This window comes from Galleria mellonella, unplaced genomic scaffold (genome assembly GCF_026898425.1).
Source record: "Galleria mellonella isolate WM207_F2 unplaced genomic scaffold, CSIRO_AGI_GalMel_v1 utg93, whole genome shotgun sequence".
NCBI lineage: Eukaryota > Metazoa > Arthropoda > Insecta > Lepidoptera > Pyralidae > Galleria > Galleria mellonella.
In genome coordinates, this window is record NW_026442176.1 from 1954096 (window position 1) to 2015345 (window position 61250).

Genomic DNA, 61250 nt, shown 5'->3' on the forward strand with positions numbered 1-61250 from the left:
TATCCAACTATTGCCATCTATACCTGCTCGTTAGATCTACCTGGATGTTTATTCATTGTAACGTTATGTTGCTATACTTTAAGCAACAGGTTATGCTTATAAGCAGTAATTGTAACACACGTGACAATTTTTTGTATTTTAACTACAGAAACAAAATTTACAAGTCAAAAAATCATTAATTAGTTAATGTTAATAACGCAAATGAATAAATTTCTAAAACAACTTATAAATAACTTAAAAGTCTTGAATAGTATCGAGTTGTTAAATTGGCGATAGATGGCAGTACAGGACTTGATAAAGCAGATTAAGGCTTTGACGCAAAATAATAATCGTACGGATTTTTAAATTCATTTTGTAAGAGATGGTAGATTTACTGTATGAATACATAGTTTGTTGACTGTATATTGAATACTATTTAAATAATAAATAAATGTAATGTCAACGTAACATTTCCAGGTGAGTATAAAACATGGCGGCGTACGCGATCGGTAAAGCGGTCGCGCCGGTCCGGTGCTCCGACGGGCGACACGCAAGCGCTCCGACTCAGGTAGGTTAAGATTCACGGTCCACCGCACTTGCTGCTTCTATGCGCAGTCGACGCGGCCCTCCCGTACACCATACTAAACGCGACCGACGAAATGTACGAGCTTCTGTTATCGGTGGATTAGTGAGGTGATCATATAGTGAATTGTTCTATGTGTCTGTGCTTGTGATATGATTAGGAGTACCAGCTACTAACCGAGCCACCGTCCGCAGCGGATCTTAACGGTAAATTTCGTCAAACATGACACTATGACCTACCCGTGTTTACCGCCTGGTCAGGTGATTTAAATCATCATCAATTATCTAACGGTTTCTTTAGGGTTAATTCAGTCGAGAGTTAGTCGTACACGCAGCATCGTTCCACATTCGATAATGACAATACGATATTTTTCTTCCACGTAGCCTCTTGCGGTGTTTACCCGTAAATTATGACACCCATAAGTATCCAATGCGTCCGTGTGCACCATGTCAGGCACTCGTTAAACAGCATCTCGCATGGTTTTCTTAAGAAAGTCGTATTAGTTTTGTTGAGTCGAGTTAACTAAAATTTTATGGATTTAGGCGTCAGATTTTACCGTTGCAGAAGAAAGTTAGAGATCGCAAATATGTAGGTTCTTTACATTCTAAATCGGTTTGTATCGTCTAAGAATCTTATTGGATTTTAATTGATTGTTTTGTAGGAAGTATTTAAAGATTACTAATAAATTTTAACGTAATGGCCGTTTAAATGGATTCCTACCTGCATATAGGAAAATATATACTTGAGTATTTGTGTTTAGTTAATAAAGTTTATTGTAAACTTATAATTAATTGATTGTCAGCTGTTAAAATCTGAGTAGATATACCTATTTATGTGGTTTTCTCTGTCATCGGTTCATTAAACATTCTCTTGAGAGAAACAATAGCATCTTGTTCCCATAGAAAGTTGTAAACAACAATTGTCCCCACGACGTTGCTAATTGCTTGTTTTAACCTTGGAAACAGGAATGTTGATTTTAAAATTCACGTAAACCTAATCGATTGACTTGGAAGTACTTATATTGGTCATGTTTACAGAGTGGTTTCATTGTTACAGTTTTATCCGCACAACAGTTAATCTTATTGCAACTGACATGTATATATTTGATTGAACTTAAAGCATGGTATTTTGAAACTATAAATAAATAATTGGTACAATACAATCATATTATAAAATACTAAATAACAATTACATCAATGATCTTAGTGATCAAATAAGATTTTTTTTATGTTATACAATAGGATTCATCTGTGCTGATTTACAATGATTTAAGATATTGTTCCATACAAAATTAAAATTGCTTCAGTTTTAAAAAAATATGGAAGTGTTAGTCTCATAACGAAACTGTATTGTGGATATATAGGTATGTCACGTATATACAAGGTGAATCTGAAAATATTCTGTTGGTCCACAGATCCTTTTGGAAATTATACTCACACAATTTTTTGTAATAACTCTTTTTCTACATTCAATAAAAACGTTGAAACTGCTTTTTAGCAATCCGGCTACCAAGCGTGGCAACTATTGGTATGAGAAGACCTATGTTCGGCAGTGGACAGTTAATGGGTAATATGATGATAGTGGTGATGTAGTAGATGTCAAAATACGATTCGTCTCAAGTTAATCGTATTTTGTTTTATGTTAAGTTCTATATTATTTAAAAAACTTATGTTCATTCTTAACAATGTAAAGTCAAGAGTTATAGAAATTAGTGTTCGTGCATGAAACATGACGAGTTATGGAAGTTAAATGAAGGAGCTTGTTGGTTTAGTATCTATATCTTTATATTTATTTTTCTGTACAACTTAGAATGGCAAACAAGCTGAAACACCATGGACATAACAGAGTATTCTATGTCGCCCATAATACTCTTCACATTTCTAAGGACATTATTAATTTAATGATCAATGCTTATTACCGGTTATGTGATCCTTATTAATATTATAAATGTGATGGTGAGTTTATTTGTTTGTTACTCTTGGCGCCCTAACTCGTCGCTATTAAATTTGATAGGTATATAGGTACTACTATACGGAATGAAAAAACATAGAGGCTACTTTTATCCCGATCAGTGATCATACCCCGACCACGCGGGTAAACGTTAGTGAATAATATTTGCCAAATATAAATTTTGGTTTAAACCGATAAGAAATGACACGAAAGGAATTAAAATTGCAAATTACAGATGTATGACAAGATGTAGTTTTAAAATATAAATCACAGTTGTGTTTTATTGCTTGTTTTGACATGTCAGGCTAATGTAGAATGGAAAGTAAACTGACAACCTTTTAGACTTAAACAAATTATAATGTATAATTGTAAACGAAAATTTAAATATTTATACTATTATATATATATTTATGTAATATTCTAATATATATATCATCATTTCAGCCATCATCCGTCCACTTCTGGAACATAAGCCTCCCCCATAGATTCCCATAAAGAACGGTCCTGAGCCACCTGCATCAACATTATTTACATTATTATATATTACTTGTTATATTCATTCATTTCAACCGTTAACTGTCCACTGCTGAATATATCAGGGGGCCTCCTCCATAAGGGGAGATTTGTCTTTAGTTGCCATGGCAGGCGGGTTGTCAACCATTATGTGTTATAATATAATTAGAATCGTCGGTACAGTAATAATTTTGTCACCAGAACTGTTAAATATAAATATAATTTTACAAATATAACGCATTATAATTTTTTATTATATTTTTTATAATTAAGTGAAGTAATCTTTTGAATTATCACGTTTTCGTAAAATTAGTCTTGGGTGCAAAATGTTGTTCTTTTACAATAAGTCACAAAAAATTTGTAAATTGCTTTTTACATGTTATTTTACAAATTACATGCATATAGCGAGTTCAGAGTACAAATATGTAGAACAGTGTAATTAATAATGATAATTTATAAGAAAACGAGAATTACAAAAAGAAATCCAGTCGTAAAAATGTCGAATAGACCAGTCTCTGCAACCTACAAGCATCCGTTATATGTAATCTACGGATTAATAAAAAATCTACGTCTTTTGATAAGTCTAAAAATATCAATATAAGAAAGTCCATGGCCGTTCATTCAAAATGTATACGGTTTGACGTCAATACAGCATTTTATAATAGTACACACAAAGTGTATGTATGTCTATATAAAAGACTTCAACGACCGATAATGGGGATATGGAGGGATATATGTTAATGAAAAGCGTGGGTAATATGGATACCGATCCGATATCCATATTTTGGGTTCCTCTGGAAATTTTTTTTTCCAACACAGGCGGCAAACGAGCTTGCGGCTCACCATCAGGTGGTGACTACCACCGCCCATGAACACCCACAACACCAACGGCATTGCAGGTGTGCTACCGGCCTTTTAAAAAGGAATATACTCTTTTCTTGAAGGTTATGTGAGAAGTGAAAAAGGTCACCACACATTTTGGTATCGGCCATATCGGTCGTATATCTGTTTTCGAATATGTTAAAAATCTGATATTATTTATCCGATATTATTTTTTGGATAACAACAGACTTATAATTTATTCTTTATTGGACCAGAATATAGATATTGTAACTAAAATATTTAGATATTTGGATATTATTAATGGCATTAGTTTAGCCCGATGTGTGTTCGTTATTCATTTGTTTATATTTTACTGAACTAGGTGTTATTTTGCGAAAGTCCAAATCACTGGTTACTTGAATAGATTTATTATAATTCCGCTACCATTAGTATGTGTGTGACTGCCAACATTCGAAGATCGAATGATTAACAATAGGCTCCGAGCAGCGATCTAATAATTTGCCTGAAGACGCCTCGTTTAACGGTGAAATACGTATCGCGAAACGTGCATGAACAAAATAACAGTCGGAGATTGAAAGCTAATATGGAAGGTTATGGAATTTCTGATAGTAATAGTTATGATCAAACTTCGAGTGTTGGCAGTCGCACACATACTAATGGTAGTGGAATTAAACAAAATAATTTTAATCAAATGACCATTATTTTGTTTTTCTAGATAAAATCATAGCAGGATGTTGATTGACCACAACGTTTTATTATTTAATATCCGACAAATGTTTTGATTGGATAGATGGTGACTCAATGTAGTTATTATATAATATATAGGCATACTAACTAGTTATACTAATAATTTTTAAGCGGTTCCAAAATGAGGTTCTCATTTAATATCTTCACTAAATATTAAACAGATTTTGATAGATATTTTTTACATACAATATAATTCATGATTTCTAAGTGTATGTATATCGACTATATGTAGAACCCATAAAACTATCTAATTACTTATAGATTCTTGTGCTATGAATATAATATTTTACAATTTTAATGTATTAATAGAAAGTGTTTTTAAAACCGAGTTCTTTTAGAGAGAAACGTGCAAACATATGTTTGAGGGGGGGAGGGGTTGTTAGCAATGGGGTCAAATTGAGTCAGTACTAGCAATATATCCTTTTAGATCGACCTCCAGGTGGTTCCCCTGAAAATCGTCATGATTATTTCTAGTGGATCTCGTCACGATGGGCTAACTGACCTGCCTTTTCATCCTCATCTGTCATCCCTCACTGGTGCCTCGCCAGCGTATCCCGATAGCGCAGGCGGGGTTACTATTCTATTATGTCTATATTCCTCGCAAAATGGTATTTATTACATTGCATTACATTTATCGGGTCTTCGAACACTCTAGGTTAGGTGGGGGCCTCGGGGCAAACACATTTGCCCTATCTTCAACTCCGGAGGCGATTACACTTGAGTCTCTAGATCAAAGCCTCATCAGCAGTGGTGTGGCGCGGTCTGCTTGTTCCATAATGGGGTGTGAGTTCGTGAAACCCCCCTTTCTTCTCTTTATTAAGTATTTAGTTAAGTTAGTTTTATATATATATATATATATATATATATATATATATATCTTTATATATATATATATATACAAAGATATATATATATATATATATCTTTTAAGTAAATAACTATTATTTGGGCTGCCATAAAGGGAAATATATATTCAGCAGTGACCAATTAACGGTTGATATGGAATGGTTTGGTATTTGGGCAGCAAAATGAAAATAAACTACTGTATAAATATCGACTGATATATTATTTAACCGACTTCGAAAGTACTCACTAGGTGTCACCACATCCTTCCTATATTACTCGAATAATATAATTGATTTATTTTCGATCTCGAAAGAAATATTCCGACATAGTAATAATTTTATTTTTTTTATGCTAATATCATACCACGTGCAGGCAAACGCAGCGTATGATGACTTCCTACTAGATGGAGCGACGACTTCAAATGGCCGCTCCTTATGACAGTTTATAGGGCAAGCCTCTATTAAGCAATGTACAAATGACGGTTGATATGTTAATGATGATGATAATGCTACCAATAATTATGTATCATTCCATTATGTATACCTTAGTCTTGATTTATAAATAACAAAAAATGTCATAAGACAGATGATTTATACGACTAATCATTGTGCCGTATTTCTTTTATAATAAAGCTTATACTTTCAGTATATATCTATCTAGATAATATATACTCAAAGCCTGCATTTAACTTTTACTCGAAACTTGTTACAATCCACCTGCCTTTATTAAAAAGTCATTTCGTTCCCTCTTGTTCTTTTTAAGACGCCGGCTACAGAGCGATAAATATAAGATATTAAAATAGAATATCGTATATATTATATAGTATCACAGACACCAATGAAAATAATGAAAACATATGTAGAATCATGTAGAAATTAAGAATACAGGTCTTCGTGTATAATGTAAATGTATTTATAAAAAAAAAAAATAAGTTTTAAGAGAAATTATGAGATTTTAAAAAACGATTTGGAAGCAAATTGAGAGATTTGAAAAAATGATAATTTATAAGGACAACGGGAATGAATGATATTATTAGAAATTATTTTCATTTGTTATATTCTAAATTACACCAACAAGCATTTGAAACGCCTAGCGTGCAGTTGAATTTGAATTAACCGTTATATATTCGAACTTGCAGACCGCACACCTGTATAATGTTTGCTTGCGACTATGTGGAATGTCGACATTGAGATACTTGTATCATACTGAAAATGAGTCAGCAGCGTCCCTCTTCAAACATTACCAAACCTATCTGCGGTTGCTAGCCCGCCTGTCAAGCCTCGCAAATACTGGCAAAACCCCTATAATTGGGGAGGCCTGTATCCAGCAATGGCCAATATATATATATATATATATATATTAGGTTTCTAGTTTGATACAATTCCCTTTTTTTATACCACTGAGGTAGCAAACAAGCATACGGCACATCTGATGGTAAGTGGTTACCGTAGCCTATGAACACCTGCAATACCAGAGGTATTACAATTCCCTTGTGGTTTGCTACAATTAACTTGTACATAAACAAAACAAGAAAATTTGCGCAATAATCGCATATGTAAAGTTGTTATTACGCAGGTGATATGGTATAAAAATTATTTTTATAACACTATAGATAATCTGTGTAATTGAAGTTAAAAATCACCTTGATGAAAATAAAATTTTTATACGTACAATTAAAGAGTAATCAATTGCTAATTTTAAAATATAAGCAAGTTTATTATTTTCAACTGATGAAATCAGTTGAAAAGGTTTTCAATTCTCAGTTAGATTTTTCATATTACCTCAAATCTTCGTAATTTATACGTTATTATAGAAAAAAATATTTTTTATCTGAAAGGATATACTTACAGATTTATCCCAAATAAATTAAAAAAAAATCCGATAATACTTTAGTTTTTATATCTAAATAATCGGTTTTATTACAAGTGAAGTAAGTTTTTTTTGTAAGACACAATCTTTAATTATTGTATTTATGTCTAAATATAACCATAGATAAAGATTCATTGTAACAATACTTTGTCTATTAATTATTTATAAAAAACCTGAATTTTTTAAATATTTATCACTTATCGCAAAAAATAACAACTTTATCTACAATAATCACAATGGATTAAAAATTGAAAAAACCTTTACGACTTTACATGAACTTCCTCACCAACCGACTACTTTTTAGTTAAAAGTTATGATGTTGTCGATAACATTCGAATAGAATATATGCCGTTGGCTACGGAACTCTACAAAAACCCATCATTATACGTAGCAACAGCGTTTAAATTCCATAGTAACAATTTGTCTGCTATTTACCTGTAATCACACAGTCAAATGTATGAGAAGCGTTGAAAATTGTAACAGTTTTTGTTAGTTTTATAATAGCTTGCACGCTACGACTTTCACTGGAAGAGGGTCGCACTAACACGCGACGTGAGCCATCATACGAGATGTGACCTTTTTAATTAATCAATTAACGTGCATAAAGTTACCTATATAAAATATCTTATCTTTTATTCGTGTATTGGGTCAGAGAAGCTATTACACGTCGACTCATTGGGATTTTTTGCGCTTCCCCCTGCCTTATACTATAACTTTATAGATCCCACAGATATTGCAAAGGTAATACACTTCTGCAATATCTTTTAATATTGGTTTAAGATATCTATAGTCTCTTGGCTCTGGATAATCCGTTCCCAGTTGACTCATACGCATACATGCCAAGGGATCACAGTAGCACATCAGATATTATATGGATTCCGATTCCTGGCTGTACAATTTGCACAGTGTGTCCGAAGAGAGACCCATCTCGTATAGTACATGCCTTACTGGCATATATCCAGTTAAGGCGCTTATTATGAGTCTTGCCTTATGCCTATCACTATTGTATTCCTGGCTGTACAATTTGCACAGTGTGTCTGAAGAGAGACCCATCTCGCTTACTATGATGAGTTTATATCATATCTCAGCCTTGTCGTTTAAGAACTTTTCTTTTCGTTTTTCCATTCCTTCTGTCGTTTTTATAATCTATATACTAACATACAAATTAAATTCATAGTTCTTCTTTAGAAGCCAGAAAACTGTACTAGTTTTATAGGAAATCGATAATATTTAATATTGTTTTTTATGTTGTATATATATATATATATACAACATATTAGTTGTATATATATACATACATAATATTAGTTGAGATGTATAGGAACAGTCAAGAGCAATATGTATCATATTTTTTTACATAATAAGCACAATATGATGCTTCGAACCGGAAATATAAATGATATATTACTTGCTATTGTATTGTAGAACTTGAAGAGTACGCTATAACTTGTAACCTATTTATGATTAAAAAAGAGTCATAAATTCATCAAAAATAATAGTTAATAGTTTACGCAATGAACTTCCGTTTTCAACAAGGCGAGAAGTATGTCCACAGTTTAAAAGTGTTATGTCCATATAGTTACAATATTTATCATAGATTTGTTGCGAACATTAAACTTTTTACCCTTACCCTTAAAGTAGCAGATACCTACACTTCAAATAAAGAGAGGTGATAAGTGAACACTCAAACAGGTCCTTGTGTACATAAACCCAACATCGCAACATCGCTGTTGACTTAAATAATCATCACATATCTTGTGTAAATACAGTCAGGCTTTGCGCGCTGTGAAATGTGCTTATGTACAATACAATGACAGAGTTGCTACATTTCAGTGAACGTGAATAATTGAAATTTTAAAAACATTTAGTGTTTTAATAAAATTAATCCAAGTGAAGACCTTAGGCTCGCCTCCTGCTTTGTTGGATTCTAATATGGAATGTCACAAGTCTTGGTATGACAATTGCTAAAATTTTCCTTTGCCTCACCTTTACTATTAAGAATTAGAATTCTTAAAATATAAAAATTATACGTCACAAAATTTATACAAAAAAAACATTTAAATTTCGAAAAGTTCTAATTGTTAAAATAGTACTTAATTGTTCAATTTCGCCAGTATTCCTGTATTACGGACAATATTGTTAAATACGAGTATTTATGTATTGTTTTCGTAAACAGCTATTATCTGAGAGCAAATCACTTGGAACTTTGGTACCGTACACGTTTGCGTTAACGGAAAGCAATGTACGTTTTGAATAATAATGACTATATTTAACAAATTAAACTCATCAGTTGGATTTTCACATGTATCTTGTCATTTTATTTAAATTGAAATATTTTTTACACGTCCCCTAGGGTTCTGCTATAGAAGCAAAAAAACAGTGTTCCTTTAAATATACCCTTTTAGCGAGTAAATAGGAGCAATCGTGCATTATAATATATTTTTTTCAATTAGGTATAGTAGTATTCGTTTGTGAACTGTTCGTATAGCGTAGTGGAGGCCCCAAACGAATGTAAATATTTTTTAATATGTATGTACGTACTCGTATGTAATATGTAGGTCAAACGAAATAAACGAGGCAGCATATGACGCTTGTTTCACATATAAAATACTTTCCTCGAACACAAACGCTGTCTTATCTTCATATGCGGGTCTACGCTGTGTAAAAAATCATGTATACTTACCTGCCATGATTTGATAAAGAGATGATGTGACTTGGCCCAGTTTTGAGAATTTCAATCTAAATATGTCACAGTATTATCCAGTCAACATACAATTGGAAATAACGACCTTGGTTAGTGATTTACTATTGTCATTTAAGTACTCATGTTTGAGGGCACTGTTATATTGGCAATGTAACAACAAATCTCTAAAATTAAAATTTGATATTGCAGCGAAATCTTTATTCAAAAGACCAACATGTACTGAATTTATAACATATTTAAGTGAAAATTATTATAATAAAATTATAATTTAAAAGGTCCCGGCATAGGATAGGTCACTCCTTCCTTTCCCATGGGTGTTATAAGAGACGTATAACGGAATTCGTGGTCGAGGATGGGCAGCAGCGTTCTTCTTAAAACATCTCCAAAAGCCTAACTGCGGTTGCTAACTCGCCTGCCAAGCATGGCAAAATCTCCAAAAAAGGAGCCCTATATTTAACAGTAGAAAGTTAACGGCTGATTAGATGATGATGAATTAAAAATTTAATTTATGATGGTTTATAAAACAGTAATTTTGTGGAACTATCAAATTAAAGTAATTGGTTAAGAGATGGGTTTACAGAAACGGAGCCTCAGAATCGAATCCATTATTGTTAAATCAATATACGAGTACAATTAGAAATAATGAGTAGTTAGCGGTTAACATTCTATCTCAGGTTTAGAAGCAAAAGATATATATACACACACACAATATATATATATATATATATATATATATATATATATATATATATATATATATATATATATATATATATATATATATATATATATATATATATATATATATATATATTGTGTGTGTGTATATATATATCCACTAGACAATTTTGGAATCTGCGGGAAATTTTATTAAATTCGCCTAAGATATTACTTACACATAGGTAACGACATTGACTGTATACTGACATGCCTGTAACTGCTACCACGACGAACAAAAGAACTAAGCCAACAAGAGTTTATGTTTAGATTATAAAAACTTTTAAGTTTACGTCTTTTCACGACGTCGACACATTGGTACATTGCTGATATTTACAAGAATATATAAAATGGGGAATCTAATAAGATTTTTTTTTATTTTTAACTTTTTGTTATGTAAATGTTTGTTAGTTAAAAAAAAATACTGAACAGATTTGAATGAAATTTAGTACGAGTCGGTTATATCCTAATTCAACACAGAGGATGCTTTACGTATTTCTTAATTCACGCGGACGAAGTCGCGGGGTACAGCTATTATTCTAATAAAACTGCTCTCTTTGAAAAAATTCAAACCAAATGGTTCAAGTGTCTAATCATAATAAATGCACAATATTGTCCCAGTTCATTCGACCGAAACGTTTAAAAATTTAATGCATGAGTAAGTACCGTTTCCTAATACCATCAAGAGCCCGCAGGAAATGTTTGTTTGTCTGTACTGTGACGAAATGTATTATCCGTTTGATAATTAGCCGTTAAAAATCTGCAGTTAATTACCTATTAAGTGTTGTGTCATCGGATAAACATGCTCATAAATTCTTAAGTTTCTAATCCTGCTGAAATGGAAGAAAGGAAATGATATCTATTTATTTTACTTTTACAATCCTGTTTCCCAGTTTCTCTTTGTTAACTAAACATGGCCGACGAGTGTAGTTCACTTTAGATACATGTTTGTTTTATTCTATATCTATGTACATGACTTCGTTTGTGTGATCGCGTAAAAGTAGCAAATTTAATTACTTATTAAATATTAATACATATAGGTAACATAACATTAATACACATAAATGGCGGATTTAACACTATATGGCGTTATCTTCCAGTCAACCATAGACAAGAATAACAGAAAACATAATGTCAAATACCGTATTTTTTTTTATTTAATTAAAACTATATATTACATATAATATTTAGTTTATTTCAAACTTATCTAAACTCTAATTATTACAAAATATGGTATAATATTGGCGTGGAACAGAATATGGCAATTTTTTTATTATAGTAAATTAATATTTATTTATTTTATTTATTTATTCATTAAAAAATATTATAACATTATGACAGCAAAAACCATATGTCCTAGTCACGTCGAAATAGCTACGGTATTCACATTAAACTTAATAATACTGTGTACTTCTTCTTTTTCTACGCTTATATAGAATTTGCCTACCTCATAATGTGAATCGAAGTAGAATAGAAAAATTATTGATGTATTTAGATCCCCTTAATCGTGAATTAAGAAGGAATATTCCAGGATCTACATATGGATCCAAATGAAATTAAAAAGGGTCTCAGTCTTTTTAACTCATAGGGGAGACGAATTTAGTGTAAAGCACGTATACAGCACATCATGTATCGCGTATGTAATGATAATAAAGAGTAGTGTAGTGTATACGAACACGAGTAAGGTGTATTTGCAACTCGCACGGCTTCATTCACCCGTGACCGCAGGTGCGGGTCACGGACGGTGCTCGACCGCCCTCGGTGGCACTGCCGTAAAGTGCTGTACGTGCTTTAACGTCAGTTATCATAATTAAAAAATAAAAAAAGAATTATATTTTATTGATATAATAATTGCGAATGAATCCGCATTGCTTATATATTAACGAAATTGGAAAATTAATCTATGCAACCACCAGAAAGTATAAACACAATAAAATAAGTCTAGTAACTTTAATAATGTTGCTAACTATGTATATATAACTACATAGCCGAAATTATTGATATAGGTAGGTATCAACAAAGACTTAGCTGTGTAATATTTTTTTTTAAATTTAATGAACATCGATTCGATCGATGGATACATGGATTTGCTTTGAAAATGCCTTTTTGTTCAAAGTGATAGCTGAATGTTTGTAAAGTTTAATGATGTAAACGCCTATCTATCTATCTATTAACCATCTAAATTAAGATAATAAATATAGTGTAAGCATAAGAGCTGGAGCATCATAGATATCTCTGAATCGCTAGTGTTGCAACGGTGACCTGCGCTGAACCGGAACACCAGTACCGCTGTTCCCAACTGCAGTTGTGTGTTGCGAGACGCGTTGTAAGATTAGCAACTAAATGGTGCCAATGTTACTGTTCTATATCTTGGAGAGTGATAGTAAAGAAAGATACATCCTCATGTGACCACGACCCTTAGTAGTGAGTTAAGAAGACAGAAGAAGATTATTTTAGAATTTCGCTTTCCGCTTTCATCTATTCTTCTTTGCTTGTTCCTATTTTATTTGAGATCGGCGCTCCTTGTCTCATACGCTAGACCTGTCTGTTCTGGATTATCATTTGATTTAAGTTGGCTTGGGTCAGGTTCTTTGACACAGTAGGCGTTCAAGTCATAGTAGATTATATGATCCTGATAAAATGGGGTTTGAAAATATAAAATGTAAGAGTATCAAGTATTAATCTTTGCTTTTTCAATAAAAGATTTTTGTACGTGATATCCACAGTTATAACCATAAAATTTATCCTAAATCTATTCCCACTATGCAAATACTATCCTTAATCTATGCTCGCTTAGAAGATAATTCGAAGGTGACAATAGAAATGGTAGTGGTGGAATTACAACGAAGTGAGATACACAATAGTCACTATTTCTTTTCATCATCATCACACTCAAAATAAAATCCTATATCAAATAATCTTAGCGACTAGTTTATAATAAGCAAATTGCAACAACTACATAATTTATAAACTAAACTACTGAACCCATTTTGATGAAACTTTCATCTGAAAGGATATATGTACTTTTAAATTGGTATGGGCTCAATTTTGGTATCCTTTCAGAAGGTAAAAGATTTTTCTAAATTAAATATAAATAATAGAATTATAGAATAACAAATATAAAAAAAATACAAACAAATTGAAAATCTCATCTTACGTCAGTAGAAAAGAGTAAATAAGCACATAATATCGTGCAGACTATACCTAATTGCATTTAAAAATCTAAGAATTACCAACTATTCATGAGGCGTGTAAGACTTATTTGTTCGTATTTGGTTGCTTTCTCGTTTCTTCCTGCGTTTTAAAATTTTATGAAAACTGTTTCGTTTGAACACCTATGATATTTTTATTTATTAACTTGTCGCCTTGTTCATGATAGTGACGATATTTTTTTTTTTATAATTTATTAGTAAGCAATCCGTGAAACTAATTTCAATTGTCCAGTTATAGGACATTATTTCTTAAATTTCACCAGGTTAAAGTACTCAGAATCATCGTGTTTTGTTGGGCATTAGCAATTGCTACAGAGCTACGTACTTTTATAACATATAGGTATGTTTATAAATATTATGTGTATCATACAAGGCCCAATAAATTTTCTAGATTAAATTCTTCATTTTCATTGTCGTTAACTAAGGCGAATGACATGACATGAGTAAGATATGATTGATCGCAGTGTTCACGCCAGAGTAAAAATTTGCACTGTATCAAGATAACATCTCTAAAGCTCTCTATATACATTTCACAACAATACTATGTACACTACAATTCACAAAATTGTGATGTATGTGGTATAGTTGAAGATCTACTTATACCTGTTTGTTTTAAATTGTGAATTGTATGAAGAATTGGGGTTTACAACAGGGGGTAATGTTAAGAATTGAGACTATTTTTTACGATAGTGCATTCAAATTGTGCTTGTTACATTTACTCACATTTTCTCTGGCCTATATATAGTAATTCCGTTTTGAGTTTCCGTCATATTATCCTTTGTGGGAGTTTAAAATAACCACGTCATTACTCCATCAACGACCGTGTAATACATTATGTTGATCTGAATTCTAAACTGATCCAATTACTTTGCTTGCTGAAATTATACTTTAAAATACGGGTACGTAAGAGGTTTATTATGTGTGCCCATTGTGTATGTCTCTAGTATCACATACCAAATATAAACTTTGTGTCTTTTGATATAAGATTAAAAATTCAATATGGAGTAGTTTTAATAGTGATTCACTGCGTACAATAACGTAGTACCCGAACCGGGAGATGAACGGCCTGCAGATAAAGAACTTCCGGCGTGATTAGTTCCGCTGCTCACTTACACGTGGTCATTGGAAAATAATATGTGTAGGCGCACGGATACTGGTAGCAATTGCGGTTGTCTGTCTGTCTGTCAACCATAGATGTGCTTCGAGTTTAGAAGTCAACTTTCATAGCGTTTCTGCAATCCCATTTATACATCTTAATGCTTAAATTAATATATAAAAGATTAAATACATACATTCCTGTCAGGTCTGTCTCCCATTAGGGTAGGCGGAAACAATGAAACGCCAAATGCCTCGATTCAAACAAACCTCTTTCGCTTCTTCCACATTCATCAGGCTTTTCATACGTGCTACTTACACAGTACTTTTAATTTGGCCCTTCTTCAGCACGTTGCCTATTTGGTGGACATACATCCGGCCAGGGCGACCCCTACCGATATCTCCATTCATTTTTGCTCGATAAATCTCTTTCGTTATTTTTCTTTCATCCATCCTCTCCAAATGGCCAAATTAATGTAACATTCCCTTTTCGATGTTTTGTCACTGCATAGTCTTTTAATCCACACTTCTCTTTTTTTAAATCTCCTGTATAATTGTTTTTTTTTTTCTTGAAAAGATTAGAAATTTTCAACAAAATATTGAATACAATTTTTTACCCTTATACGGTATCCGACTCGTACTTGGCTGGATTTAATTAGGTACTTTTTACTCATGTAAAACTTCCCTACATCTCCATATCGAGCGTAAAAAGCTGTAATCCATATCGTACCGGCCCGGTCACGATCTTGCGACGTGCAGATGATGTGTACGTATACTTACTGCACGTTTCTCGACGGGTTTTTCTTTTTATTATATTTTATGCTTCGAGTTTTCCAATACTACTCTTTGTAGTATGAGCTAATGTAGAAAGCTTCACTGAATGCAGTGTACTGCCTAATACTATCTTAATATAATTGTGTTCTTTGCTCTGGTACCTATATAATAAGCGGTTAAAAGTATCTTTCACACTTGTGTTTATATAACAACAATTTATTAAGACCTGTGTCCTTTTTTTAACAGACTTCAAAAAGAAGAAGGTTTTTAATTCGATTGTTATTTTGTGTTTGTTAGAATTATGAATTCTGTAAGTTCTAAACCGATTTGGAAAATTCTTTTTTATCTGAAAGGACTTACAGATTAGTTTCATAGATATTTTTTCGAAATTGGTTTAGTAGTTTAGTTTTTAAAATTGATATATATATATATATATATATATATATATATATATATATATATATATATATATATATATATATATATATATATTAATTTATCAATCCATCTTAATTCAGTCTAAGTCCTTGTTCTAAAACATATAATTTTTGAACTAATAAAAATAAGAGTCACGTGGTCGTACATTAAATTTAATATATGTAAATATATAAAAAAAATTATATAATACCTAATTGTTGTTTTCGAAATTGTTTGTATGAGTATCATATATTTGTATGATAAAATGTTTTTTTATGAGAGATGTACTCGTGTCGTCCAGATATTAATAAAAAAATGTTATTTTTTTCTCTTATAAATGACATATTATACATACTTTAGTTAATGCTGTATAAGTAGATTAAGGAGTAAACGTAAACGAATGGCGATGACCTTCTTTACCAGAACGAATATGCAGACAATAAAGAAGACTACCAACTTGAACAATAGGGGTTGTGAAATCGATTGTGGTTGTTTACCAATACGCTACCATTGCATTGTGTTCATTGTTTATGCAAGTAATTCTTTCAACAACATGTTACGATGTTCTATGATTTTTCCCTCAAGATATTTATATTTAGAAGATTGATTTGATTGGGTATTAGTTGTAGTGTTATCGAACAGTTAAAAACAACTTATAAGAACAGTTAAAAAGTTCTTAAAATTAGATACTCATCTAAAATATATTTTTTAAATATGTATTTGTAATTAGATTGACTGCAAGTGTTCTTAATAATTTTTTTTTATATACTCGCATTTACAGTTAGTTACAAGCCCCATATCTTCAATATTATCTCTTTTAGAGAAGAGATAATTTTGAAGAAGAGATATATAATCTTCTTGGAGAAGAAGATTATATCTTTAAGTAATAAATTATTAATTAATTAAGTAATTAATTAATTATAATGATTGTAAATCAAAATCGTATATTTTATTCCTACGTAGAAAAATACTTTCTCATATATACTTTTTTGTTATTACATCAGCCCTTAACTATCCAATGCCAAACATAGGCCTTCCCCATAAGGGAGGTTTTGCCAGTAGTTGCCATACTTGGCAGGTGGGTTGGCACCCGCAGTTATTAGGTGATGTTTTAGGAGGGATGCAGCTGCTCATGAACATTAACTTTCCTTAGTCGCCTCTTACGACACCTACGAGAATGGAAGGGGTGGGCTATTTTATGTCCGGACTACACGACAACAAAAAAATCTCACATACATACGCAAGAATGTTCGCAATAAACATATTATATTGTATCATAAAAAGATTGTACGTATATTTTGTTACAGATCGGATCGGTGTCCACATGCCGTCGCCATCATGGTGATCGTTACTAGGGTGAGTCAAACCTTTTTTCATAAATTTATTCATAAATACGTAAATTTCTTATAAGCCATTTTGTATGCAAAATATATTAAAATATGTACAGATATTCCTTATATAGAAACCTAAATAGAACTAAGTATCTTTCCGTGCTATAGAATATATTACAACAAATTGGAGGTAAATTTCTTGAATTAACATAGCACGAACAAACTGCGTACGTATTTGGAACCTATGTTTTAGCTGCACTTATAAAATTTGCTTACACTTTCGCGCAAATAACAAACACTATCTCCTTTATTCTTAATGTTTTAATCACTTCATTTCATTTAAATTAATTAACAATCTGGGGAAATGCTTATTGGCACTATCGCTGTTTGGAACATTTTGTTTAGTTTTCTAAACGTGTTATTCTCAGATAAATTCTCTGGTTAATAAAAAACAATAAATTATGTTGGTACCTAGTTTATTGTTGGTAATAATTTAAGTATTATATGGTTATAGTAGGTACTTACCCAATAACTCCGTGTACCCAATAACACGTATTGTTTTTATCGAATATCTTAAGGAAAGATTTTATATGACAGTGTTACCATGCGGTAACCACGTAATAACCATGACAAGTTCAAGGTCTACAGCATAAAACAATGAATCTTGAAACCCACGCAGCGTGAAATATGTAAACAGTGATTTCAAAGTTTATCGATATTCAGTTGTAGTTCTTATAGCCAGAGACTTTTCTAGATAATTATCAAACTTTTTTGTCTATGGTCTATGTATTGAAACTTTCATCGAAATAGCCGTTGTTCCTTTCAAATTCTAAGTCACAGACTCAAAAATTTTGGGGCCAACTGGATTTAATAGACAATCTATAGATACGATATGACAATTAGATAATATACTAAAGTCGTAATAAAAGTATAATTTTGCTTCATTCATCAGTAGGCATGGGTAATATTGGTACCCCTCCAACATTATTTTATATATAGAATATTTACCTATTCTATATATAAAATAAGTAAATATTCAAAAGCATACATTTTAATTATTGTACATATAATGAGGATCTATGAAAAATAAAATAATAATTAATGTATTCGACACACGTGCATATTCAATAAAATATGCATAGTATGAACGCGTCCTAATTTTCGGCGAAGGTGAAATTTCAAAAACTCTCACTTGAAGCATGTGCAAGTTATACCTACTTAATAATATAGTAACATTCTCACAGAATAGTGGCCTACTGTTTTAAAGTGATACAACAAAATATTTCACATATGAAGAGAGAGTGACACTTGGTGATTTCTGACACAAATTATATTTGATAAAAAATAATAATAATAAACATGAGATTGTGTTCAAGTCTTTAGATATCAACATCCCGTAAAGTGGAATGGCACATTTTCTCGACGAGTTCCGATCGGTGCGTTTGGCAAGAGCACATTCCGCCAGTCTGCCTCCGCGTCCAGTTCCAAAGGGTCATTCACCTCGCCGGTCATACATACTCACCATACAGTACAAACCAATTGTTAAAAATCTTTATTTATGTTAAAATTATAAATGCTCACGACTATAATCCCTGACGGGGTAGTCAAAGATATTTGTCGTCTGTTGTCGTTGTGATGAACGAGTAACTCGATATAGCCACATTTCATCGAGCATGTTCGAATACAAATTTAACGTAGAAGCGAGCCAGCCTACCGTCACTTGCATTTGAGTTGTTATCGATATTTTAAGTTATTCTTTTATTAATTACTAGTGATCCGGTCCGGCTTCGAGCGAGTAGACGGAATTTTCGAAAATTATTTATAGCCTTGTAATAACACATTACACGCTGATAAAGTAGCTTTCTATAAATGAAATATTTTTTAAATTGAGTACTTTTTGAATGTATCCATTACAAACAATTTTTTTGGTAACCATTCCATTTTCACTCATTAAAAAAGCCTATAGAAAATTATATTTCTGAAATCTTTCTTTAAAGATTTTGTAAAGTTTTATAACTTATCAAAAATTATTTAATAGAAATTTATAAAGATATTTCCCTGTACTTTTAATACATAATGCAATGTTATTATATTATTTTTATTAAATATCTCGTAAAGTACCTATAAAATAGGTTTATAACTTTTAAAACTCCCCTTATGGGAAGGCCTATGTATATGTAATAATAAAAAAAATAAAAATAATAGTTTTAATTATGTATTATGGACTTGTTGATATAGAAGATAGCTAGATTATATAAAACTTGTCTATTGGGCAACATATTTCGTATAATGTTCGTCACACGACCTAATCGTGTTTTATTTCTCCATAATATTTTGTGGGTGACCGCAAGGAAAACAGTCTGCCATTACCAAAACGAGAGCGAGAGTAGTTGCGCTTGCGCACAATGAATCGTAAATTCAAGTTCATGTGGGAGTTAAACTAGGAGCGATCGGGTTCCGTAACATAATCATCATAAGAAATGTTGATTGTGCTCTATATGGAACTCACCTTGAAAATTATATACCAAATGTCAGATTTTACGTAATTTTTGTTTTTATTTTTAATAAGGATAGGTAGGTAAGGTAGGCTTTGATAATAACACGTACCTAAGTAAGATGGTGCATACTAAGTATTTTCTAAATGTATTTCGACTAAGTGACATAAATTTTTATACTACTTAATTCTCTTGTCATAAAATGTTTTGAGTTCTCATATACGAGTCAGTTCTGGCGATTTAATTATCCTTTTCATTAATAAAAATAAGAAAGAGTATAAGTGTAATATTCTATATCTATGTGTTTTATTTTTTAATTCATTAATTTTCCACTAAGTATCTATGTTTTTTACTCGTAATTAATTTGTTTACGTAATTAACATACAATGTTTAATTAAACATAACCTAACCTTTTTTTTAGTTCAAATTAAATTATCATAAAAACGTTGTTGTTGAACTTGGTCAACCCTATTCTAAAGTTTTCGAGCGACCGCGACTAGTAAATATATAGTGTCTGCCTACGCCTGTTCAAATATCCAAGAAATAGAGCTGCAATTGTACTGTGAAATCTGGATTTCTATATAAAATAATTCAACCCAGCGGTAGGATTTACCATTATAGGCATTACCTATAAATGTAGTAATTTAATATTATTTATTCTATTTCAATAAGTAAAATGGATTCACGTGACATTTGATTTTTTTATGAATATGAGGGTAAGTGTATATTATAAGAGGATGTTTTTACATAATATAGATATTATAAACTAAGCAGTACCTGTACAGACCTATACCTACATGGACTTTGTGAAAATAACTGCATCACGACCCGCCGAGTGCAAATTTGTTCACGTCATTCTCGGAAATACTTGGAATTATGTTGAACACGACTTTTGACGTGTTTTGTGTGCCATGACACATTCAGTAAAGGATTTGCATATTTGTATATCTTAGGTATAGATAACATTTATGTAAATTATTTTTTAACACATCACATGCTCCGAATATGATTACTTTCTTCACTTAAAACAGGGGAAAATTAAACTTTAGTTATTTATCTAATTTGAAAACAGCGACAAAAATTTTGGTATACAATTATTTTTACTTCTATAATATCTTCTATGTCACGAGGCCTAAAATTACCACAAACTATTTAGAGATACTAAACCGCAGATTCTATAATTACATTACTTCATTTAAGAGTTGGCCCTGCCACTGACGAAACGGAAAATAATTCTATGCAATCAACTGCATGCATTAAGAGAGTAAATAATTATTTCTAGTGTTACATAATTATTTATAATATGTTTTTTTAGAATATCGATATCGTAAAATATAAAAATATGGCTTTATAGTGTAAAATTTACGCACAATGACCCAAATGAGAGGCTTAACGCGGGAAAAAAAGTTCAAATTACATTTAGTGTAAAGTTTTCAAATTCATTGAAATGATTACACAGACTTCATACAAAAAAATTGTAATGACATAAAATTGTATGTAAATAATTTGTTTATTGTTGTATTCTTGTTATATTATATAGGTTATAATTAGTTCTTATAAATTTAATATAGCCATATGGCTCTCAGCATTAAATATATAGAAAATTGGCCACAACAATAGGTGTCATAATCATATCATAAATAAATAACTCGTATGGAATTTTTTACCTTACCTAATTGAATGCAAAAAAAAATTAAATGACGTTTTTAAAAATGTTTTAGATAAAGAATAAACAGCCAATAGATTCAAATGTTACGAATAAACAATATTGGGTTTTTAATAGGGATTAAAAAAAACTATCCTATGTCCTCCTCCATCCCATATAATACCTAACTACATACCAAATTTAACAGTGGTTGTTTAAGCCATTAAAGCGCTATGAAGTAACAAACAAACTTAAGTATTTTTACATTTATGACATTGTTAAAGATATATATTTTTGTTATTCTATTTAAAACTAATTTGTCCTATTTCGTAACTTACTACGTACATAGATACGTGCATCTAGTAAATACGCGACGAAAGTGAATGCATACATAATTAAAAAATAATTGGATTTATTATCTAACACATGATCTTTACTGGGTGTCTCAATAATTAATTCGCATATTAATATGTCAATTGATTTATATTGATATCGTTATATAAGCGACACTTTCTTGAGAGACGACAGGTCATTTAGAAAGCTAATGTGTCGAAACTAGCAGCACATCACAAGTCCCTCAAAGTAGGCAAAGTGTATGCCTCACTCAAGATAAAGTACATATTTCTGTATAATTGGCAATAGGCGTCTTAAATTGCAAATTAAATCAGTACATTTCAGTGTCAGCAACTACATTTTTATATACGAACTAACTGTCGTGGCGATTTTAATCCATAATAAAGTTAAGCAATGTGTGGTATGCCGTGTCATTCCGACATAGAATGGCCTACCTATTCACCATGGGTGTCTTAAGAGGCGTATAAGGGAACTTAATGCTCGAAGAATGGGCAGCAACGTCCCTCTTAAAACATCACGAAAAACTTGCCAAGTCGCCTGCCAAGTGTGGCATCTTCTGGCAAAACCCCCCTTATGGAGGGGTCCTATGTTCAGTAGCGGACAGTTAATAGCTGATAAGATGATAAAAGTTGCCAGGATTTAAATATAAAATTAAAAGTTATATATACGTAATTATTAGTATATAATTTTCTTTAAATTGTTTTCGCCTTGGTTTTTATTATCATCCGTATAGATGTAAAGTGTGTGTTTAATAATTGTACCATTAAGTTGTGTTATCTTTTTAGTTTTTTTTTTTTTTTTTAATAAACAATATGAAAAGATTCACTAAAACTTTCACTATCGGTATACACTGATGGGATTCCAGTGAATGATGATAGTTGAGAATGAGGTCAGGTCAGGTGGCTCATTATGTCGTATTTATCAGATTAATTAATCATCATGGTTTCCAAAGGACTAATGTGGAATTCGAACTGACGATGTAGCATGATAGTATTGGATTTACCAGACCTTGTTGGTAACAACTCTCTTTCCGCTCTATTATTCTGTGACTGAATAGTTACAGAATAATAGTGCAAATAAACATAAGGGACTTCAAACTAGAACGGAAAATTCAGAACAGTAAGAAGTTAGCGCAGGCGAAGTCGCGGGCAACGGCTAATTATATAGATAGTAAAATGATGTTGTCACGACTAGACGATGACGACACGATTATTAATGAGTGAGATGTATTATCTAATTAAATAATATTCATACAGCGTCTGTTATTAATCGCAATTCGACCCGAGTTGGGCTGCGGTCAGTACTTTGTGATAAACTTATCGATTATTCACAGATACTTTAATAAAAACGGTTGACAAACAATGTACATAGTTCGGCTTTGGAAGCAATAGGAATATTTATACTAATGTAGTGATATGGAAGCTGGTTTAGTTTTCGAGGTAGGTGGCTGTTATTTTATAATTATATTATAAAATACTGACAATTAATAGTTACTACTGTTTGTCGCAGTTACTCGCCTTTTTTGTTACTTTCCAGTTTGTTTTTATTAGTTTTCTGGCATTCTGATGATGTCAAGAATTTCTAGCTAATTTTATTTATTGTATACGAAGGCCTCTGTTAATAGTTTTTCTTGCCTTTAAATGAACGAAATAATTGATTGTCAATTATCTTTAATGAGTCAAAGATTAAATTGAAAATTAAAATATTATTAATGTATTTTTAATACCTCCGAAATGTCGTAACTCTCTATCGTTTAATACGAGAGACTCCTAATGGCGGACTTTTGGTACCAATTTTTATTGATGAAATAAAGCAACAGTTAATGGCCGTCTGCAATAAATGTATCTACTTTCTACTTAAATTAGACAACAATCTCGATCACTCAGTATGGATGCGGTAGACGAATTAATGCTCAGCATCGACAAACAAGGACGAAACTACTTTCTCCAAATTGATTGTTTATTCTATTCGGCAGGGAGAACATTATGTGCTTTGTAATCGGTCTAGAACAATAGGTACCTGAAAAAAATATGTATAAGTGAAAGTGATTTGTTATCTTCGAACACTCTTTGTAATAAATGCACGTAGCGACTCTTTCTTCTGTTAGATTTTGTGATTTTTCTTATATTGTATTGACTTAGTAATCGCCTCTATCCTTGCACCCATCTCTTGCATCATTCACTTTCATTATCATTCATAGCTTGATGCGTCTCGCACTCTCCGGTTCTTGATTCGTTTCATACCTCCTTTGATTGGTTTATATACGATCTATCTGATCGTGGAAGGTAGTTTCATTTGTAGTAATTTTTTTTCTTTTACTTTTTTTAGTATATCTACTTATTTTGTCATCTTTTCATTCGAAATAAAGTCTGCATTTGAGAACCAATGGGGTTATTATATTCTTAAAGATAAAGGAGGGGAATCTTTTGTTTTTTTTAAGTAATTTAAGCAATGTTTTTTAACATATTATAGAAATATATCTTTATATTATGTTGTGTGAATTATATCATCGTTAACAATACAAAGCGTTATATTACTATATATTCAAGTAGTAAATTAGTCCCAATAAATATTTATTGAATCTTATCTGAATTCCAGGGCGATTACATATGGATCGAGCCAGTGTCAGGTCGGGAATTCGATGTGGCGATCGGAGCGCGCGTCCTCGCTGCCGAGGGTCGCCGGATCAGGGTCCGGGACGACGACGGCCAGGAACAATGGCTGCCGCCGGAGAGGCGCATCAAGGCCATGCACGCCACCTCCGTGCATGGCGTCGAGGACATGATCTCCCTGGGAGATTTACACGAGGCCGGCATATTGAGGAATCTCCTTATTAGATATAACGAGAATCTCATTTACGTAAGTAGCTGTTTTAATCATTTTTTATAATTGAATTACGATGAATAAAAGTACGTCATACCAGTGGGTGATATAGTTTATAAGAAAATGGACCGCATCTCTGACCCACTACCCACAGGTATTATTATTATAATTATTATACGGACTCCAAATGAAATAGACATTGGAAAACTAAGTTACAGTGATTTTTATCGAACCCTAAAAATAAAATAGACTTGGTTGAAGACATTCGTCAGGTAAAAGTCTCTGTGAAAAGGTAGGGAATTGTATTCTACGATATATGCATCCTTGGTCGTGTGTCCCGGTATAGAATAGGCCACCACATCTTTTTCTGTGGGTGTCGTAAGAGGCGACTAAGGGAATTTAATAGTCGAGGGATAAAACACCTCTAAAAGCCTAATTGCGGTTGCCTATCCGGCTTATGTTCAGCAGTGGGCAGTTAACGACTAAAAATGATGATATGTGTCTTATCTGTAGGCAAAACGCAAAAATTTTCGTCATCTTCTGTGTTGTTTTAGGTATTATAAAAAATAGAAAGTATTAGTAAAACAAACTATTTAACAATCCTTATTACTTGTTACTCGTATATTTTCATATTATCATAATGAATAATGTTTTTTTTTTTTTTAATAGGTAGTATTTTAAGGGCTTTTACCTTTTTCAGGTATAATGAATAATGTTATCGTAATTTATTATTTCCAGACATATACCGGTTCAATTTTAGTGGCGGTGAACCCGTACCAGATACTGCCAATTTACACAGCAGATCAGATCAAATTATACAAGGAGCGGAAGATAGGCGAGTTGCCACCTCACATATTTGCAATAGGAGATAATGCGTACGCGCATATGCGGAGGTACGGTCAGGACCAGTGTATCGTGATTAGTGGGGAGTCAGGAGCAGGAAAAACGGAATCAACTAAGCTTATTCTGCAATATCTAGCAGCCATCAGTGGGAAACATTCGTGGATAGAACAACAGGTAACTTAAAACAATGTTTTAATACACATAATTCGTTGTAATCTAAAATTAATGCCTTTCATACATAAGAAATATTTTATAGGCGGACATAATATCTCATTACGTTTACTTTATCTTCTTATATGCTTTTCGAAAAATTTTAGTCTGGTTATAAAAATTAGTATAGGTATCTACTAAGAGAAGTGTAGTCCGTCGTTAACAGAATGTCTAACATCTTTATAATTGGACCTTAAATTATATTTTCCAAATAAAGTATTTGTATTTCCAGCATTCAGTTTTCGGCTCAGTAGCCTGTATCAATAAAACATAATGAAAATGTAAATAATATACCCCAGACAGTCTATTGACGTTTAATAGTAGTACAAATATAAAAAAAATGTTTTGTTTATATAGAGAGTATTGTGTATAAATGTCTGTAATAATCTCAACAAAACTTGATTACCTTTTCATTCATTTCATTTATTGAAATAGATAATAAAAATAATTTAATTTCATCTAAAATAGAGGGTCTAGAACACGACTTGTCGACTAACTCAATCTTCTGGTATTGCGTATAGATTTTATATCTCTTTGCGTTTTTTTTTATCGTATATAACATAACACCGTACAAATCACCACAAGTTAAAGTTTTATCCCGATTATTGGGATAAGTACATCGACACTTCTGCGTCTTCATAAAACACGGCACACTCTCCACTGTGTTTTTTTGTAGACATTTCCTTTCACGCACAACCAAAATATAGTGATATTTTTTAACATATACTACGACATTGAAACCTTAAAAAAAGAGTAAACCTTCATAAAAGGCCGACAACACATCAGCAATTTCTCTAATGTTGCGAGTACTCATATTCGGCGGTAATCACTTATGATGTGGCAATCAAGACATTTGCCGACTGTTACCGTTGTATTGAATATAACATTCGACATAATCACATTACACTAAGCGTATTAGAATTCAACGCGGCAGGGGGCAAACCAACTCACTCGGATTAGTTGATAAATTATAGGTATTCTAGTTTAAATATACACTTTATAAATTGCCACTCAAGTTCAATTATTAAATTGATAGACATGTTCTGATAATTGTATCTCATAATCTGGCAATATATTTTCCTTAATTAATTCAGATTATTTCTCGAGCAAATGTTTAATATGTTTTTTTTTTTTATTCTCGACAGATCCTAGAAGCAAATCCAATCCTCGAAGCTTTTGGTAATGCCAAAACTGTTCGGAACGATAACTCCTCGCGGTTTGGGAAATATATAGATATACACTTCAACAATAACGGTGTTATAGAAGGTGCTAAAATAGAACAATATTTATTAGAGAAATCTAGAATAGTCTCTCAAGGCACTGAAGAGAGAAATTATCATGTTTTCTACTGCTTACTCGCGGGTTTATCAAAGGAAGAAAAAAAGAAATTGGAATTGGCGGATCCGTCGGAATATAGATATTTATCAGCGGTAAGTTTTTATTAATGTCGCGCATTGTTCGACTGCGCTGATTACTTTGATAATTTATTGTTTTAATTAAATTAATTCCAGTAGATGGCGCTTTGGATTATGCTATCTTCTATGTTTCTGAATTACTATCACGGACTGATGTATAATAGTAAATTAAAAAAACAAACTAGTTTTTTTTTTACTTTACTCCTAAAAATTAATTGTATTTTAAATTTTAAATGAAAATATATTTTATCACTTTTAGGATCTGATGTTAAGTACGTTAGTTTAGGAAATAGTATTATTGATGTAAATATTAGTAAACTAATTAAAATGAAATTACTTTCCAGGGTGGCAGTTTTACATGTGAAGGCAGAGATGACGCTGCCGAATTCGCTGACATTCGATCAGCAATGAAAGTATTACTGTTCACAGAACCGGAAATATGGGAAATACTAAAGTTGCTAGCCGCTGTCCTGCATTGTGGAAACATTAAATACGAAGCAACAGTCGTAGACAATTTAGATGCAACTGAAATTATTGAACAGGCGAACGTGAGACGAGTAGCAAATCTATTAGGGGTACCAATGCAATCATTAATTGATGCGTTAACAAGAAAAACTTTGTTCGCTCATGGTGAAACTGTTGTGTCTACTCTAAGTAGAGACCAGTCTGTAGACATTCGTGATGCTTTTGTTAAAGGCATCTACGGACGCTTGTTCGTCACAATTGTAAAGAAGATTAATGCTGCAATTTATAAACCCAAATCCACTACGCGTACAGCCATTGGTGTTTTGGATATTTTCGGTTTTGAAAACTTTGATCACAACAGTTTCGAACAGTTTTGTATAAATTTTGCCAATGAAAACCTTCAGCAGTTTTTCGTTAGACATATTTTCAAACTGGAACAGGAAGAATATAATCACGAAGGGATTAATTGGCAACATATTGAATTTGTTGACAATCAAGACGCGTTAGATTTGATTGCTCTAAAACAATTGAATATCATGGCTTTAATAGATGAAGAATCAAAGTTTCCAAAAGGAACTGACCAAACCATGTTAGCTAAATTACACAAGACCCATGGTCTTCACAGAAACTACCTCAAACCAAAATCAGACATAAATACTAGTTTCGGACTCAATCATTTTGCTGGGATTGTATTTTATGATACACGAGGTTTCCTAGAAAAGAATCGGGATACATTTAGTGCTGACTTGCTACAATTAATTCATATATCAACAAATAAATTCTTGCAACAGATATTCCAGGATGATATTGCAATGGGATCAGAAACAAGAAAGCGCACACCAACACTTTCAACACAGTTTAAGAAGTCTTTAGACTTACTGATGAGGACATTGGGTACATGCCAACCATTCTTTATTCGGTGTATCAAACCCAATGAATTCAAGAAACCCATGATGTTTGACCGTGGTCTTTGTTGTAGGCAACTAAGATATTCTGGTATGATGGAAACTATTAGAATCCGAAGAGCCGGCTATCCAATCCGTCATAGTTTCAAAGAATTTGTAGAACGATATCGATTTTTAATACCAGGAGTTCCACCGGCACACAAGACTGATTGTCGATCAGCTACTTCGAAGATCTGTGCGAGTGTTCTTGGTAAATCTGACTATCAGTTGGGCCATACCAAAGTATTTTTGAAGGACGCTCACGATCTATTCCTTGAACAGGAAAGAGACAGAGTACTTACTAGGAAAATATTAATTTTGCAAAGATCTATACGTGGTTGGGTATATAGAAGACGATTTTTGAAGATGAGAGCAGCAGCTATCCTGATTCAGCGTCACTGGCGAGGGAAATTACAGAGGATCAGATATAATAGAATGAAAGTGGGATATGCAAGGTTGCAAGCATTGATACGTGCAAGAGTGCTTGCCCATCGGTTCCGACATTTGCGAGGACATATAGTTTCTTTACAAGTAAGTCTATAACGAAATATATAATTATGCTACTAATATTATAAAATATAAATTTATACTTAAATGGTGGAAGGGATTTGAATAAAATTCCGCACACATTTGAATTATATCTTACAGATGGTAAGTTACAGTAAGTTATAGATGATAAGAAGTAGAGATTATAACTGTTATGACAATTCAGATAGACAAAGCTGCGAATAAAATACAGCTGCAGCAATAGCAACAGTACTATAAGGCTTTTTAAATTATATATTGCATGTTTAAGACATAAAGGTATATTAAATATTTAACATAAATAAAAATACTCTTTTCCAGGCAGCTGCACGCGGCTATTTGGTTCGTCGTTCATACGGACACAAGATGTGGGCTATCGTCAAGATTCAGAGCCACGTGAGACGTTTGATCGCGATGAGGCGTTACCGTCGAATGAAGCAGGAAGCGATCGCGCACACGGAGGCGCTGCGCCTACGCAGACAAGAAGAGCAGCGCCTACAGCACCAGGGTAACACTCGCGCTAAAGAAATTGCCGAACAGAATTACAGGGTAAGTAATTTAGTTTTTAATTACCAGAGGGAGACTTTGTACAAAAGTCGATTGCTTGGGTACCTCTGTCCCATTCGTGTTTCAACCGTGAAGCAGTTGTGATTGCATGGCTGTGTTTCGGTTTGAAGGGTGGGATATGGCGTGAATTTATGGGTACAGAGGAATAACACCTGAGTTCTCAGGAATGGCAACGCATGGGGGGTATCATGGACGAAACAGTTTACTCTGTTATGTCCATGGTACAGCTCATGTCTATAAGCGACGGTTACCATTTTCCATCAGGTGGGCCGTCAGCTTGTTTGCCATTCTAAGTTGTATAAAAAAAAGCTGCCACAGACTATGACAGATATGATATGACAGACGGCTTCATGCAAATGTCCTCTTGGGTACGTCTGGCTCACTCATAATTCTACCGAGAACCAGCTGTGCTTGCATAGCTGTGTTTCGATTTGAAAGATAGAATATAGCAACGAAATTACAGGGTACGGAGGCATAACCATTAGGAAATGCAACCCATAAGGGGTCACAGATTACTCTATAATGTCAATGGTGCTGTTGTGGCATCAAGTGAGCTTGTTTGGCATTCTGCGCATTATAAAAATATGCTATTCCTATTTGCAAAAAAAATTGACTTTGTATTTTTAATTGTTTTTTATGTTCTAACTGCATTAATTATCTTATCCTTCAGCCCAATACAACGACCTTGTTATTTTGTTCTAAAAATAGGCAAATTTATTCTAAAGTATGGCAGGTGGATCGCACTAAATTCTCTTATCCACGTTCAATGTTTATTTACTGCGTATTAAATGATAAAATATAATTAGATTATAAGAAGATATTAAATAAAGGCGGCCTCTTTGCTTCCACAATAATAATTCAATTAATGATACAAATAAGTAGGTAGGTATAGGAATTTAAATAAAAAAACATATTTTAATAAAATGATGTCATCTATTTAACAATTTAATCATTTAATTGATCTAAAAATTCTAATGAGACATTAAGTAAAAATGTAAATATGTAGTCGTGACTAGTTACCAAAGAATGCACTGTTCAATTTCTAAATTCAAATAATTTTAGCATTCTTTAATACTTTACGGCTACTTGTTACATTGTCCTCACGTTATCTATAGGCGTATAAAGAGAATGTCAGGTTCTAACCTTAAACGATGCCTGTAACACTCCTACGATATCATTACATCTCATTTATTAAAATCCATCAAATACAGTATTTTGTTTCTCAGATTTGAACATATTTATCTAAATACATATTCATGCTCGAAAAATATATTTTTATTTACTAAAAATTGAAAACTCTATTTAAAAGAAATACTGGTTTTATAACACAAATAATTTATACATGGTGGTATACTCTAGTTGAAACTGGTTTGCTAATATTTGGTATCTTAATCGTTATACTATATGTCCTCGTAGCATTAACATGCCGTTTCATCATATAAATCATATCAGCCCTTAAATATCCACTGCTAAACATAAACCTCCCTCATAAATGGGGTTTTGCCAGTTGCCCCGCTTTGCAGGTGGATTGGCAACCGCAGTTAGATTTTGGAGATGTTTTAAGAGAAACGCTGTTGCCCATCCCTCGTCCTCCCTTAGTCACTTCTTACGACACCCACAGGAAAGAATAGGGTGGCCTGTTCTATGCCGGGACCACACGGCAAATATGTAGTTTATAAAAATTAAATAATTATACTATGTCATTCCAGATCGAACTAACTCATTGTCGACTGTTTTCGTTATTTTCAATCTAGGCTTATTGATTGTGAAATGTGTGTGAAATAGACTTGAGTACATTTCGCTACATTTCGCTTTTAATCTATTTTTTTTTTTGGATGTAGGTAATTAGAATGGTAACTTTGCGATAATGCTTTATGCTATCAGGTACCCAGTGAGGGAAAATAGATGAAAATGAATTTTTTAGCCCGATGTGATATATTCACCAGAAATTAAGCACGATAAATATCTGTAAGTTCTCATGGTATCGTAATTATTGCTTTATTCCCAAATTAATTATTTTAAAATAAGAACAACAACTAAATAATATCAGATATTTAATTATCAGAATGGGAACGAAAAGAAATGGCAATACAATATAATATAATGTGTTCGGTCTCCCTCAAATTTTCGCTAGCTTCAAAATTCTGTAAAGTGCCTATTAACTCTCCTTTTAAGTATTATTTTCCTGTGTTCTTTCTTCACCTACCTTTTTCTTTCTCCCCTGTTGTATTTGTGTTATTAAATACGTGTATGTTTATGTATATATGTTTGTATACATCAGTATCTTTATAACAGTGCATCACCAACCCTTTGTCTTTTTTTTCAATGACCTCTGCCCAAAGGTTGTCTGGAAAAGATTGATTAGCAATAAGGCCACCTTTTGTATCACTTTCCATTATAATTTACTGTATTTATTATTTTTATATTTTTTTTTTTTTATATAACTTAGAATGGGAAACAAGCTGACAGCCCACCTGATGAAAAGTGGTAACCGTCGCCTATAGACATGAGCAGTACCATGGACATAACAGAGTATACTGTTTAGGCTATGATACCCCCCATGCGTTGCCATTCCTGAGGACTCAGGTGTTATTCCTCTGTCCCCTGTAAATTCATAATATAAATAATACGAAAAGAGATATCGACCTCAAACTTAGTAATAGTATACAACTGAATAATTAGTGTCTTTTAACATATTAACCTTCATTACTTTGTTCTTTTTTATTAGTACTGAGATGCCTTAGTCATGTGGCTGCGAAGTTTGTATGATTTGTTTTTTTTTTATTTTATATAGAATATCACTGGGCTTCAAATTTAAAAATATAGGCCTTTTTATTATCTATGCGTTATAATAGAAATAGATATATTGTATTAAATAGGCATGAACTAAATCAGATATGATACCGAATCCACTTTGTCGTTATATTTTATTCATATTGATGTCTATCTTAAGAGCTTCAATTACTTATATCTACAACAATCTCTCGTTTTATATTTATTTTTCTTGCAATCTCAACCTTGTTGCTTTGTAATAAAAGTCAAGGATTTTCCAAGTGGTTATTTTTTTCGTATGGCGGTATAATCAAACGGTAATCAACAATGATTATCGCGATTTCATATCAGGTCATCTATGTCCATAATAGTCGAAATTACTCGAAATCTTATCTCATCCCGATTAAATCTATTATATCGACAAAGAAATTCCTTTTAATTTTCCAATTCAGTAGCGCGGTAGGTACATGCCACTTGCATATTTAATCGTGTTTTTTGATTAATACTTTGTGTTAAATAGTAATTATTAGAATTATTAGATTTAAGTATATTTGAATAGTGCAGTTCAGTGACGTTATTGATAAATAAACAGTGCAAGTTTGTTAAAACTATATAGGAAAAGAAACTTGTGTCCATATTATTGGAGTCCTTGGAATATAAATTTAGTTTAATCAAAATGAGGTAAGATTTTATCATTTATATATTATGTGAAATAGTTTTTGGGTCAAAAGTTTCAAACGGTTCGTGAGGTGCTAGACACGGTTGCGTGTCATTTTATCATTTGTTTGTATGAGCCACAATGAGTAAATACATATTTATTATTGAAATTATATTGCAACATGTTTTTTTGAATATATTTTCTCAATTATTATAAAAATTAGGATATTTTCTTAACAGTGCATTGATTCATATTATTAAATACTGTACTCATTAATTGGTTGGAAAAGAGAACATTGGTTGGAATAATAAAGAATAGAAGAGGCAAAATGCTGGGCCACCTTATACGACATGACGATTTTTTTAAGAGCATAGTAGAAGGAAAGGTAGAGGGCAAAAGAGGAAGAGGAAGACCGAACTACATGGGACAGATAAAGGAAACACTAGGCGTCATGTCGTATAGGGAGATAAAAGATATGGCTTGGTATAGAGCTGGCTGGAGGAAGATACATGAATTAGTTGCACCGACAAGAGGAAACTCTTAAATGAAATGAAATGAACTCATTATAGCCATAAAAAATTGTCTTGACGTAGTTTAATTTTAAATTTTTTAAACAGGCGTATACTTTAATTGTATGTTAAGTTTAATCAAAGTCAATAAGTTAACTTTAATACGAAACATTATTAATAAATATTTTTTTCTTGTTTTATACTCAATCGTTAAAATAACGGACGGAGAAAGCGAATCGAATGAAAATGGCAAATGAAAGAAAATAAAAATTCTAAATGCATTTTAATAAAATACAAGTATAATATTGCATAAATGTAGCAATTTTTTTCTAATGCTCGTAAATTCTTTGAAATTTAATCAAGTACATCTAATAGAAAATAATCTAATAGATATAATAATAGGTATTGCCAAAGTACACAGGCCGCGGTTGATATTACTTAAAACTATTGAACCAAAACCATTAAGAGATTAGATAGGATGCAAGGAAATGGATCTATTTAAATAGGTACGTAATATAATAAATATCTATATAGTAAAATAAAAGCGTCTATACTTGAACAAAAATTTATATTTTTTTAAGATTTGTAATTATAAATGGATATATTTCCGTGGATTTTAATCATTAAAGTGCTGATTAAGACTGCTCCAAAGACAGTACGCTAATCATAACATTTTCACAATTCGTCTGTAAATTTTATGTGTAGTTTCGTTATGCAGTAATTTTTAAATTCTTATAAAATTTTAATAATTATTTCTAATCGGGAAATAATTATTGCAAATTATAGTTATACCTACCTAAGGAATTGATTTAATATCATCATTATCATATCCACTGTTACCTCTGTCCATTGCTGAACATAGGCCTCAAAAGTTGGTACAGTTGGCAGGCGGGTTAGCAACCGCAGGCGGGTTAGCCTTTGGTGATGTTTTAAGAGGGACGCTGCTGCCCATTCTTGGACCATTAAGTTCCCTTAGTCGCCTCTAACGACACCCACGGGATAAGAAAGTGTAGCTCATTCTATGCCGGAACCACACGGCAATGGTTTAATATAATGGTAAAGTATATATCTATTGAAAGCTGGAAAGTTATTATTTAAGATTCTGCTTAGCATAAAGAAAAATTATTTCATATTTTTTTTATGCCAAGGAAATTTTTACACTTTACTTTCGTATTAATTTCATATTGGTAGGTAAAACCTTTTTTTTTTAAATGATTTCCCGAAAATGTCACCTCAATTGTTAAAGGTTTATTAGTCTATTTATTATTAGTTTTCACGAGATTGCTTATTAATTTTTAAAATCACCAATTCCCCTATACAACAAGAAAGGGTTCCAAGACTATCTAATAGTAAGGGATTGTCACAGTCTATGAACGTTTGCTATACTGACAGGGTTACAAATGTTACTGACCTTATTTTCCTTTTCGTTAAGAAAAATAAATAATACAAAAATAAAAATTTTACCCAGCGCAATTTGCCCCAGTCGGGCAGCTCGAATATTCGAGAAATTTCTATTTGATTTTATCTGTCTGAAACCGCTATTATCTTTCCACTGTGTTATTAGGCACCTTATTGATATTACACGAAACCATTGTTTTTAAACAATACTGAAATATTTATCTCTAATATTTTATTTTTATTACCAAGCACATATTATACACATATAGTCCAAACAAATGATATAGAGAGGGATAAAAGAAGGACTATTAAATAAATAGCTAAGATTATAACAATTATGAAATATTATGTAAGTAATTTATTCATATGTCACAAAGTATTATTTATCAATAGAAACTATATGGACAGTAAATACTGACATAATGATTTTAACATTTAGATATGTTTTAATAAGTATATACAAATATATGTAAGGCATGTAAGGTTTCAAATACATAGGATATATAATAAATTACAATTCTTGCTGTACGTTTATATTTTCTAAGTACATTTGTTGCTGGTACTTACACAGTCGAAGCTAATATTCCTTCATACCTACAAAGGCTGTAGTTTCACACCACATATATCTATACATTTGACACGATAATTACATACAATCATCATTATAAACCTTCAAGTAATGATTTGTTCCCATTCAGTGATCCATTCATGCACAAACATTACACAAGTCTAGTAACACGCTCGGCGCTTGAGTAATACGAGTATGTCTAGTCCAGCCAGACAGAATACATAATCAGACCATAATATAACTCAATCTAACTTCAACTGTTGAAGTAAACGTATTCTCTGATCATACAGAAGTGCAATGATAAACACTTGGTTTTATTGTATCTGTGATAAAGTGGGTCCTGGAATGAATTATGTTAGTTGTATCTAATATAATTCTTGTACGAGCTCAGGATATCAAATAACACCAACTTTGTGCATTTAATTTTATTTCGTTTTGTGCTTTGTGTATATTTATTAACTTTTTTATCAGAAATTAAATCAAAGTACAAATTTTAAGTGTTCTCAGTTTTCAAACAAAATTTTTAATAAATAATTTAATTTACAGGAGCGTATGTATGAACTTGAAAGGCGCGAAGCCGAACTAGTACTAGAGGAGAAGCGGCAACTAGAAGTTAAGCGAACACTGCTCCAAGAAGCTGCTCGGAAGCAGGAAGAGCCTGTGGATGACAGCAAATTGGTGGAGGCTATGTTTGACTTCCTGCCAGACTCGAGTAGCGAGGCGCCTGCACCCAAGGATACCTCTGTGTTTAGCGATCTACCACAGGCAAGAGCTGATCAACAAGAGGTAAGCAATAACTTATTAATTAACTAAGCGCTGATAAGATAAATTTAACCTTGTGTAAACTAGTCTAAATGAGATTAGATTTTCATTACGACCATGCTACGAATTAGCAGCTTGAGCATATAATAATATAAATGATGATATTTAATTATTGTTAATAAAAATTATAGATATTTTTCTCATTATAAATGTAATTGTTGAACAGATGGTGACGCCGATGCAAACAACATCGGAGGACGAGGAAGACCTCTCAGAATTCAAATTCCAGAAATTTGCAGCCACATACTTCCAAGGAAACGTCACACATCAGTACTCGAAGAAACCTCTAAAACACCCTTTGCTGCCACTACATACGCAGGGCGACCAATTGGTAAATATTACGTCAATGATAATTAGTTCCGATGGTAACTAAATTTTGCAGAGATTAAGACAATTGATTTTATTATAAAAGTATAATACAATTTTTAGTTAGAATTTGTAATCGATATTTACATATATTGCAGGCTGCACAAGCACTATGGATCACTATACTACGCTTCACTGGAGATCTACCAGAACCAAGATTTCATACCATGGAAAGAGACAATACTTCCGTAATGTCAAAGGTCACAGCTACACTAGGAAGAAATTTCATTAGGTCCAAAGAATTCCAGGAGGCACAGATGATGGGAGTAGATCCAGATGCCTATTTGAATAAACAAAAACCAAGATCAATAAGACATAAATTAGTTTCGCTTACACTAAAAAGGAAAAATAAACTCGGAGAAGACGTACGAAGGAAGCTGCAGGTTAGTTATATGATCAAAGTACTCGTAATACATGTTATAAAATTTATAAAAAATATTCTGAAAATTGTCGATAGTTATGATATTAAATTGACGTAAATCCTACTAATCTGAATATTTTATATTTACAGGACGAAGAATATACAGCAGATAGCTACCAATCGTGGCTAGAATCACGACCTACTTCTAATTTAGAGAAATTGCACTTCATCATTGGACACGGAATCCTCCGGGCTGAATTAAGAGACGAAATATATTGTCAAATATGCAAACAGTTGTCTGTTAATCCTTCTAAATCATCTCACGCTAGAGGTTGGATTTTACTATCGTTATGTGTTGGATGCTTCGCTCCCAGTGAAAAGTTTGTGAATTATCTCAGAGCTTTCATACGAGAAGGTCCACCTGGTTATGCACCGTATTGTGAGGATCGATTAAAGAGAACTTTTAATAATGGTACCAGAAACCAACCACCATCTTGGTTAGAACTTCAAGCTACAAAGTCTAAGAAACCTATAATGCTTCCAATTACATTTATGGACGGTAATACAAAAACACTACTAGCCGACTCGGCTACAACTGCTAGAGAGTTGTGTAACCAGTTATCCGATAAAATAGGATTACGTGACCAGTTTGGATTTTCGTTATACATTGCTTTATTCGACAAAGTCAGTTCACTGGGCAGTGGTGGCGATCACGTAATGGATGCAATATCTCAATGCGAACAATACGCTAAAGAACAAGGAGCACAAGAAAGAAATGCACCTTGGAGGTTATTCTTTAGAAAAGAGATATTTGCTCCATGGCATGATCCTACTGAGGATCAAGTCGCAACAAATCTCATATATCAACAAGTTGTTAGAGGAGTTAAATTTGGAGAATATAGATGTGATAAAGAAGAAGATTTAGCTATGATCGCCGCTCAACAATATTACATCGAATATGGGCAAGATATGAACACAGAACGTCTCTATACATTGTTACCTAACTACATACCAGATTATTGTTTGACTGGTGTTGAAAAGGCTGTAGATCGTTGGGGTTCTCTAGTGGTGCAGGCTTATAAAAAGAGCTATTATGTCAAAGAAAAAATTCCTGCATACAGAGTTAAAGAAGATGTTGTTAGTTACGCAAAGTTTAAGTGGCCGTTATTATTCTCGCGATTTTACGAAGCATATAGAAATTCTGGTCCAAATTTACCCAAGAACGATGTAATTATTGCTGTGAATTGGACTGGGGTATATGTCGTAGATGACCAAGAACAAGTTTTGTTAGAATTGTCATTCCCGGAAATCACAACTGTGTCAAGCCAAAAAACCAACAAAGTATTTACGCAGACTTTTAGTTTATCGACAGTTCGTGGTGAAGAATTCACATTCCAAAGTCCTAATGCAGAAGATATAAGAGACCTTGTTGTTTATTTTTTAGAGGGATTAAAGAAACGATCAAAATTTGTGATCGCTTTGCAAGACTACAAAGCGCCTGGAGAAGGTTCTAGTTTCTTGACATTCCAAAAAGGAGATTTAATAATTTTGGAAGAAGACAGTACTGGTGAATCTGTTTTAAATAATGGATGGTGTATTGGACGTTGCGAGAGGACAATGGAACGAGGTGACTTCCCAGCGGAGACTGTTTACGTTTTGCCTGCATTAACTAAACCTCCTCCGGACATATTAAATTTGTTCTGTAAAGAAGGCGCACAGCACGGACGTCGTATACCAGCAGCTACTTTCAACGGAACAGAGAATAGAGATAAGCCACATACGTTGCTCGAATATGCTTTAGATCATTTTAGATTACCACCCAAACGTACAGTGTCCAAAGCTCTTACGTTATCTACAGCAAAACGTGGTGGCTCAGAAGAGTTATGGCGGCATTCAAGAGAACCTATAAAACTGCCTTTATTAAAAAAATTGCAGACTAAAGAAGAGTTGGCTGATGAAGCTTGCTTCGCATTCACAGCTATATTGAAGTATATGGGTGATCTACCTTCGAAGCGACCACGAATAGGTAACGAATATACAGACCACATTTTCGACGGTCCATTAAAGCACGAAATATTGCGGGATGAAATATATTGTCAAATAATGAAACAATTGACTGAAAATAGAAATAGAATGTCCGAAGAAAGAGGTTGGGAATTAATGTGGTTGGCTACAGGGTTATTTGCGTGCAGCCAAGGTTTACTTAGAGAATTAACGTTGTTCTTAAGAACTAGAAGGTATCCAATTGCTCAGGACTCTCTCCAGAGGCTTCAAAAAACATTGCGGAACGGACAAAGGAAGTACCCACCACATCAAGTGGAAGTTGAAGCTATCCAACATAAGACCACTCAAATATTCCACAAAGTTTATTTCCCCGATGACACGGATGAAGCGTTTGAAGTAGATTCCTCTACTAGAGCAAAGGACTTCTGTCAAAATATTGCACAGAGACTGAATCTCAGATCTAGTGAAGGGTTAAGTTTATTTGTTAAGATAGCCGACAGAGTGATATCAGTGCCCGAAGGCGACTTCTTCTTCGACTTTGTTCGCCATTTAACAGATTGGATTAAAAAGACACGGCCCACCCGCGACGGAATTACAGCACAATTTACATATCAGGTTATTTAAAGCCAATATTGATCATTATTTAATTATGCAAAACTATAAATATTCTTGTAGACAAAATAAAATTAATATGCTCATTACTATTGTCTCTGATACGACAGTCAGAGTCGTTTGTTGACAAATATCGAACTGTTGTGATAAAGATAACATTTGACAAGTCCAAATGTCGCCTAGTATAGGAATTAAAATTCAAAAGAGGTAGAGGCGAGCATGACTGCTGTTAATCATTAATTAACTAGGTTTAATGATGATAGAATTTTTAATGACCGTCATATATAAACTTATGACCTTTATTGTTATAGATTTATTTGAAATAAATAAGTCATAACTTTATTAAAAACGTAACAAGCATTATACAATATTATTTCAACATATATATATTTTTAACACAGGATAGAAACATATTAAAAAACAATTACATATCCTAAATACTATTTAATACGTATAGCTTTTTTTTTTTATGGGAGAAAATGGTATGATAACTCCGCCTGCGCTAACGGGATACGCTGGCGGAGCACCAGTTAAGGGTGATAGATGAGGATGAAAACAGGCCAGTTAGCCCATCATGATAAATTCAATAGGAATTAACCATGATAGTTTCCAGGGGGAACCGCGAGGAGGTTGACCTGGTTGGGTATATTGCTAGCAATGGGATTCTCAGTCTCCATTATTAACAATCCCTTTCCCCCCTATACATATAGTTTTTTTTAATGATAAAAATGTAATAGTAACCCCCCTGGGGTTATCGACATACACAGGCAAGATTGTTAATAAGTGATGATAGATGAAGATGAAGACGAGTCAGTTAATCCATTGTGAAGAATTGATTTAGAAATAACCACAATGAAACCATTGAAACCAGGGAAGACCACGTGGAAGTCAAGGGAAAGGGATTTTTAGTAATCCCCATTACTAACAATCCCTTACCCCAATAAGTATAGATTAGGTGCTGCTATTTGGCTACCGATAATAATACCCCAATATAAAAAAAAAATCACTCATTATTACGATAAGATTACAATGCAGATTAACAAAATAACCACTTATATATTTATTTGTCACAATAATGTCGCAATCTTTCAAATAAATAGGTAATTAATAATTGTTTTAGTCCAATATATTTGTTAATAAATTGATTAATAAAATAATCATATACTAACTCCTTTGTAACATAATTTGGATGAACTTACTACGTTTGTTGTTTCCAACAATTGCTTCAACTTTATTAGAAAGTCTTCTTCAGGGTGAATACAGTGCTTACATCACAGCCTTTTCTACTACATTATACTACTACTTATTGAAACTCTTCAATAAATCCAAATAATATTAGTGCAATAAAGCGTTAAATAAATAAAAGAAAGATAATATATAAAGATAAAATAATACTCTGTTATGTCCATGGTACTGCTCATGTCTGTAGGCGACGGTTACCACTTTCCATCAGGCGGGCCGTCAGCTTGTTTGCCATTCTAAGTTGTATAAAAAAAGAATATATAAAAGAATAAATAGAAATAAATCGTTATACGTCCTTAGTAATATTTTTTTAAATAATTTATTATACAATAAAGTGAAGTACTTTTTATTTATGAAAAAAGAAATAATTCAGCCAATAAATTGGCTTAATATTAATTAGCTTTCAACTAATCTAGTGTAGTAGAGATTGTAGAATTCGCCGTACAATTTTCGGATACTTGCAACCTTGAAAAACGGTGTCCAGTGATTATCTAGGACTATTTTTAATTATATCAAAATCTTTCTTTCTTTCATTATTCTTTATTGTACACAAAAGATTATTGAAATGTAAAAACAAACATAATAGTGCGTAAAACAAAGGCGAGCTTATCTCCAATAGAGATTTCTTCCAGCAAACCCAATATGAGAACCAAATCTTCTACAAGTATTCCTTGAGTCACCAAGTCAATTCAGTAAATTTTAAAAAGCGTTATTATTTCTATGTTTTTAGGTATTTTTTATGAAGAAATTATGGACAAACACAGTGCCGGGTAAGGATCGGGCTGCAGACGTGATCTTCCACTTCCACCAGGAGCTTCCAAAGCTACTTCGAGGATACCATCGTTGCGGCCGCGAAGAAGCGGCCCGACTCGCCGCGTTGGCTTATCGCGCGAGATTCGGAGATAACAAGCAAGAACTACAAGCTATACCGTAAGCGTTACTAATTAGTAAATTTAGTATTTTATTGTATATTACAATGATGATGATTGTATATTATAATTCTACTTAAAGTTTATGAAGATGTTTGAATGTTTGTTACTTTAATACTCTTAAACAGCTAACCGAATTAAACTTAATATCTAATACACAGGTAGACTATTAATATTTTTATATTATTCCACTGCTAACCATAGACCTCCCTCATAAGTGGGTTTTATATTAGTAGTTGCCACGTTTGGCAAGCAAGTTAGCAACCACAGTTAAGTTTTGGTTTTAAGAGGCACCCTACTGCCAATCCATCGACCATTAGTCGCCTCTTACGACACCCACGAGAAAGGAAGGGGTGGCCCATTCTATGCCGGGGCCACACGGCAATAAGTAGGCTATACCATATCCTATATTATGAAATAAAACACTTTATCTACAATACGATATATAATAATAATAATTTATTTACTGAAAAACACAGTATACAGGGGGTACTAATAATATGTTAGGAACAGGAGTTTTTTTTTTTTTAATTTTGCTTGCCAAAACAATGGCATGCAAATTTTTTATTTTTATGGTAATTTTTTTTAAATACTATTGATAAAATATTATTTATGTGCTTATAAAGTGCTTATGCATGTGCTAGTATGTAATACAATTGTTTCAAATTCAGTTCTCACATAATTTTATAAACAATAACAATATACTTCGTCTTTAGATAACTGAATTTTTTAAGTTACTTTATTAACTAATTAATTAAAAATAATACCTTATTCATTTAAATATATATCTACTTATTCCCAGGACTTTAAAACGATAAATTTTGTAATATAATTATCATATGAATTTCAGCTTATGCTCTTAAGTATTTAAATTATACTATTTACGACCGTTTCTAATTTCTAAGCTCTAAAACTTTTATATTTTACTTTTCAGACAAATGCTTCGAGAGCTAGTACCAGCGGATCTAATAAAACTTCAGAGCTCGGCAGACTGGAAACGGGCTATTGTAGCCTCGTACAACCAGGACGCCGGTATGACTCCAGAAGACGCGAAGATAACCTTCCTGAAGGTGATATATCGATGGCCGACTTTCGGCTCGGCTTTCTTTGAAGTAAAGCAGACTACAGAACCAAACTATCCTGAGCTATTGTTAATAGCCATAAACAAACATGGAGTCAGTTTGATACATCCACAGACAAAGGTATATTACGTTTTTACTATTTACTATATGGTTTATTTATTTATCTATATTTAATCCCGATCAAAAGAACATAGAACTAGAGAGAACAGAGTGCCAAAAAATTCATTTAACATTTATTTGGAATCTAACATTGATTTTTAATATTATCATCACCATGACAGCCCATCTATGGTCCATTGATTAACGGTGTTCCTAATATTCCGCCCTAAATACACTCCCAGATCGCCAGCATCTATCGACTCCCTGCAACACTTTTGAAGTCGTCACTGTATTTACTATCCACACATTATGCTTGCTTACATGGAGTCGCCACTCGAATACTTTTCTTCGTTAATAATAAAATTATTTTATTCTATAAGTATCTTAGAGATTAAACTGCCTTTTGTTTGATTTTAAATTAGCTTATATCTTCCTGGATATTAGCTTATTTATTATCAGATAATAGAAATAAGGCAGAAAAATTCGTCCGACAATAGGAGTAAAATAGGCTACTGCGGTGATATTATGAATATAGTTGCAATGTTAATTAATAATATTATACTTATTTAATGTACATTTGTAACTGAAGAAAGATACAATATTCTTAATGATATTTTTACAGTGGAATAACACCTAAGTCCTCAGGTATGGCAACGCATGGGGGGTATCATGGGCGAAACAGTATACTCTGTTATATCCATGGTACTGCTCACGTCTATAGACGACGGTTGCTACTTTCTATCAAGTGGGCCGTCAGCTTGTTTACTATTCTAAGTTGCATAAAAAAAGGACTGTCAGGTACTGTAATGTGTTAATTTCTTTCAAGGACATATTGGTCACGCACCCGTTCACCAGAATATCGAACTGGTCCTCGGGCAATACTTACTTCCATATGACGATCGGCAATCTAGTGAGGGGCTCGAAACTACTTTGCGAGACTTCCCTCGGCTACAAGATGGACGACTTGCTCACATCCTACATTTCTCTCATGCTTACCAACATGAACAAACAGCGTTCGGTGCGCGTCAAGTGATCCCCGAGCGCTAATAGACAATTTCGTTTGTTATCGATTGTTAATTTGCTTAATGTGCTAATTATATAATTTAAAACTAGTGCATGTTACTTAAGTGTTGAACTGGTCTAACAGGTGTTATGGTACTAGCTGTTTCACAAGCAGCTATAGAATTTATTCGTAAAGAATAAAGTTGCTCATATAATAATTCCCATACACCTATTTTGAAGCTTAGATTTATTTTGCGTGGTATATTTGTACATCACAAGTTCATTGTAAAATGTATGTATAAAAACTAGTATTAAATGAATGCACAATTTGAGTAAGGCCACATTGTTTTTAATTTATGTTGGCAGAACTGTGTCCGTTAGTTCGTAAGATAGGTAATGAATTTATCTAAGAATTTATCCGTCCAACAAATATTAAATGCAATATTTATAATCTGTTTTTCTATACATAAACAGTACTAGCAAGTTTTTTTTTTTTTTATCTAGGTAATAATGATTAAAATAACTACATTAAAAAAGTTGTATTAATTATAACGTATTATTGCATATTATACTTTCTGTCCGTAATCATTTTTAAATGACTAAATTTAGTAAAAAGGCGTACTAAATTCGGTTATTATACTAATTGTGTCTAACATAGAAAAGGAGATTATTTTATATTGCATGTAAGTAACAACCATCACCAACAATAGGTACTGTGCAGTTTTGTATATGAGTTTCTGAATATGTTATTTAATCATATTATAGAACTATTTATCTAAGTACAATTAGTAATCAATATTTAAAAAAAATATAAGATTATGTATCGTATTGTACTCAACCACCTTGGTAACGTAGTGTTTGAACATGTTGCAATTGAAGCGCCGAATTCGATTCTCGGTACAGTCAAATTGGAAATATCAATTTTCTTACAGACTTAATGTGTACAGGTGTTCTGAGATACATTTGCAGATGTTAGTTGCACTGGAGTCGACTATGAGTTCCATCTCTCTAATACAAACCTATTTCTAAAACGAAAATCACATTTTGATATTACAGCAAAATCTTTACTCTAATGACCAATATGAACTAAATTTCTCATTTAAGTTAAAATTATTATAAATTTAGTTTTTTAATAATCCATGAAAACAGTAATTTTGCGGAACTATGAAATTAAAATATTAGACTAAAGGATTGGCTTAGAGAAATGGTGCCTCAGAAGCGAACCCATTGTTCTCGGTACAGGGTAGCTGTCCTAAAGTTTGGGGGTCAGACAATTGACGTATTTGTACGGTACTCGATAGGTTGTGCCACACAAATCACTGTCAAACATTATTATGATTATATTCTGAACCTATAGAATATTATTATTATAAGTGCGTGGTACTGACGTATGTATTGAAGATCGCGTTGAGATAAATTTAAGCTATTTTAACTCAGCGTATCATTAAAACGGCCCAATGTGTACTAACTTGATATTAGGTACCATTAAAACGACCGAATATGTACTAACTTGATATTATAGATCTGTTATTATTTAATTTAGGTGAACGGTAAGTTTATATATTTAAAGAAATATAAATATTTGTTATTTTTGCTATTTGTTGCCTTATTCAGTGCCTAAACGCTTTACGTCATAAACGAAGGTTGTTTCACGTGATGTTTTATTTTTTAAATGAAATATAACAATGGAATTGATAAATGTACCCTCCAAATATGCACACGGCATAGCTTACAAATGTTCTGCATATATTTTACATAGAAAATGATAAGAAAATTAACTTACAGCATTAAAGAATATAAATAAAAAATAAAACCCTAACTACCTAATCAACAAAGAAATGGAGTTAGATATTTTTGTATTAAAATTTTAACATTTTAAATTGTCGTATGTTAATCTTAACTAGATATTTGTGTACGTAAATATCGAAAATGTATTTATTATTAGATATAATGTTATCTCAAGCTAAAAATAATATAGATATATCTGTGTTATGCCATGAGTCCAGAGATAATATCTAATCTATATATCTACTTCGCTTTAAAGTCAAAAGTTGCATTTGTGAGTGGTTGTAAACATGAGTCACAATGAGTTATGTGTTTTATTTTATAATAACAATTCCCATTTGTGTTAAACAATTACTTACTCGGGCCCCAATTAAAATTACAAAGGCAGAAATGTTGTATCAATCATGACAAAAAGTTTCAAGGTTGCGTCAATATTAATGTAAGTATACTTACAGTATGAGTATGTACCTAATCATTAACCATTGTTACTTTTTTTAATGAGTGATAATTGAATGGTAACGTTGCCTGCGCTGTCGGTATACGCTGGTGGGGCACCAGTGAGGGATGATAGATGACAATGAAAGCAGATTAGTTAGCACACCGTGACGAATTCCACCAGATTTAATCACGATGGTTTCCAGGGGGAACCATCTGGAGGTCGACCTGATAGGGTGTATTGCTAGCAATAGGTCAGTTAGACCACATTACTAACAATTCCTTTCCCCCAACACACATTACTAGCCTTTATATCGCCGTCTGTGCCCCGGCATAGAATATGCCGGATGAACAGCAGCGTCCCTTTTAAAACAACTCTAAAAGCCTAACTGCGGTTGCCAAACCGCCTGTCAAGCGTGGAAGCTACTGGAAAAACTTCCCTTATGGAGAAGGCTTATGTTCAACAGTGGACAGTTAACGGCTGAAATAATAATAATAATAAATAGCCATAATAACATCTATAATATAGAAAATATATCTCTTTCTACGACCTCAAAATTTATCTTGAAAATATATTCTAAAAAGTTCCTTCTTTGCTAAAGATATTACGGTAAATTCGTATAACGTAGATTTTGCTTAACAAAAATAATTACATTAGATAAAATTAATATCGGACTAACATTACAGTTAATTCTTCGATCGTAAAACATTTAAACATAATCAAAAATGGATTAGAGTTGCCAGTGTTAGTACGAAGACGTTATGAATGTAACACGTTTACATCGATAAGTTTGTATGAAAATCAGAATTTCAGATTTCATTCTTTGAAAACGCAGCAGATTTTTCAGTATTGTATATTAATGACAGACAACTATGGCTATGATATATGATGATGATGATTCTATATTAAGAACGTAATTTATAAGTTTAAACATAGAAACTTAAATCTTATATTACTATGTACGAAGAGGTATTTTCAATGGTTAATAATGAAAAGTAACTCCGCCTGCGCTATCTATACAAGCTGGCAGGGCACAACTGGCTGATATTAGGTGAACATGAAAGCAAGTCAGGCCATCGTGACGCGATCCACGATGATTTCCAAGAGGAACCGCGTGGAGATCGATCTGATAGGGTATTTACATGACTGTTGCAAACTCCTTAGTTATTTTTAAAGGTTTTTATTTTTATTGTATTTTATACTTTTGTTTCCACCAATTGTCACTTTTGCTCTTTGCTGTCGTAGTCTATATTTCATAGTTTTCTGTATTATAGTTATTTTCCTTTTAAACACATTTTTGGTCCTTCTTCGGTAAACTATCACACCTAACATTTTCATTCCGTGTTTAGTTTCATACGTAGTTGTGTTCATACAAAGCAGTATTGTATAGTTCATTTAATGATCACGCGTAGTAAAGGTAAAATCATGTCATCGCATAACGTCTCTTCTACTACATCTCACGCCGAGCCGTCTCATGTAGGCTTAGATAGAGTCTGTGCAGATGAAGGTGATCAATCGCAGCTTGCTATCCGCGCAGTCGAATATATCGTGTTTCGTCTTTGAGCGTGAAGGCGCGGATGGCTGCTGCTGAAGCTGTCCACAAGCGTCGCCAGTATGAACGTGAGGCCGCACTCGCACGACATCTTGCGGAAGTCGAAGATGCTGAATACCGTGCCGAGCTGGAGCAAATTAATGCTGAAGCGGACTCCAAAGGTAGCAGGCGAAGTAGGAGCACCTCTACTCTTATGACCAGAACGGAACAATGGGTAAAAAATAATTGTAATATTGAAATACACGACACTAGAGATGAACGTCATGAGGTCTCAAGCCTAGTTATTCGGGCATCGCGCCAGTAGCTCCTCAGGCTGCTGCTACACAATTAGCAGCACTCCTCACCTGTTCAACGAGCGTAGGTTCTGTTTCTCATGTACCAGTACAGGCGAATGTATGCAAAACCCTTTTGGTACATCCCATAGGGGAACGTGACCACGTGACCGTTGGTAACAATGATGTCAATTCTCAGTTATTTTTACAAATTACGGCCAACATGGCAGACGCAGCGAAAGCCTTAGCCACAGCTCACAACATGCCTAAACATTCTAGGATAGAGTTGTTCCCTTTTACAGGCAGTCCATTACTGTGGTTACAATTCAAAAAAAATATTTGCTAGTACTAAATCATTTTATTCCCCTGTAGAGAACGTTGCGCGTTTACAAAATGCGCTTCGTGGACCCGAACGAGAAGCCGTCGCTTCGCTTCTCGTCTCTGCAGAGGATCCTGAAGAGATCATACTCGAACGAAGTTTTGCGTCACCAGAAATGATTATCTTCAGTGAGGACATACAATTATTGAAGTCGCTACCTCGAAAGGTAACGATCTTAAAAAAAAATATACTATTGCTAATAAGATACGGAATAGTCTTTCTACTATAAAACTACTCAATCATAGTGAATATTTACATTCACCAGAATTATTTCATGTCATTTTAGGAAAATTTAACTCTAATACTAAAATGAAATGGACTGATTACGCATCCGAATTTAGTAGGTCGAATCCACACCTTTCTAAGCTAAAACGTGCCAGAGCTATGATGTCACTTAGTTTACATGCACAATCCTTGTCAAAAGAGACTTTGACATCTTATAGTCATTTATGTGATTTAGCTGACTTCTTGTCTTATAATAATGCTACACCGACCGTACTTATCGGTGCTAAAGATTGGTATTTGTCAATAACACGAGAAGTTCGTATAGGCAAACGCAACGACCCTGTAGCTTGTCGTACTTTGTTAGGTTGGACATTATATGGAATGAGTTGTAGTAAAACTAAACCTATTGAATTTATTAATCATTGTCAGTTTTTAGACAAACGGTTGAACGGTTAGAGCCCTTGTTAAAGAGCAATATAAAATAGATCATTAGGTATTTCTAAACGTGAAACATTACATAGCAATCAGGATATACGCGCCTTACAAATTTTAGAATCTACTGTCAAGCGACTACCGACTGGCAGATTTGAAATAGATCTTCCTCGGCGTGACAACATAAAACAAATTCCAGATAGCTATTCACAAGCTATGTCACGTTTGGAGAGACGAATGAATCGTGAGCGTGATGTTGCTGAATCTTATAGAAATCTTATAGATGATATGGTAGTTAAAGAGTATGCAGAGTGTGATGCAGAGTATGAATGTGTGTCCGTTACTTTTTATAATTATAATCGTGTTAGTACCTCTGACTCTATACGCGCGCGTTCTTTCAAGCCACTTGTAACCCATCGAATTGGTGAAATTTCTAAGAATTGTCATGTACAAGATTGGAGATGGGTTCCAACTAGCTTGAACATTGCTGATGTCGCCACAAGTATGAAACCCCTTAATTTAAATTCGAACCACCGTTGGTTTATGGGGCACTCATTTTAAGATTGGCTTGTTGAACCAGCTGGTCAGCCTATGGTTCAGGAGGAACACATACAGCATTTAGAACCCACATACAGCATTTAGAACCATTAGCTGTTCATGTGTTAATTATTGCTGACTTTACTCGATTCAGTGATTGGCTTCGGTCACTTCGCGCCGCTGCTCGCGTTTTGCAGGTTGTTTCAAAATTTTGTTGACTTTTGGATCGATCTATTTCTGACTCTAAAAACTTTATCTACACTCGTTATCGTGAAACTTCTGCGTCCACCACTTTAATACCTTTGACAGCAGAACTGATGAAAGCCGCAGAACGGCACGTCTTGCAACGTGTTCAACAAGACAGTTTTAGAGAATAGATCCAGTGCATTACGAGATCACAACCAATCGCAAAGTCAAGTCGCTTCAGCAAATTGTCGCCCATAATGAGAGAAGATAACCTTTTACGACTATATGGTAGGATTAAGACCGTATAAAATCTTCCTCCACAGCGGCTTGCTCACCATCGTCGTCCATTTACTTTCACGGGATTGGATTACTTCGGGCCAATTAATGTCACTATTGGTCGAAGACATGACAAGCGCTATGTTGCGCTATTTACTTGCCTGACGCTTGCCTGACGTCTGTTAGCTGTCCATTTAGAGCTTGTCCACAACCTCTCTGCTGATTCAGCTATTATGAGTATACGGAGATTTATAGCAAGAAGAGGCACGCCTGAATCAATTTACTCCGATAATGGCACAAACTTTGTAGGAGCCAATCGCTTATTAAGAGAATTTTACCAATCTGCTGTTCCAGATATTGCTGCCAATAGAGGCATAAAGTGGAGCTTCATCCCAGCTGCTGCGCTTTTTATTGAAGGTTATTGGGAGAGACTTGTTCGCTGTGTGAAATTTGCATTAAAAGCTATACTACATGAAACGTCACCTAAAGAGGAGGTACTACTTACGTTGTTGACTGAAGCCGAAGCAATTGTTAACTCACGACCTCTTACTTATGTCTCGGTTGAATCCGATAGCGAGGATACTTTAACGCCATTTCACTTTCTGATCGGTTCATCTTCCAATCAGATGACAGCCGGAGTGTTAGATGATACTGACTTAGTCCGAAGAGCGGATTGAAGAAGGCGCTTCGTCTGGCTGATCACTTTTGGAATCGGTGGGTGAAAGAAATATTACCTACTATGCAGCCTCGTCTGAACGGTCGAAGAGATCGTAATTTGAACATTGGCGATTTAGTTGTGATCGTAGACGAGAATCTTCCAAGAGGAACGTGGCCCCGTGGACGTGTCACAGCAACTTTCCCAGGCAACGATGGTGTTGTTAGGGTGGTGGACGTAGCGACAGCAGGCGGTTTGCTTCGCCGACCTTCCAAAAAGTTAGTCAGGTTAAACGCCTAAGTTTTCATTTTTTGTTTAACCTGGCTTGCTACCGAATTTGTGCATTTCTGCACCAGGGGTCGGTAATGTTGCAAACTCCTTAGTTATTTTTAAAGGTTTTTATTTTTATTGTATTTTATACTTTTGTTTCCACCAATTGTCACTTTTGCTCTTTGCTGTCGTAGTCTATATTTCATAGTTTTCTGTATTATAGTTATTTTCCTTTTAAACCCATTGTTTGATTACAACATATACATCAATATACAGTCCATAATATCGTCCACAATGACATTACTAGAAAAGGGGCTTCTAGAACCCCATTACTAACAATCCTTTCCTCCAGCATTGTATATTAACGATAGACACCAATGAAGGATCATAAGTGACGATGAAGCAGACCAGTCGGCCCATGGTGATGAATATACTTGGAATTTAGCACAATGGTTAAAATGGTGAACTAAAACTATTATAAAGACGGACATTTTTGGCTTGTACCTAATGGATATATTCGAAAAATACTTAACCGATTTTAAAAATTCTTTTACCTGTAGAAGGTTATTATCATATATATAGGAACATTATCGGCGAGTAAGAAAAGCTCTATTGTATTTTAATACAAATAGATTTTGTTCCATAAAATATATAACACTTACTAAATTTAATATTGATTCTCCTTATATTAACACTAATAATCACAACCATAAACTATGATTTAAAACTAAAATATTGCACCGATTGTTAAAATTTCTATAGAACGAGTCTGAAAAAATAAATAATAAAAAAAAATACAAATTAGTTTATAAATGACAGAGTTATGAGGTAACAAACATAAAAAATACAAATGAATTGAGAATCTATTTTTTTAAGTTAATTCAAAATAATTTATTAAGTCACTAGTTTGTTATAAAGACAAGCAAATATTTATTTTTACTCGGAACGGCAAAATAGATCGGGCACTACTTTCCCATTTGTAATGCTCTCTTTGTCACATGTTTAAACTTTGAATTTAAATTTATTTAAAGTCCAAGAATCTTAAATTTATGACAAAAATTTTTTTATACTATTGACGTGACAAACAACCATACGGCGCACCTGATGGTAAGCGGTTACCGTAGCCTATGAACGCCTACAATACCAGGGGCATTACGCACACATTGTCGACCCTAAAGAAACACCTTTTTTTAAGAACCTCATGCTATAGTCTCTTGAAAAACCTCGATAGGGGGTTCATTCAATAACCTGAGCGTTCGTGGGAGAAAATATAATTCTCAAGTATTTTTTTGTTGTCGTAAAATCGCGGCATCTAATTAAACGATTATTTTTCTAACGAATGATCGTAGAATGGTAGTAATCCCACCTGAGCTATTGATTTATGCGAATGAGGTACTGGACGAAGTTCTTAGGAATGGTAATGCATGAAGGGTATCATGGTCGACATATATAAATATAACTAGACAAGCAGGTATGAAAGGACAAAAAAAGAGCATAAATAAAAAAAAATATACTGATATAGTTAATGGGATTTAGTTAGGTTCTTGAAAATTGCTAATGACTGGGCGCTGCATATTGAGATTCCATAAACATATGGTGTGCACAGAGAAAGATTTAACAAAGAGCTGTGAGAAGAAGTTTTAAGGTGGAAATTTTCAGCATTGCGTAAACCGTGATTCAACACTTCACCGAGAAATACTAATCGTTCTCTGAGGTATTTGGGAGCTACAGGGTTGAAGATAGAATAAAGAAGAGAAAGAATATGCCAGTTATGACGAAAGCGAATTAGGAGCCACTTGAGTTGTAAACGGAAATGTAAAACATTGTCTTATTTGCGTATCCAAATATAAACCTGATGCAAATATTTTGAATTCGCTCAAGTTTATTTAGTTGCTCTTCGGTGAGATCCAGATAACACGTGTTAGCATTGTCGCGTACGGGAAGTAATAGGATGTGGGCAAATTTAATTTTGGTATCCATCGGTAGAAAGTTATCCAATCTTCTCAGTGAGCCAGCGACAGCAAAAATCTTACATGTATTTTATGTTTTTGGCACCTAGTGTTAAAGTATTATTTCGAGTAACATACATTAAGTAGATATATACGAATGGCGTAATCAATCTCATGAGAGATATGCCAAATTAAGATATTGTGATAGACACTTGAAGATTCTTAGAATTTCGAAACATCTCTGAATTCGAAATAGCTCTATCTACCTATGGAATTCTCCATGATTTAAAAGTTATTATAAGAATTTACTTTTTATGGAAAGAAATTCTAAGTTACTGTATATTGGTATCAATGCAGTACTAATGTAAGTTTATAACTTAAATGTATAAACGAATATATTTGTAGCTACTTTAGGGAATTATTTTGCATAGCAGTAGATGAATTACTTAATTTTTATTATCATTTTCATTTAAATATAAGAGTATATTTCTTCCTAAAAAGCTGGTAATTCCATTTTTTTTTTTTTTTTTTTTTTTTTTTTTTATACTACTTAGAATGGCAAACAAGCTGACGGCCCACCTGATGGAAAGTAGTAACCGTCGCCTATAGACATGAGCAGTACCATGGACATAATAGAGTATACTGTTTCGCCCATGATACCCCCCATGCGTTGCCATTCCTGAGGACTCAGGTGTTATTCCTCTGTACCCAGTAAATTCACGCCATATCCCATCCTTCAAACCGAAACACAGTTATGCAAACACAACTGCTTCACGGTTGAAACACGAATGGGACAGAGGTACCCAAGCAATCGACTTTTGTACAAAGTCTCCCTCTGGTAATCTATCTATTACTACTATCAATTAAGCCACGAGCTCAATTTCCTCCTATGTTATAAAAAAATATTCTATATTTTAAGATGTACTTATGTCTTTCTAATATGTATATAAATTTGCATCTAGTTTTTCACGCGTTTCTTTGATATTATCAGTCTATTGTTAAAACAAAAATTATATAGGTAGGTACCTACCTAGCTATAATATTTGGTACAATTTCGAGTAACGGTACACACTGAACAATTAAGGTAAAAGCAGACTAGACTATTAGAAAAACTGTTAATTATAACAAACATAAAAATATATCCGTAATAAAGTCGTGAGAGTCTCCCACGGTAGCTGGTCCTATTCTTGTAGAGCGAGGAATAATGATGCCTCTATTGTGGCAAGCAGCAGGAAGTCATTTATCTAACATCAAGAATATGAGTGTTTAGAGCAATTTCGTGTCTGATTTCTCATCCTAAAGTGTGCAATTTTGGGTGACGCGACTGAAGTATAAGTACCTACCTGTTACGGTCTATTCGCATTGTTAAATGTCAAGTCAACCAACTCTCAAAGACATCAGTAGTCAGTCATCTTCTCATTTTAACACAAAAAATCAAGTTGCTATTTACGTATAAAATAAAATACTTATATTAGTATAGATGTAATTTAATGAACAAATAGGTTATGTATGGGTACTTTAGAATAAAGAACTAGACACGAAAATCTTTTGTTTTCCACTCTGTACCTACTCGTGCAAAATGGCATTTTTTCATATAGGTATTGTATCTTATATTTGTTTACAAATGGGTTATTTATTTATTAATGTAGACCAATTCAATATCAATAGATAAAACAAGCGAGCAGTTACAAACTAATAATGTCGATTGTTGGCTAGTAGGTACGAGTAAATAATTAGGCGATTTTTCTATTTATTCAAGAGAACAATGGCTGCATAGTTTAGTAATCAAACAGTTATTAAAGAGACTCTTTTCTACAATGTTTGTAGCGACAGTTCATGATGATAGGGAATTTCAAATTGCACATAATGTAGAAAATAAAGTCATGCTGACTTTATGAATAAAAATGTTGGTTAAAGAAAACAGATAAATTGTTGCTTTTTTTAGATTTTATTTTTTTGGCATTTCCCTATCTAAAACTATGTAGTAGAGAAGCCACTTATCGGTAGGTTCAATAAAAGATTCAATCATGCTTCATTAATTATACGAGTAAGTAATACGTAAACTTTCCGAAAATCATCAAAAAAAATGTAAAGTGTGCTAATAATTAAAAAACAAAAACAAAAATTTCATACTATCTTCTAAAAAATTTTGGTAACTTTGAATAGGAAGTGAAAAAGTTTGTTATTTATTAGTATTTTGAGTTCCAATTTTATTTATACTCGTACAAAAATTCGAAAATATTTACATTTACATTTTAAAGGTACGACCTTTTAGCAGTAGATACAATCAATCCCAATTTTAGATTGTCATTTATTCTTCATAGGTCGCTTCACATAAAATGCTCTCTATGTGATTGTTAGTTTTAAAAGTAATAGAGTGATGGCCGACATCACGACCTTTTTTTTTAATTTTAACTAAACAGCGAAAAGGAATTATCTTCGCAAACATATAATATTTAGGTATGCAGATCCAAATAAACTTCCAAAATGTTACTAGAACATTTTGGATTAAATTTATAGAGTAAATCGAAAATATGGAAATTGCATTACATAACAAGCTCTAGAGCAATTAAGATGTTTGGTGTAAGAATATAAAAATAACACAAGCAAATTTCACTTTATCAAGGCGAAAAGATATTAGGCAAACAAATAGGTTCTTTATTTTATTATACATATGCTTTGATTGTGGTCCAACCCTCTCTGATAGCTGTGAATTTCTCGTCGATTCATCTTTTCTTTCCAGAAATGGGTATCCTGAAGTAGTGTACTCTTTCTAATTTTTGTAGGCGAAGTTTTCGTGCTAACTTAGCTATTTAAGTAACTACTCTATTATGTCTTTTATATATCTATATTATTTCGGACACACTGTGCAGACTGTGCGGTGAGAAATCGGAATCCATATAATATATTTGATGTACAACTGCGTATTGTTGGCAAGTATGCGTATGAGTCTACTGGGAACGGCTTAGAACGGCTTGGCCAGAGCCAGGGGACTACAGATACCTTAAACCGCGGGATATCATTAAGGTTACACATAGGATCTATAAAATGATGTTATAATGCAGAGGGAAGCATAAAAGATCCCGATAGGTCGACGTACAACGGCTTAGCTGACCCATATGCTAACATAACTACTCTATTAGTGTCTTATGGTTCAGGAACTGGAGTCTTTTCCCTAGACCCTAATATAAATATATACATACCGTTTGGCGAACACAACTCGATATTCCAATGCAAACGTGTAGCAATAACCGAGGCTGCTGCAGCTGTACATAAGTTAGGGATAAATGACATTGGCATTATTTTATGATTCAGTAACAGTTACCAGTAATTGTATCTACTAAATCTTAAGGACTAAACAATCTCTATTTGATATAGCTGGAACGTAGATTTTTGTTAGATAAATTAAAAACATTTTAACAATCTCTAATTATAATACGTTTTTTTACAATGTTGCCTTCTTTAAAATTATGCGAGCAGTAATATATAGTACTTAAGTACCTACTTCCTTAATTATACTCGAGTAATAAAGATTTGCGTCATATTAGACTTTAATCGCAGTTAATTGACAACAGATAATAATAAATTCTCTCAATTTTAACATTCATCTACCAGTTTCTATATGAAACATTTTTTTCGTTTTGTGATTAAAGAAAAGTAGCAAGATCAGTATAAATTTAAACAAAACAACAATGATTAAACTAAACATATGGCTTTTGGATTCTAAAGCAAAATCTGCAAGTTTCAGAATCGGCTTTGAAGGGGGAATACTGCTTTTTTTTTATTAGTTATAGGTAAACATGGTACCTATCTATTATTATGGTGAAAATAAAACACATAAACAGGGCCAGCTGTAGTCTACTTGACACTGGAATATAATGTTGACAGTGAAACACTGGTCTTTCAGTTTTGAGTGCGAGAGAATTTAAATGAATCTTTAATGAATATAAAAAAAGAACCTCCCAAAATCTTTGACCCCTTAAGGAGTTCAGATTCTTCAGAAACATGGAAAACATCAAATATCTGTTAGAGCTTACAGCGCTCCCACGGTTGGAGATGACATGTTAGAAAACACGAGCAGCACTGAACTTTTCCCACACTCTGCATATCTCAGCTCCATATATCAAGTCGGTAGAATGTAAAAAGCAGACAATGATTCAATTGTGTGCACATAGCTTTCTCACAGTATATAGGTATACAAAGATTTAATCGTTCCACGCTTAATTAATGAGGGTAAATGACCAATAACTGTTCCGGGTGTTTCCCAAAAGGACACGGAAGAAAATTCGTGATTAAACTAAGCATCAGTGGATTTTTATTATGTAGCAGGATGCAAGAGATCCTGATGGCAACAATTTAAAGCAATCGTATTTTTTCCAGCATGAATGAATGGTTACGTGCTGAGTTTGCGTCATTGTTTCTAATTGCACGTCACATCAAACGCTGTAGTCACGCGATAGGTTGTTAACAGGGCTAAAAGATGATGCAGCTGTATGCCTGATAGTTTTCAGTAGTAACTGATATAGAAGCAGATATAAAGCTTGTTTCCAGATTGTCATTTTGAGTGATTTACTTATGTAAGACATCGTTTTACCTAATTATGAACATCCTGACTTAAGACCTTAGACGCTTAGATTTATATCACTTTAGTGATGAGAGATACGTAGTAGATAGCAATAAATCTGAACATTAATTTATGATGTTTATATATACATATATTTATGTCTGTCACCTATTATCATCTAGGCTTATCTTTCTTTCGCCTGGTAGGTCTTTTATTTGTTATACCATTACTACATAAAAATCATAGCTGTACAGGTAAACAATTAGCGACCTGCTACTTAAACTATCAAGCGGACTGTATATTTACTCGTGACAAATGTTAATAGCATGACTTAATACATTACAGCAACTTGCCACTTAGTGCAAAAAATTAGGTTCTTATTTGAATTCAATATACATACGAATAAAACGTGAAATTAGATTGTTGGCTGTTTTGCGATTTTGGGAAATTTACAAAAAATGCAATTTACTTTTTTGTAACAAAGTAATAGAAAATTTCTACTTTTAAAGTCTTAATTCGATAATTGGGGAAAAAGCGTGTTCCTTTCCTTCGAGAGGAATCCCTCTTGAAAATGAAGTAATTAATGGGTAGGTACTAATGCGTTTGAAACATATTTTGAAAATAATATTATATATAATATCTTCAAAGTACCTGGTCCCTTATGGAGTGGGAGTAGAAGGGATTGTTAATAATGGGATATAGTAGCCTCATTGCTAGCAATACACCCTGTCAGGTCGACCTTCTCGCGGTTTTCCTGAAAACCACCGTGTTCTATTTTAGATGAATTCATCACGATAGGCCTACTGACTTGCCTTTTGTCAGACTACCAGTCTCATTGCTAACAATCTATCAGGTCTATCAGGTCGACCTCTCTGTGGTCCCCCCTGGAAACCAGCCTGCTGAATTCCAAGCGTATTCATCACAATGGGCTAACTGAGCTGCTTTCATTCTCGCCTATCATCCCTCACTAGTGCCCCGCCAACGTATACCATTAGCGCAGACGGGGTTACCATTCCATTATCAACTATTAAAAAAAAAAAAGACCTGCATTTTTATTCTTACCTATTATTTCTCATTGGTGCCTCGCCAGCATATACCGTAAACGCAGGCGGGGTTACGATTTCATTACAACCCATTAAAAAACATCCCTTATGGAGTAGATAAAAAGAATCAAGTCTCAATAACGATAGTGGCTATCGTACTAATTGTAACTGTTTTAGATAGGTATCAAGGGACGGATACGACGTTTCAACATGATTACGCGACATGTTCGCAGCGCTCCCATTTCAACTGTATTAATTCTATTTTTATTCTCATTCTTGCATAACCAATTCTCGTTACTGTATAATAGCACAGGAACAACGACATGGAACCTAGTAATCATATTGAATCTCTTCTGATTCTTTACTTCCTGGCCTTTTTAAACTAAGGTGACAAATATAGCAGATCATCATACCTGGGTACGACGAGATTATACGGGGGGAAAGGGATTGTTAGTAATGGGGTTTAATTGACCCATTGCTAGCAATACACCCTATCAGGTCAACCTCCACGCGGTTCCCCCTAGAAACCGTCGTGGTTAGGTTATTTTAGTGGAATTTGTCACAATGGGCTAACTGACCTGCCTTTTCATTCTCACCTATCATCCCTCACTGGTGACCCGCCAGCGTATCTCGATACCGATATACCTGCGTTCATGGTAGATACCGATACCATGAACGCAGGCGGCGTTACCATTCCATTATCATCCATAAAAAAAAGTGATTATTCGATTCTAAACTAAAGCAACATTTAGTATCGCAAACATCACTTTTGTCGCAGGCATCCTATGCTGTGCTTTAATAACAGCTTTTATTATCAAGTAGGCCATATGCTTAACATTTTAGTGCTTCTAGTAGTGATTTTTAGTAACTTTCTAGCATAGTGGAGGAAAGGGATTGTTAGTATTTGAGTCTACAATCCCTTTGCTAATAATATACCTTATCAGGTCCACCTCCATGCGGTTCCCTCTGAGATCGATTGTAATCGATTTATTGTTGAATTCATTGCGCCAATCGACCTACTTCATCTTCGCCTATCAACCCATACTGGTGCCCCTCTAATATATAACGATAGCACAGGGTTACCCTTCCATAAACATCCATTAAAAAATAAGCATCTATCCCTTGATTTTAAGTATGACTTTATTTGATGTAACAGATATCTTTTATTGTCCTATTTCTGTAATCAAACAATTTATATGACGACTACCAGGATGTGGGGAAGTACAATACAAAAAATGTTTTTCATGCGATTTTCCAATTTACCCGCTAATCATAATAACGTGACCATTAACTCTTCACTATTACGTAGCGAGTAGGGCGTCATTCATTGCATGCACAATAATTATAGATTGAATGTTCATCGCGTTAGGAGTTAGAAATAGACTTCGATATCAATCGACTCAATTACTTACGATTAATCGATAGACTGCAAGTAATTAATAATATCACGAATAATATATACACTTTTTAAAGTCATGTTCAATATTTTGAATATGTTTTGTTAAGTTTTATTAGTATTTGTTAGTTCGATATTAAAAATACATTTTATGTTACCTGCATTAATGTGCTCTTGAGAGAATATAACTAGTTTTTTTTTTATGCAACTTAGAAGGCAGGGGTATTACGCGCATGTTGCCGATCCTGAAGAAACCTCTTCCACCTCTTTTTTGAAAAACCCTATGCTGTAGTCTCTTAGAAAATAATCGATAGGGAGCTTATTCCATGACCTGAGCGTTCGTGAAAGAAAACATTTCTGAAATCATGTTGTACGCGACCATTTAGGCTGTAGAGCATGAGTGTGAACTCCCTGTCGATGGCGAGCTGTACGATGGTAGAAAGTGGCCGTAGGCATCATATTGAACAATTCCTCTGCGCACGATATCTCCTTGTTGCATTGAGTCAAAGAACTTTAGGTGGTATCCAGCGGCCTATAAGCGCAATACTCCATGTAGGGCCGGATTTACGATTTGTAGAGAACTCGTTGATCCGGCGTGAAGTATTATGTAACATCAGACTAATCCTAAATAGATACTTAGACTGTTCTGTTACAATTTAATTAAAATTTATCTGTTGATATCCAATATTAGTACAAATCAAAAAACTAATTGATCAATTAACTAACTGATAATATAAATAAATAAATAATTGAACCGACTTTTAGACAGTGTAGATATCCAACATTAGTACAAATAAAAAATCAATTAATTGATAATATAAATAAACACATAATTGATCCGCCTATTAGACAGTCTACTAATGTCCAGAGGAAGAATTTGTACAAAAGTCGATTGCTTGGGTACCTCTGTCCCATTCGTGTTTCAACCGTGAAGCAGTTGTGTTTGCTTGGCTGTGTTTCGGTTTGAAGGGTGGGATATGGCGTGAATTTACTGGGTACAGAG

At 33.3% G+C, this 61250-nt stretch overlaps 1 protein-coding gene across 3 annotated transcripts; it reads left to right on the plus strand.

Annotated features, from left to right (window-relative positions):
* The first annotated feature begins 558 nt into the window (after positions 1 to 558).
* On the plus strand, positions 559 to 46379 carry LOC113516959 (myosin-VIIa). 3 transcript variants are annotated; one of them, XM_052902609.1, is made up of 14 exons: positions 559 to 768; positions 17557 to 17605; positions 24673 to 24933; positions 25636 to 25914; positions 27096 to 27380; positions 27710 to 29305; positions 29621 to 29848; positions 36318 to 36557; positions 36760 to 36924; positions 37058 to 37342; positions 37471 to 39939; positions 41909 to 42108; positions 43042 to 43309; positions 44115 to 46379. In XM_052902609.1, the coding sequence occupies exons 2-14, from the start codon at positions 17588 to 17590 to the stop codon at positions 44319 to 44321; spliced, it is 6501 nt and encodes a 2166-aa protein (XP_052758569.1). In that variant the 5' UTR covers positions 559 to 768; positions 17557 to 17587; the 3' UTR covers positions 44322 to 46379. The 3 variants fall into 3 exon arrangements, with proteins under 3 accessions (XP_052758569.1, XP_026757270.2, XP_026757269.2); XM_026901469.3 differs by lacking the exon at positions 559 to 768 and adding an exon at positions 9154 to 9282; XM_026901468.3 differs by lacking the exons at positions 559 to 768; positions 17557 to 17605 and adding an exon at positions 23402 to 23513.
* Positions 46380 to 61250: the final 14871 nt, after the last annotated feature.

Bases quoted from the DNA above. Each gene is read 5' to 3' on its own strand.
- LOC113516959 (XM_026901468.3), top strand. From the start codon at position 23,490: ATGGAAGCTGGTTTAGTTTTCGAG. The intron at 23,514-24,672 runs GTAGGTGGCTGT...TCTGAATTCCAG, and splicing joins AAGCTGGTTTAGTTTTCGAG to GGCGATTACATATGGATCGA. The intron at 24,934-25,635 runs GTAAGTAGCTGT...TATTATTTCCAG, and splicing joins ATAACGAGAATCTCATTTAC to ACATATACCGGTTCAATTTT.